Source organism: Homarus americanus, unplaced genomic scaffold, assembly GCF_018991925.1.
Source record: "Homarus americanus isolate GMGI-L3 unplaced genomic scaffold, GMGI_Hamer_2.0 scaffold43550, whole genome shotgun sequence".
Lineage (NCBI taxonomy): Eukaryota > Metazoa > Arthropoda > Malacostraca > Decapoda > Nephropidae > Homarus > Homarus americanus.
Genome location: NW_024757148.1, coordinates 374,238 through 446,326, shown reverse-complemented (window position 1 = coordinate 446,326; position 72,089 = coordinate 374,238). Strand labels below are relative to the sequence as shown.

At 39.1% G+C, this 72,089-nt stretch overlaps 2 protein-coding genes across 2 annotated transcripts; both read left to right on the top strand.

Moving 5' to 3' along the window:
- Positions 1–30,811: 30,811 nt before the first annotated feature.
- LOC121857394 (U-scoloptoxin(01)-Cw1a-like) lies at positions 30,812–44,620 on the top strand. The gene is made up of 4 exons (XM_042353427.1): positions 30,812–31,097; positions 35,503–35,629; positions 39,711–39,858; positions 43,049–44,620. Exons 1-4 carry the CDS (start codon positions 31,076–31,078, stop codon positions 43,160–43,162), a joined length of 411 nt encoding a protein of 136 aa, XP_042209361.1. The 5' UTR covers positions 30,812–31,075; the 3' UTR covers positions 43,163–44,620.
- Positions 44,621–53,239: 8,619 nt separating this feature from the next.
- LOC121857393 (probable ATP-dependent RNA helicase DDX47) lies at positions 53,240–69,312 on the top strand. Its single transcript, XM_042353424.1, has 10 exons — positions 53,240–53,332; positions 55,383–55,476; positions 56,319–56,483; positions 58,458–58,624; positions 59,015–59,134; positions 60,609–60,725; positions 62,498–62,721; positions 63,136–63,268; positions 65,862–65,990; positions 68,487–69,312. The coding sequence occupies exons 1-10, from the start codon at positions 53,294–53,296 to the stop codon at positions 68,613–68,615; spliced, it is 1,317 nt and encodes a 438-aa protein (XP_042209358.1). The 5' UTR covers positions 53,240–53,293; the 3' UTR covers positions 68,616–69,312.
- Positions 69,313–72,089: the final 2,777 nt, after the last annotated feature.

Sequence of the window (72,089 nt, the reverse complement as noted above, 5' to 3'; positions counted from 1 at the left end):
AAAGAAGGGGAGGGGGTTTCCGATGGGGGTGGGAAAGAGGAAAGGGGGAAAAGAAGGAAGGGGGATACGTTTCTTGTTGGGATTGGGAAAGAGGGAGTGGAGGGCTAGAAGAGAGGGAACTTAAACTAAAAAAATAAACTAAAATAAATCGCTTAAAAGCTATTGCTGACCCTGTGATCTTAAACACTAATAACTCAAAAAGTGTAGAAAATCCTAAATCAAAAAATGTTGTCGTACAAGGTGTCAATTTATCGATTAAAAAAAAAAATATTGATTCTTCACCATGAATATTTCTAAAGGTTAAAAGTCACTTGAAACAAACTCTCTGTATTTTTAAACCGATAATGAACAAGAAACTATACAAGGCGATGTTTTCATAATGTTTCTGTGCCGTCAAGAGTGTTGGTGGGTGGTGGCCTTAACTCAGGTGACAGACGATGATAACACGTGTTGATAACTGATGCCCTCTTCATGATAGCCTGCTGTTGTGCCCCGAGCTGAAGGGGGTGAGGAGGAGGAGGAGGAGGAGAGAGGAAAAGAGAGGAGAACGTAGACAGACAAACAGAGAGACAGGTGTTCGTTATAAAACTTTTCGTATTAACCGTGTACAGGAGGCCACAAAGAGAGTAATTTCACATATTACTTTGTATGGTGTAAACTTATTGGTCTTTTATAACGAAATTAGTGCAATAAAATAGAAAATAATATAAAAAACGTAATTGTTGCAATGAGGAAATATATCTGTAAGTATGACTGTCTCTCTGTGATTGGAAATATAATTATTGCTACGACATTAGATGAAAGGCAGTTTATACCCATACTAACGAACATGCTTGTGTAATACCACCACCTGATCCTGTCTCATGCAGTGTCACTCGTAATCGTTAACCTTAGATTAATGATAGGAAAACCTCTTCTCTGGGCTGAAAAACAAAAATGAAATATTTCTAGTTACTACATAATATACACATTAATGCATATACTTTGTACTGAATGTTGATTAGAAAAAGTTAACGAAAGTAAATCATTCCAAGGTCTAGTCGGTAATGATGAAGGGATATACATAAATTCCACGGAGCAAATCACGTTCAAGTCGTTGGTTTTTTTACTGGTGGAGACATAAGAATCCCCCCCACCAGTGCTGAGAGGAACATAGTGGAGGATAATGGTCGCGGGTTAATACCGAAACAAGCGTGGTAATGCAAGAGATAGTGGTTACTTAAACTTAACGATACGACCATGACAAAAACACAAACGAACATAAACTCAATTTTAAACAACATTAATCAACGATCCTTTAATTAGTTTTTTTTATTATTATTACTTTTAGACAATACCAAATTACCAAAAGTAAAAATAAATTTGTTTTACCAGTAACTTATGCGCTGTACAGCCTCTAGTTTAACTTAGTCTCGGTTGTGTTTTATCTACTAATAAACTTGGCAATACTGAATGGGAATATTCTCTTGGCCAATGAACGCTGACATATGATCTCTTGAATGTGTACAACCAATGAACGACGTGTTTACAGATGACCTCGAGATTGTTAATAGCCAATCAACGTCGTGTAAATTTACCATATTTAAAGAGCATACAGGAAAGTACTATTACACCTATTTAATGAGTGTTTGTAATCGTTCAAGTGCTTCTAACCAATCAACACTGCTTAAAAGTAAATAAAAAAAACTCCGTACATATGCTACTAATCAATATCATTCAAACATACAATCAGGAAAATATCTTATGCCACTCAGCCAATCAGCACTTCGTTTGTCTATGATGTCTTGACTGTATGACCAATCAACACCCTGTTTTACAATTCCTGAAGTGTGTCATAACCAATCAGCGACGTGTTTACCTACGATGTCCAAAATGTAAACTAACAATGAATTGATTAAGTGACAAAACCAGGCAATAAATCTTTAAACTGCTAGAGAAGGAAAAATAAGCCTTGACTTTTATAATACATAGTTCATTATACAGTATACATTATCCATACATAGTAATATTCATAGTGTATGCGGAGTTTATGTATATTGTGAGTTTTTTTATTTTACACAAGGTATCACAGGTGGGCAGGGTGTAAATTAATACATACAGGTAATTGGTTAAGTCGTATACAGGTGATTGGTCAGAACACATACAGTTAGTAAGAACAGATTAGTGGAACAGTAAGAACAGATTAGTGGAACAACAATAAGAACAGATTAGTGGAACAGTAAGAACAGATTAATGGAACAGCAGTTAGTGGAACAGTAAGAACAGATTAGTGGAACAGTAAGAACAGATTAGTGGAACAGTAAGAACAGATTAATGGAACAACAGTAAGAACAGATTAGTGGAACAGTAAGAACAGATTAATGGAACAGCAGTCAGTAACTACAGGTGGGGGAAACACGAATCCACAGTACTACACAAGGTACAGTAAAGGTGTTATATTTTGATGTGAGTGAGTGCTATGAGAGAACACCTCCTTGACACACATATATATAATACACATAACATTACATATACAGACAGACATACAGTCATAGATGGTTCTAGGTCTAATTATTCCCAGTGCGAATAGGTTCTTGTGTCCCCAGTGTAAAATAGTCTTGACCTAATCTAACCTAACTTGACCTAACTTAATCTAACATTTTGTTCCTGTCACGAGGGAAATATAGGTCCAGGATCCACCGTAGTGTCGTTGAAGCCTCTGGCGGTAGTATACCATGAACGTCCCTCGTAAAGCGCCCTCTTCTTGACGGGTTTTTCAACGGGACAAGATTGTAAGGTCGTGTTTTATTGCCAAGTTTGCGCACTAAGGTCGTCACGATCACCAAGGAAACAAAATTCTTGGTATCGTTAGCAGCATTGGCGGCCCTGCACGTTGGGTGTTCCTCCCTCGTGACATTCCTGTACTGTGACTGGTTAGGTTAGGTTAGGTTAGGTTAGGTTAGGTTAGGTTAGGAGGGAAAAGAGTGTTATTCTATGATAAAACTCATCAATCTTTATTTTCCTCTGGTAGTGATTCAAGTAATTCATTTACTTATTAATACAACAATGGTCAAATATTTTACTTATAAAAACTTACTCTAAATCCTCATAAGTCTATCTGAAATAATGTTTGACTATACGATAATAAGTGATAAATGTACGATAATCATGAATGTACAATAATATCGAAATGATGTATGATAATGTTGCTTCAGTGTACAGTAGTGAATGATGCTTCAGATGGGCGTACGATAATACTCGGTTAGTGTCGTGTTAACCCCTGAGAATTGCTTGAGTTCAGGTGATAGTGAGGATGATAGTGATGATGATGATGGTGATGATGATGATGATGATGATGTATGATAGTAGTAGTGTTTATTTCCCCATTAACTTTAGCTACAACAACAAAAAAACACGGAGACCAACATGGCGTCACTAGAGAACTGAGACTCTACCAATTGAGGTCAAATTTAACATGAGGTTTATTTTTTTTTAAGAGTTTGGAGACAGGGAGAGAAGGGACAGTCGTAAAGGCCTTTATAGAAACAGGTTCCTTGTTAAAATATAGAAAGGGATATTCTCTCTCTCTCTGTCTCTCTATCTCTCTCTCTCTCGTGTCACTTTCACCCTCCTTCCATTCCCTTCCTCTGGCCTTGTCTCCTCTCTCATCGTCACCACCACACATCTTCTTTATTCTCGACTCTCTCACTCTCTCCATCCTCCGTGCTAGCTGCCACTTTCCTCTCTCACCAACACCTTAAAATCTAACTTTCCTAGACTCACCAAGACTCGTAAAACAACCACGGGAGGCTCAGTCAGGCCCCGAGTGTTGAGGAAGTTGTTTTAAGCAGTAAAGTGGAAAGTTAGACGCTAAAGGCGCTCACCAGACGGACTATGAACGTCGTCGTCGGCATCACCTGTTGTCATAGGTGTAAACAAACGATCCAGGCCGCATAGAGAGAGGTTTACCAAGTGCGTAATCAAAAGAGGATGAAGTAATTAACTTGTTGACTCCACTAAAACTTGCCATTTAATGAGCTATTCGGCGAAAACAAAAGAAAATGTTCATAAATTTCTCCGTAGTGTCGGCCAAGCTCGTGTTGTTGTTGTTGTTTCCATAGTAATACAACTCAGATAAATTTCATCAACGCTTAAGATATTTTTTTCATAATCTTCTAATTTTAAGCATAACTTTATAGTAAGTATTTGTTTATGAATTTTGTCCCTGGTAGTTAACGCGTCTTTCAACTGACAGTAAGTAGAAATAACAACCTGAGATGGAATAATGAAACGACAATTAAAACTTCATAGATTCTGGACTTTAAAAGCAAAGATAATTAACAGACCTTTATTATGAACTGACACTTATGTACTAAGATGATTTAGAGTCTATAAACAGAGACATTTTCTTTTTAGTTTTGAACAAGTCTGCCGACACTATATCCTAACATCAGTTTGTGTTGATAATATTCTAAGAGAGAGATGACGTCATAATTAATAATCGTAAAATTAATCAGTAATCATCTGCAGCATCTGGCCAAGTTGTTGCTGGAGTAACCCACTCGATACACCGGCCTGGTCACCGTACAGTACACCATAGCAGGAAAGGTACTCTGTGTATAAAGAAGTATTTGTTATTATTCGTATTGAAAACTACACTATATAATATAACCTTTTACGACAACCAAATTATTATGTGTGTGTTAAATTTGCATATATATAGTTTAGAGTGGAGGACTGTGGTCGCCAACCCTCAGCCATAAGGACGGTTCTCTGAATGATTGAAATAGGTTCACTTAGCAGCCATAGAGGAGTAAATATCAATCTGGTGACGCTGTTACTGTCATTAGTTTATTAAATCCCAGAAAATCCCATTATTTCATTACTACGCGAAATACTTGGGTCTACTTCGTTCCGCTGAGCACCAAAGGCTTATCATGTTGACCTTATCTCTTGTTTATCATACCTGTCACTTAAGGTCGATTTATTATTCAGTTTATATCTCCTCCTCCAAGTGGCTGTGAGAACTTAAGGCTTAGTAACGCCTATATTATCTTATCGGCGCCTCAGGTGGGTCAAGATTTTAATTATCAACAGGATATGAACAATTACCTTGGGCAGGTATTTATGCTTTAGTGATAATAATCTAACTATTTCTTTGTCACTTAATTATCGTATATGCGTTTGAAATTGGCTTTGTGTGTACTGTATGTTATTAACTCGTAAGAAAAACAAGATAATGGCAAAGAGGACATGACATAGGAGGAAGGTTGTCACAGGGGTTTTAGGTTAGGTTAGGTTAGGTTAGGTTAGGTTAGGTTAGGTTAGGTTAGAACTGAAGCCTGGTTAACCTGCAGACTGTATCAGTAACCACTTCCCCTGCCCCCCAGTGTGGAAATATTAGTAAACCAGACGACACAGGCACGACCACTCTCCCTGTCTCCCCGTCTACCTGTATCCCCGTCTACCTGTATCCCTAAGAAAGCCACCAACACTGTCATTTGTATGCGAAGGCGTGGAAGGAGAAGGGGACAGAGGCACGCAAAACTGTCTGATCTTTACCCCGCGTCCTTGTCTTTACACTACGTACACACTAGATGGCATTCTCGTATACTGGGACGTGTGAATTCTTAAGAGTAAAAAAAAAAAGTCGTATGCTCAAAATTATCGCCTTAGTGAAATTGCGGGAACATACTTAAGTGATAATATAGTCTTATTGTAATTTCAGCGCCATTTTGAGATCGACACACCAATGACGAGTGAAAGTTTAATCATCGAACTTTTGAGAATCCCCGAAACCTAACGCAAATCTTTAGTCCGGTTAAATGGCTTAGAAAATATGGGTATAAAAGGTAATGTTACCCTATACAGGCACCATTCTTCCCTTTTTATGGTGTTTTACCTGCACCATTACTCTCGATACAGCTCCTATATTCCTTTAATGGAGCTTTACCCTACCTTCTATGGCCCGTTACACCTCCCACATAAGTACACCTTCCCGCCTTTTGTGGTCCTCTAATACGATGCCCCACGTCATATATTATTCAATTTTGCTTATAGAATAATATATGAAAGTTATATAGCTCCCCTTGACTCCTATATCCTACGTCTTTACTCTCCTATGTTATCTGTAAGTTGGAAAAGAGAGGTTAGTTAATCTCTTTAATTTGTGTTCTTTTTCATCTCGTCTGTCCATTTAACTCATTCACTGCGTCGAGTCTGTCTATCTGTCTTTGCAGTGACTCGAGTGTGGATGATTTTTTGCAGTAGAAAACAAGCGTCACTATTCCACACTTTTCAATGATTTTCTTCATCAACTCGTCTTTAATTCCTAAAACGGGGCTCTTGTGTGGGTTATAGAAAGAGTAGAAAGGTTTGGTTTTACCCACATGTGGATATACACCATCCGTAAAGCGGCTGCAGGTGCCCATGGTTAGGTGAGGATGGGCCGTTTGTTGCTGGTGGGGTTTGGTTCGGCCGCTGCTCTGTCTCACATGATTATGGTAATAAGCGACCTGCCGGAGAAAGGGATCCTATGTGTAGACACCGCGGAGGTCAAGAGGGATCCTAACATGATCCTTGTCTGTAATTTTAAAATCTAGGTTAATGTCCTGTTCAAAGATGAGTCCTGTAACTGATAATAGAGATAAACGTTGATCACATTAAGCAGATGATAATAGTTTCGTTATATAATACAAGATGGCGGGACTAGCAAGACGGGATTACCCATTCACCATACAGCAGATGCAGTTACCCAATAGAGAAGGGTTCGTATCCATTAACTATGACGTTTATTGGCCGTTCTTTTACACTATGAGATGCCTGTAAATATCTCTTATGGTTGTATTCCGTGTCTAGACCGTGATCAAATGACTACTTCGCGTTTATGAGTCGATGAAAGTACACTCATGCCTCGCTCTGATTGGCTAACACACTGCATAAGATAACATTATTTGTGGATTTTTGTTGTTTAGATGACAGATGAGAATTTGTTTGGTAGTTGTGACCGTCAGATTCACCAGAAGAAAACTTAATCGTGGTTCTAATATTTGGCAGAATTTCTCAAAATATCCTTCGCGTTTTTTTTTAATGTCTCGTGAATTTGCTTTAATTTTATGTCTCATTTGAAGTTTTGCGTTTATATCCTCATTGCTGATTGATGATTGTCTTATAATCTACTAACTTCATTTGTTTATTTATTCTTCAATTTAGCTTATGCATGACTACTGTTTAGGGCAGTTACGTCCACAAATGTGTATCAAAACTTTTTTCATAACACCTTAGACAACCATTCATCGCTTGTTCAGTGTTATAATGAACAGTGTCGTAGCTGTGAGTGTTTTAGTGAACATTTTATGATAGTAATTAAACCAGAAAATAAACCTATATATGAGTAACTAAAAAAATCGAATGAAAGACGAAATAAATCTATAAATAAAAAGATTAATATACCCTCCATTTCAACACTGCTCGATACTGTGAACCAACGACACTAATTAGATACTAACTACCTAACTACTTGCTTCGTTAGGGTATGAAAAACAAGAATACATTGTTAGAGATTATCATAGCTTGAAGTCAGTGGGGAAGCTTACTGCTGTCCTGACCTGACATCTGAATCAGGTGTTGTGGAAGGGACTGGTCGAGGCCATTGTGTTTCTGTAAGCCCCAATCGTAATGGTTAGGTACTATAACGCACTGTCTTAATTCTTACCGTCACTTGCTATCCACTTTCATGTCGTTACTCGCTATCCACTTTCATGCTATCCATTTTCATACCGTCACTCGCTATCCACTCACTTGATTTTATACAACGACATGAAGAAAAATATCACTAATTAAGTATTATTGTTGTATTATTTATTTGTTATTGTTTATTTTATGTATATCAGTGTCACTTGATGCAGTCATACCCGAGCTGGTGTAACGAGCCGGCAACTCATCCCCATTGGTGGTGATAGGGGTGACGTCACTGATACCCACCAGCTGATTGGGTCTTGAGGTCTCTTGAGGGATGAGGTCTTACTAGCCTCCAAGGATCATTGTGATGGGGAGCCGCTACTTGCCAGAGTCCTTTCAGCATTAAAGGATTTCCATGTGAAGGTGAAGGATTAATGTGGTAGAGGAAACTGAAGAAATTTATCAGGTGGTTTAATGAAAGGTAGAAGATAAAAGAAGAGGAAAAGTCATAAAAATGATGTGTGTGTGTGTGTGTGTGTGTGTGTGTGTGTACTGCCTCCATCACACCAGCCATCAAATCACCACCAGCGTGAGTGGAGGATCTCTGTTCACGCTGAAGGATCACTTTACCCCTGGAGGAACAGAACACGGACAGAAATCACGTTCTAATATCCCGCGCACTTAAGGGTCCTGTAGGAAGTCCCCCCCCACCCTCGCCCCACCACACCCCATCCCACACCTGCCCCCCCCACCCCACTTGCCCCCCACACCCCATCCCACACCCGCCGCCCCCCACACACCCCATCCCACACCCCGCCCCCCACACCCCATCCCACACCCCGGCCCCCCACCACACCCCATCCCACACCCGCCGCACTGACACGTTAACAGATCTGTCACCGCGCTATAGAAATGTCATACCTTACGCTGTGTTGAGAGATAACTTTAAGACTGACAGACACTTTTTTTTCCTTTTTTTTTTTACTAACTTAAGATGACATATGACTGAAGAGTTTAATATCCTCAGGTGTTTTTGGCGTGGCTTAAAAAAAAAATAATATATAGAATTTTTGTCTCATGGTAATTTGTATTTTATATTTTATGTTAATATTTTATAAAGAAGGATCAAGGAATTTTGTAGATACACTTAGCAATGGGTGTGTGTGTGTGTGTGTGTGTGTGTGTGTGTGTGTGTGTGTGTGTTAGCCCTCAATACAATGATCTTAGCCAAACACCAGGTATGTATGGCAGTTTATACCTGAAGAAGAGCCATAACACTTCAGGAGTCAAATTATGTAAAGTAGGAAAGAACCTCATTTACATATTACTCATTTTGACCATTGACCGATACATCTCTTATGGATATAGACTGTCTGGGATATATCCTAACTATGTCGTTATTTCAGGAGGTCAAGGATAAATTTAGTTCCCCGTATATTTTAACCATTCATAATAAGAGCTTCAAATATTCGTGTACCATCATTTTATTTTTAACCACTAACTCAAAACATTATTAGAATCTATCTTTCCTGCATCTTTAACCTAACCTAACCTAACCTAACTAAAAACGAACAAACTGTCTATTAGATTCTTAAATTCCAAATCATTATCACTAATTCCAAAACGAAAGTCAAGTACAGTCACTCCAAAAAAACTATCTGTACTGGGGGTGAGCGATGGATTTCAGAATGAACATTGTGACTCCTGTTGTATCGGTAGGGTTGTCAAAAATCTTCATCCGTTGTGTCATATTTTTTCAACATAATTTTGTATAGATAATTTTTTTGAGTGATAATTTTTTGTTTTTCTTTTCCATATTTTTGGCCAAGATTTAAAACTTCCTTAAATTACCATCGAGATATGAATAAGAAAAGGGGAAAAGAGATAAAGAAATATTAAGAGTGATAGGAAGAGAGAGATGGAGAAAATCGTATGAAAAAAGAAAGACTAGTAATAGAGGAATGAAAAATAAACAAAGGGAAGAAGCAGAGAACAATGCACAAAGAAGAGATAAAGGAAGAAGGAGTGAGAGATAAATACAAAGAGGAAGAGAAGGGGGAAGATAGGAGGAAGGACGTATGAAAAGTGATAGATAAAAATATGTAAACAGAGAGAGATAAAGATGCAAAACGAGAGAGAGAGAGAGAGAGAGAGAGAGAGAGAGAGAGAGAGAGAGAAGAAACGAACAAATTCATAAAAAAATAAGAGAAATTTAAATAATTAATCTCATTCAAAAGCTTAAATCAATCACTACCATAGAATAAAAATTTCGTACATTAGAAATCAAATTATCGTACCTGAATTTAAGTTATAATAATTAGTATAATTCCTTAGAGATAAATAAATAAATCACTATAATTAATCTCTTATTATATGTTATTGAAAATGAACACAAAAGTCTGTATAATGTTCCGGTGTTCTCTATCGAAAGAACGACTTAACACAACACAACACAACACAACACAACACAATACAATACAACACAACACAACACAACACAACACAACACAATACAACACAACACAACACAAATAAACCTTCAACAAACGATGAAAACATCAATGTAAAACAAAAGACACTTACAGTACATAAATTTCTCCCTGATATCAACCTCACCAAACACACGATTAAGAATGCAATAAATCTCTCGTCTATTGTGAGAAAAAAACACATTCCTTCACTCAGACACTCTAACATACACACATTAGGCATATTTATTTATTTCTAACTTCACTCATCAGTCAAGTTAATTTATAGTCAATTTTTGTTATAAGTTTTACCGGATCGTAGAATATATAGATTGTCTTTGTTTTTCTTTTCTTGTTTGTTTTGATTCTAACTTTTGATTCTGACAACAATGTGATTCAAAATGTCTCATCCATGGTACTGTTGTTGTTGTTGTTGTTGTTGTTGTTGTTGTTGTTGTTGTTGTTGTTGTTTACTTTATATCAAATCTTTCGATGTTTCTTTCCAATAAGTTTATCAGGTTTTCCTTACTCCACTGAATTATCCACTTCCCTCTTTCTTGTCCGACTTGCGTCCTGCCATTTGTTCTGAACACAACTAAAGTAAGTAAGTAAGTAAGTAAGTAAGTAAGTAAGTAAGTAAGTAAGTAAGTAAGTAAGTAAGTAAGTAAGTAAGTAAGTAAGTAAGTAAGTAAGTAAGTAAGTAAGTAAGTAAGTAAGTAAGTAAGTAAGTAAGTAAGTAAGTAAGTAAGTAAGTAAGTAAGTAAGTAAGTAAGTAAGTAAGTAAGTAAGTAAGTAAGTAAGTAAGTAAGTAAGTAAGACACCTTATACTATTCCTATATAGCTGATTGGTCCAGAAGGTAACACCCAACCAACTAGATCTTGGACGCTTAGGACAAAGTGAATCAAAGGAGTAGCTGCCTTACAGATGACCCGGAAATATGAGAAAATACATAATATCCAGTTCATACAAACACAACAGACAAAAAACATTGACGATAAGTTTACAATAAACAATAGATAATGTCAATAAATACGTAATAAATAAGAAACTAGCGAGATAATTACTGGAAAAAATAAACAACTGGCTATGTGTATTCTTGAGGTCAGATAACCAATATGTGTTTAAGAGGATGTGGTAGTTACGGTGGGGGTCTTACTACACAATAGGTCGTTATGTGTCAAGGGAGGTGGGTGCGTCTGTGTGGTGGAGGAGGAAGAGAAAGGTCAGGATGGTGAGGATGGTGTGGCGAAAGAAGATAAGAGAATAAAGGATGGAATAAGAGAGAGAATAAGGATAATGGGGTGAAGGACAGATAGTGAAGAAGAAAGAGAAGAAAGGGTGGAAAATGGGATGGAAAAGACAGAGTGAAGATTTTAGTGTCTAAGAAGTAAACAGAAAAACAGAGAGAGGACGATTTTATGACAGACAGAGAGATAAATAAACGGAAAAGAGACAGACAGAATCAAAAGAAAGGTAAAAAGAATGAGAGAATTAATATATAGGTGAGAGGAACCATCAAATATTGGGAGGGACACACACACACACACACACACACACACACACACACATCATCAAACACACACACACACACACACACACACACACAGAGATAATACAAAGGGTGATGATGATAGAGAGAGTGAAGGAAGTCATCACTCATTTACATCTCCCGTCCAGCCGTAAAGGAAGTAGCGTGTGTTGCTTGTGGTCGTCTTGGTGCTGCTTGCGTGAGTGTCCAGCACACGAGTGTTGGTTGGAAAGTGTGGTATGTGTTAGGAATTAATGGGCGTAAATACAGCTCTCCTCCCTCTCCTCCCTCTTCTCCTCCTCCCCTCTCCTCCCTCTCCTCTCTCTCCTCTTCCCTGACAGACGGAAATGGAGCAAACGTGAAGATGGACTTCTTCACACTACGCACACCCACGCAAAAATAGAGCTCGTACTATGTTGAACCAGCACACACACACACACACACACACACACACACACACACACACACGCACACACACAATAATATCAACACACACACACACACACACACACACACACACACACACACACAGATCAACATCATATTTTTCTCATCCCTTATCATTCATCTTTACAGTAGTCACATATGGTAGTGACCCGGGAGCTGTGATAACCTGCATAATAACGTAATAAATATAATCAACCCTGAAAAAGATGCCCAATTAATTCACAGTTTTATCATGTTTCGTAATTGGTAATAATTGGTGATAATTGTAATTAATTTAGGACAATTTGAGTGTACTAGCGCTAATTAAAATCTTCTTCTTGTGATGTAATTATTCCGACATTAATTCTTCTTCTTTTTCTGTTCCTTATTTATATACTTGATTGGTGTCCTTGTGTTCATTTGTCCTTGCGTCCTTGTATGCTTGTGTCCGTGTGTCATTGTGTTTTTGTAGAAGGTGATCTTGAGGTCGAAGGTCAAGGTCATATACCTTTGAAAATGGCACCGGTGGGCACTTGCTGGCACCTCGCTTCTTCTTGTTAGTCTGTTCATTGGGTGTGTGTGTGTGTGTGTGTGTGTGTGTGTGTGTGTGTGCGTGTGTGTGTGCCTGAAGGAAGACAGGACTCAAGCAACTCCCAATACAGGCGTACCAAACCACTACAGTCGATCTTAAGTCCTAAAAAAAAAAAAGCGAACATTCCCTCCTGGCGACAACACAACCTTAGGTCAGGCAAGTCTCACCCATATATTATAACACCGTAAGAACTAGAGTCGTCCTATACTCGGGCAGGAAACAGCAGTATGAGACTTAAGTCGCGAAAAAATTTGCATTCCTTAATAAGCATTAGAAAGGTAACGCCCATGTTATTTTTCTCAACCGATTTAGAAATTTGTAAATGAAGTTGCGAAATATTGTGGCAGAAATTTGGTGTTTGGTGAAGTGAGGGTGACCTTGGCTTTATTCTTATTTTTATTTTCATTGTAATTTTATCGTTATTACTACTACTACTTCCACTACTACTACTACTTCTACTACTACTTCTACTACTACTACTACTACTACTACTACTACTAATGCCATATGCCATCACGTTGTGACTAGTGGGAGGTAGTGTGTATAAGTGAAGATGTCCTTCCCTCGTGTTCCCCATCTACCTCACCTCACCAGACCCTAATGAGAGAGAGAGAGAGAAAGAGAGAGAGAGAGAGAGAAAGAGAGAGAGAGAGAGAGAGAGAGAGAGAGAGAGAGAGAGAGAGACCCACAATCCTTCCACCATCACCCACATAAAATAAACAATTTACCCCAACACCCACTACACTATGACGTCAGGTTAGAGAGGCGGGGCCAACCATCCTTGCTGTCATTATTTATGTATAACCTACGATACACACCTGTAATTATCCTTATCTCTATGGCTAAACTACCTGTAATTACCTGTAGAAATTCACTCAACTCTACTGGACATAAGAAGGAATCCATAAATGTGTGTTTAAGTCTGTGTCTTGAGATTGAAGTCTTCTCTGATCTGACTGATAATGTGTTTTAGCACGTGAGGGATTTTTATCTTCAAGTGCGGTTTAGGACAGGTGATGATAAACTTTTGTTCACCTTTTCATATCAAAATCAATAACTTTTTTATGTATTTTCTGAAACTTTTTAAATTTAATTACCTGGTATATATTTGTTTATCTTATTTATATATTTTTCTTATATTTATCGATATTTTATTTTTATTTTAATGTTTCTTATTTATTATCATTGTTCCTTTATATCTATGTCACGTCTGTTACTTTCAAACTACTTTTTTTTTCTGAAAGTATAATAAATTTTTTCGTAATAAGTGAAGTGCCGATAAAAACGATGAAATTATGGCTGAAGTCGACAATAGGTAGACACTTTCAAGTCTTTAAGTCAACAATAGGTAGACACTTATAGGTATTTAAAAGCTACCTGACAATTAAGCCCCCAATTTACCTACAAGCACACCTGTCTGCCCTGTCTGAGTAGTAGGGAATAACGTCCTATAAATTAAAAATAAAAACAATGGGTCATTTTTGTTTTCTTCACACTGTCAAGAAAATATAAAGAAATGAATAAGAATCGATAAATGAATCAAATAAATTAATAATAAAGATGTAATTTTATTCAGTTTTGGAAATAAGATAATAATTTCTTGTCGGAGTCGAAAAATAACATTAAAAATTAAACCTCACTGAAAAATTACACTTATCGTTAAATATTTTCAGATGACAGGTTTTTAAAGGGATATAAATCACCTAATAAAAGACCATCTCAAGTTACTTAATAGTTTGTATTGAATGTTAATATCTCGAGGTAATATAACACTCTACTTTGTTAATGTTATATTAGGGATATTCCTCATACCGATAGTTATCTTAATGGGACAGATATAAATGACTAACAATGTGTGTGGGTTCTCAGGTGTGCCAAAGGGAGTATATTTACCTGTTGATCTTCTAATTTGTCTTAATGATAATAGGTTAGGTTAGATTAGGTTAGGTTAGATTCGGTTAGGTTAGATTAGGTTAGATTAGGTTAGGTTAGATTAATCTTCTGGTGAACCGATTTAACCGTGTCATAGCCTCATAACACTAGAAGCAGTGTCTTAAGCTCTCAACACTACAAAGCTTAACTGTGTCTTAAGCTCCCAACACTACAAAGGTTAACTGTGTCTTAATCACTCAACACTACAAAGCTTAACTGTGTTTTAAACTCTCAACACTACAAAGCTTAACTGTGTCTTAAACTCTCAACACTACAAAGCTTAACTGTGTCTTAAGCTCTCAACACGACGAATCTTACCCGTGTTCGCAAAATCACCCTACTAAGACATTAAGCTGAATATTGAAAAGCTTATTTTTACCCTAAGCTTTGAGGACCTCCCAGCCACAGTGTTTTTACGTTTATCACTTAACCTCCATCAGCTCAGAAGATCCTGTTTAAGTTTTTATGTCTAATTCTCTGTCTACATTTTTTATTGTTTTAAAAAAGAAAATCATAGCTCTGTAAGAGTTAGCTGTGGTATGAGCTCTCAAGTCAGTAAGAATTAGCTGTGGTATGAACTATCACCATAAGACTTAGCTGTGGTATGGGCTCTCGCTATTAAGACTTAGCTGTGGTTTAAACTCTCAACACAGTAAGACTTAGCTGTGGTATGAACTATCAACACAGTAAGACTTAGCTTTAGTATGAGCTCTCAACACTGAAACACCTCACTCTATCATTACAACACAAGGATGGTACAGGACAAGGCTGACCAACCAACCATTACATTATTAATTCCATCATTACGCCCAGTTCACTTCGCTGTTGACCTTGTGTTATTATTACTCGCTACTTCACGCCTCCTGCCCTCTGCTGGAGCTTTTTTGCTGTTATTACCTTGAAGTTTCTTACCTTATGACCTTCTCTTGTTTTACATCACACCTTCGATATTTATTTAGACACGTAGGTTGCTTTTGTTTTTACGTAGGGATATTTATTTAGGTACGTAGGATGTTTTTGTTTTTACGTAGGGATATTTATTTAGGTACGTAGGTTGCTTTTGTTTTTACGTAGGGATATTTATTTAGGCACGTAGGATGTTTTTGTTTTACGTAGGGATATTTATTTAGGCACGTAGGATGTTTTTGTTTTTACTTAGGGAAACTTGTTTATATTTTGTTTTGTTTTTATTTAAGTATTTTAGTTAAGAAATAAATGAAAGTCTCTAATAATAATAGTATTAATAATAGTAGTAGCACCATCAATAATAACAACAATAAAAGCAACAATAATAACAACAACAAAAGCAACAATAATAATAACAATAATAATAATAATAACGAGAAGAGAAGGAAGAGGAGAGAATTGGAGGTGAAGAGAGAGAGAGAGAGAGAGGGAGAGAGAGAATGCTTGGAAATGACTCAGTACAGGAAGAATTCTCGTATATACACTTATACAGTATATATTGACCTACAACAAGACTCAACAACCATCCCCAACACCTTCTTCGTTAGCCTGAAGGTGTGGTGTCGTGGCCTGAAGGTGTGGTGTCGTGGCCTGAAGGTGTGGGTTATCCCAGACCTACCCACTGTACACCTGTTTGGTTTATTCCACACGATGTAATGGCTGGAGCGTACCTGGCGATCTGATGTGACCTATTATTAAAACAACAACATTATATTTCGAGCTGATTTTTCATGTTTGTGTGTGTGTGTGTGTGTGTGTGTGTGTGTGTGTGTGTTTCGTATTGGTGTTAAATATTTTTGTATAGTGATGAACTGAAGATCATATCCAGCAATGAATATATACGTATACACACCATCACCACCACCATCACCACCACGTGCCACCATCACCACTATCACCACCACTGCACTATCACCACCACCATCACCACCATCACCACCACTATCACCACCACCATCACCCACCACCATCATCACCACCACCATCACCACCACCATCACCACCACCATCACCACCACTATCACCACCATCACCACCACCATCACCACCATATCACCACCACCATCACCACCACCATCACCACCACCATCACCACCACTAACCACCACGCCACCATCACCAGCACCATCACCACCACCATCACCACCACTTACACCACCACTATCACCACCAACATCACTACCAGCACCACTACAACTTACCGACTAGCACCTGCCAACATCCACCACCAGCCATGACAAGAAGCGTCTAGACCAGGTAACCTTGTTTATTACACAGGTGCGAGTAAACTCCCTCTTTACCCTTCCTACCTCCCTCCCATCTCCCTCTGCCTTCTTCCCTCCTCCCTAGTTCTTCCTCCTACCTTTCCTCCCTTTCTCCCTTTACCCCCACCATTGCCCCCCACCCCCTTGTTTTCCTCTCCCTTCATCTCCCTTTCCATCCCTGGCTCTCCTCCTCCATCCCTCTGCTTCCAATCCTTCTATTCCTTCACCACTAGATAAATAATGGCTATATCCTCCCTCTCCCTCCCATCCATTTTCCTTTCCTATAATAGGACAGAAATTTATCCTCTTCAGCTCCTACCAAAAGATTTCAAATATGACTTAATCTTTCTAACTGAATATGTTATGAAAAGACTTACCTCCTTCTTATACCTTCCCCGTCCCCTCCCATCTTCCCTCCTCTCCCCTCCTCTCCCCTCCTCTCCCCTCCCCCATCCCCACCCCCCCCTCCCCTCTCCCGTTCTCCCTCCAAGCACCGATGGAACGTGTCCTTCCCTCCCTTTCTCCTCTCCCTCTCTCTCTCTCTCTCTCTCTCTCTCTCTCTCCTCTCTCTCTCTCTCTCTCTCTCTCTCTCTCTCTCCTCTCTCTCTGTCTCCCCCCCCTTTCTTCCCCTCCTCTCACCGTCTCTCCCCTCCTCCTTTACTCCTCCTCCTCAAGCCCCCCCCCCACCCTCCTCTCTGCCCCCTCCTTGAGGTTAGGAAAAGTCTCGTCTCTCCTTGCCAGATCGTTCCTCCCCCACCCCCCCACCATCCCCCACCACCCCCATGACAGACAGACAGATAGAGAGTCAGAATATCAGGTAGATAGACAGAGAAAAAAATCAGACAGACATGAGATAGACAGACAGACAAATAGACAGGTAAACAAGTGGAAAGGCGGTGAAGCAGACAAAAAAAGGATGGTGGGTAGAAATGCAGACAGGAAGATAGAGAAGATAGGTTGATAAGTAGACAGAAAGGTAGACATGTAGATAAAAATACAGAGAGATAGACAGGAGGAAAAGTAGACATATAGGCATGCAGACAGATAAGTGGACAGACAGACAGGCAGTTAGGCAGATGCAATCACGTGCGACCTTGGTGAAAGTGAGAACTTGCCTTGCCCGCGTGGCGCATTCTCCTGTTGGGATGATGCCAGACCTCCCTCACCATGCCCCTGCCTCCATTCCCCTGCCACCATGACCCTGCCACCACTTTTCCTCGCCCTCTGCCACCATGACCCCCTGCCACCATGCCCCCTGCCTCCATTCCCTCTTCCACCTGACCCTGCCACCATGACCCCTGCCACCATGATCCCTTCCCACCATGCCCCTGACTCCATGCCCCCTACCACCAGCCCCTACCACCACCATGACCCTACCACCACGGCCCTGCCACCACGGCCCCTGCCACCATGCCCCTCCATTCCCCCTGCACCACCAGCCCCTACCTGACCCCCTGCCACCACAGCCCTGCCTGCCAGTCCCTTCCACCATGCCCCTGCCTCCATGCCCCTACCAGCCCCCTACCACCATGCCCCCTACCACCACAGCCCCTGCCACCGCAGCCCTGCCACCCATGCCCCCACCATGAACCTACCACCACCGGCCCCTGCCACCCTTGTCCTGCCTGTGGCCCTGCCACTACTTATTTTTACCATGCCCCTACCACCACTGACCCCTGCCACTGTATTTTTCACCATGCCCCTACCACCATGACCCCCACCACCATGACCCCTGCCACCACTTGACCCCTGCCACTATGACCCTACCACCATGACCCCTGCCTGTATTTTCTACCATGCCCCTGCCTCCGCCCCCCTGCCACCGCCCAGCCCTACCATGGCCCCTGCCACTGCCCCTGCCACCATGCCCCCCCCTACCACCATGCCCCCTACCACTATGCCCCTACCATGACCCTGCCCACCATGACCCCTGCCACTATGCCCCCTACCACCATGCCCCCGCCACTATGCCCCTGCACTATGCCCCCTACCACCATGCCCCCTGCCACTATGCCCCTACCACCATGACAGACAGATAGACAGACAGACAAACACGCACAGAGAGACAGAGAGAATAAAGGAAAAGGATTGTGAGATTAAAAGAGACGAAAGAGAGACAGAAGAGAAGGAAGAGTAACAGGCAGAGAGACAGAAGGGGAGAGAGAGAGAGGGAAGGAGGGAGACAAAAGGGGCAGAAGACGAAAAAAATAGAAGAAAAAAGGTAATTAAGAAAAGAGAAAAAATACAAGGCATAGAATAAATAACAAGACAGAAAACAGTGAACGAGAGATAGACAGTGAGATAAATATTTCCGAGAAGACGAAGTGATAATCAAATGATATAAGGAAGAAGAGAATAAAGATTAACAGGTAAAACATATATATCTCCCAGGATACAGCGACCAAGAACTTGTCTCTCTGAAGCCTGGAGGACAAACTTGATCGTGGGGGAGAGACATAACAGCAAGTCAAATGGCCCCCCAGTCTTAATTGGCCCAAGACCTAAATGGCCCCCCCAGTCTTAATTGGCCCAAGACCTAAATGGCCCCCCCAGTCTTAATTGGCCCCTAAATGGCCCCCCAGTCTTAATTGGCCCAAGACCTAAATGGCCCCTCAGTCTTAATTGGCCCAAGACCTAAATGGCCCCCCCAGTCTTAATTGAACACCAGTCCTGATAAGTCTTAACCTAACCTAATCCATTCATATTTGGGGCCCATTAAGGCTTGGGGTCTATTTTTTATTGGGGCCCATTATGACTGGCACCCATATTAAGACAAACCGAACTATGGAGATGTGGAAATAAGAGAGAGAGAGAGGGAGAGAGAAAGTGAGAGAGAGAGAGAGAGAGATAGAGAGAGAGAGCCTGGGAAAACACAAAGGATGAGTCATAAATATATAACCAAAATAAACGTGATAACAAGACATGGAATCAGAGGAACTAGAGAAGAAAGGATTAAAAATATGCAAGAAAAAAAGGGGAATGATAAATCAGAAAGGTAACAAAGGAGAGGAGATAAATTCCAAGACAGAATAAAGAACAGATACGAGAGAAAGAAAAATAAAACATGGGAAAATAAAGAGAAAATCGAAGAGATAAAACAGAAGAAATTAAAAAAAAACACCAAAATAAGAACTAGAAAACAACAACAATGAGAAGAGAGGAAGTAGAAGAAGCAGAAGAAGGAAGAGGGAGAAAAAGGAAGACAATAAAGAAGGTGGTTGTGAAGAGGCAAAGAAGCAGGTGACATCATCATCCTCCTCCTCCTCCTTCTTCTCCTCCTCCTCCTCCTTCTCCTTCTCCTCCTCCTCCTCCTCCCTCCCACACAGTACGTTAGTGGCTGTGTGACGCTGTGCCAGTGACCGGAGGCTGCTGCTGTTGCTTCACCCTGTTATTACCCGAGTCGCTGCTGCACACGTACAAGGCCGACTCCACCACGCTAACTTACGAGGCACAAGTCCCTCTCCTCTCTCACCCTCAAGAGCTACTGGTGGAATCAATCTAATCTTAACGTAAACATAAGGAAAAAATATATATAATGGGTTTGGGTTTTTTTTTAGCGTTGGTGTGTGTGTGTGTGTGTGTGTGTGTGTGTGTGTGTGTGTGTGTGTGTGTGTGTGTGTGTGCTCGCATCATGGTCAGCAGCATCTTTAAAGGTGAATCATCCTAACCACAGCTGAGGCGTCACTAAGAAAAAAGTTGTTATTCACTTCACAGTATTACCAGGCAACCTTTATTTTTTTCCCCCGTCATGTAAGTTTTATTAAATGTCAGAGTGTTATCTTCGACCCCCTCTCCTCTTCCATCCTCCACCTCTTCCTCTTCCTCTTCCTCCTCTTCTTCTTCCTCTTCTTCCTCCTCTTCCTTCTCCTCCTCCTCCTCCTCCTCCTACTACCCGGGACACTCCTACAAGGATACTAAATCATTTACCACTACCATTTATCTTTTTCCAGTGACCCTTGGTGATATCCCCGATAACTCTCTCTCTCTCTCTCTCTCTCTCTCTCTCTCTCTCTCTCTCTCTCTCTCTCTCTCTCTCTCACACACACACTAGCATTTTATCCCATGTCTGAGAAATTGAAGTACTTTTGTTACTTAAAGATCAAAGTTCATTTAATACTGAATTCCTTAGTTTGATTATCTTATACAAATTCTTAACCATCAACCAAACGAACCAATTAAGTGTTTTTTCTCGTGACAATTACCACACAATTAGCTGATATGAGTACCAATTTAGTGATAAAATTTAGTGATAAAAATATATTATCGCAATTTTTGTAGTCAGCTTTTCAATTATAGAGTTATACCCTTATTGAACTCAGCCATTAATATGCTCCGCCCACCTTCTGTATGTCTGTGTATGTCTGTGTATGTCTGTGTGTGTCTGTGTATGTCTGTGTATGTCTGTGTGTGTCTGTGTATGTCTCAACAAGGCTATACATCATACCTGGTGAATATATTAGTAGTATATTACTAAACATTACCTCACTAGATGACTCAGATGGTGATATGCTAATACAACATTAGTATTACCATGTATACATACATACATACATACATACATACTGAGTGTGTGTATATGTATATAAATAGATATACAGAATAGATAATTGGTCGATTTTTTTTTATAGTAACACCTAACCTAACATTCACCCTCTGGAACATTCACCCTCTGGAACATTCACCCTCTGGAACATTCACCCTCTGGAACATTCACTCCTTCGAACTATTAAATGGCTAATCATATGCCTCATGACTTAACAATCACAATCATTCCTCACGACTCTCTCTCTCTCTCTCTCTCTCTCTCTCTCTCTCTCTCTCTCTCTCTCTAAATACAAGACAACAATCAACACACTCTTATTTTTTCGTCTTTCAAAAATATATAAATGACAATACCTGGTCCTGGCCACCTGGTTGACGGCCACACCACCCTCAGGTAACCACACACCACCCTCAGGTAGCCACACACCACCCTCAGGTAGCCACACCACCTCAGGTAGCCACACCCACCCTCAGGTAGCCACACACCACCCTCAGGTAGCCACACACCCTCAGGTAGCCACACACCCCCCCAGGTCAGGTAGCCACACACCACCCCTCAGGTAGCCACACCACCCTCAGGTAGCCACAGCCACACACCACCCTCAGGTAGCCACACACCACACAGGTAGCCACACACCACCCTCAGGTAACCCAATATCCCAGCCTCCCAACATCCCAGTATCCCACCATCCCAGCCTCCCAACATCCCAGTATCCCACCATCCCAGCCTCCCAACATCCCAGTATCCCACCATCCCAGCCTCCCAACATCCCAGTATCCCACCATCAGCCTCCCAACATCCCAGTATACCAGTATCCCAATATCCCAGCCTCCCAACACCCCAGTATCCCACCATCCCAGCCTCCCAACATCCCAGTATCCCACCATCCCAGCCTCCCAACATCCCAGTATACCAGTATCCCAATATCCCAGCCTCCCAACACCCCAGTATCCCACCATCCCAGCCTCCCAACACCCCAGTATCCCACCATCCCAGCCTCCCAACATCCCAGTATCCCCATCCCAGCCTCCCAACATCCCAGTATACCAGTATCCCAGTATCCCAGCCTCCCAACCAGCCTCCCAACATCCCAGTATCCCAGTATCCCAGCCTCCCAACATCCCAGTATACCAGTATCCCAGTATCCCAGCCTCCAACATCCCAGCCTATCCCAGCCTCCCAACATCCCAGTATCCCAGTATCCCAGCCTCCCCCTCCCAACACCCCAGTATCCCACCATCCCAGCCTCCCAACATCCCAGTATACCAGTATCCCAGTATCCCAGCCTCCCAACATCCCAGTATACCAGTATCCCAGTATCCCAGCTTCCCAACACCCCAGTATCCAACCATCCCAGCCTCCCAACATCCCAGTATACCAGTATCCCAGTATCCCAGCCTCCCAACATCCCAGTAGTATACCAGTATCCCAGTCTCCCAACACCCCAGTATCCCACCATCCCAGCCTCCCAACATCCCAGTATACCAGTATCCCAGTATCCCAGCCTTCCAACATCCCAGTATCCCGGTAATCTTATCACACAGGTATCTTCTCTGCTCCTGTACACATCACCTGATACAATGGGTTCATATATACAGGTGATATCCTCATTCATCTCCTCCCACACCTTTCTAATTACCTTGACATTTTCACCCTTCCTCTACCTTGATACTAATCTTTGTAGTTTCCTGTTATTCACCTTTATTGTCTTTTTTGTCTCGGCTTTAAATTTATCATTCTTGTTCCTCTCTCTCTCTCTCTCTCTCTCTCTCTCTCTCTCTCTCTCTCTCTCTCCACTCTTCCTTCCTCTGCCCAATATTGTCTGCTTGTAATAGTTCTCACATTTATCATAATTCTTTCTTATTCTCATCGTTTATCTGTTTTAGTTTTGTGTTTTTGTGTTTTTATAGAGAGAGAGAGAGAGAGAAAGAGACAGACAGACAGATAAACAGATAAACAGACAAACTTCAGCTAATCTCAATTTTATCTAACCATTTGCTGTTGAATCTCACTGTCTTATTTTAGTCTCACTCAATAACAAAAAAAAATTATTAACCCTCACCTCTTAAAAAAAAAATAATAATAATCCTTACCCACGTATCTCACATCACTGCACTACACAGATCGATCTTTCTGCAACCATAAGCTATCGTGGTACACTGATCCTCTCAGCGCCAACCACTGCTTACGGTCACTCTCTGAGAACACGTCCACACCACCCTGTCTTGCATATCGTGCCTGCCAAGTGGGTTAACACTATCCTTCCCCCCTAATAATAGAGGTCAAAGTGAATGATTAAGGTTTAAATTTTACGTACAAACTTGATATTTATTTTTTTTTTTTGTATTTGTGGTAAATATTTTAGTCATTTTTTCCCTATGATTGATTTTTTTTATAATATGCATTGAAATTTACCAAAGAGAAAACATCCTAAATAAACCAACTTTTATGTAATTCAATAATATAATTTACTCATTAATTAACTATTATAATTAAATTTAGACATAATTTGTGTAATAATGTCTCAAATATTAATTATTCTTTTTTTTGCGATTATCGAAAAGTTTATTAATTATATTTTATTGATTTTGTTGACTTCTATTTTCCTTTTCTTTTTCTGCTCTAAAACCTTTCTAACATAAAACTGAGTCATAAAGGACACTCATACACACACTCATTACAAACACACTGTCATTACAAACACACAGTCATTCCACTCACACACTCACCACAAACACACACATTTATTACAAACATTCACACACGCGTACACATTCTTCCCTGTTTATATTTAATAATTTCAATCTACCACGAAGTATATTTCCTGGTGGAGTCTCCCTCACCCTCGCTTTCATTTACTGTTGCTCTGAGACATTTAAAACATCTTTCACTCCACCAAACTACTTCATCCTAAGTGTTTTATAACTTCAGTTGTTTAGTTAGTTTTAGTTTTATATTTTTCCGGGTTTTTTTCGTTTTTTTATTGTTGTTGCTGCTGCTGTTGTTGTTATCGTTGTTGTTGTTGTTGTTGTTGTTCTTCTTCTTCTTCTTATTCAATTGATCTATATTATTTGTATACTTGCATTGTCTATATACATGTTAAAAAACTATCTATCTATCTATCTATCTATCTAGCTATAATTTAGGACGAGTGCAGCATCAGGTCGTCCTCAACAAGGTCGGGGGGGTAATACTCAAGGTCATCATGCACCCCTCTACCCGGGGGCCTGGCTGGGGGCGGGGACCACGACCCTGCGAAAGTTACCTCTCACTCTCTCTCTCTCTCTCTCTTTCGATGATTCTTTCTCCTCTGCACTTTCTTTATCCGTGAAAGTTATCTCCCTATTATCCATATTTGTCTTCTCTATTGTTCTTTCTCTTCTAAATACTTTCTTTTTCCTATACATGTGAAAGTTCCCTATTTTTTTTTTATTCTTCCTTTTGTTGTGTACTTCGTTGAAAGATCACTGTTTTTTTTTGTTTTCTATTATCATGCCTAATTTCTTCTGTATGGTTCCATTATATACCTGTGGTTCTACGCCCATCAGACAACAGAACAACTTCTCAGAACCACGTGTAAAAAAAAAATACATATATCTTGCGTCTGTCGGATTCTTACGATACACCAAAAATCTAAATACTTCTCTTGTTTTCTTAAATTGTTTTTATATAAGAATGATCATGTAGATAAATATATTATTATACTAGTTATAAATTAAATATATATTTTTTATACTGTATATGCTGTCTGTCTGTCTGTCTGTCTGTCTGTCTGTCTGTATTCCAACATTACATTTAACTGTTCTTCACATTCTTATATTATCAGCCAACAATATAATAAAAATCCTCTTCATTCTTTTTTTTTATTTCAAAATATTTTATAATGACCTTTTGTCTCTGAGTTACAGCACACCACTCACGAATTCTTTTCTCCCACAAGTTTATCGTCTATAAGAGTTCTTTTTAAATATCATCGTTCATTTCTAAAAAAAAATATCCCTTCAATAACGTTCTCACCTGATATCTCTAACCTATACGAGCTCCAGTGTGTTAATTAATCTCTTTTGGAATATTTTTTATAAGAACTTCACGAGAGGATTAGGGAATTGCTAAAAAGTGTTCAATATCATTATCACCTTTAAAGAGATTCATAAGAGCATCACGGGATAAACTAAGAGAGTTCAAGAGTTCATCACTACAATAGACTCCCACGCAATACCCTGAGAACACTTCAAAGAGTTCATCAACATCCTTAAACTGAAGAGAAAAAAAACAAGAAAAAAAAGACATTACAGAATAACTCAAGGGTTCAAGGACTGTCAGCTGAGTCTTAACAGGAGGACGAGAAATGATTCTTACTTGGGGGTTTTCCCTGAGTAAGAATCCTCTCAACCACAAGCTGACCTCTTCGACCAGGCAACCTTGCTCTCTTTTTCTACTCGTCGTAAGATCTATCGGTCGAGGGAGTCATTGTAAGTACTCTGTCCCAGTAGACGTGAGGGATGAGGGTTTAAAAATAATAATAATGATAATAATAATAATGATAATAATAATAAAACCCTCAAAATACCCTTAAAATTCCCTAGACATCATACCCAGGTGGTAAATACCTAAAGCTTAGCACCCCAGGATGGAAACTTAAACCTCACTCGTCACCATAGTGTCAACACAGGTGAGAGGGGTCCAATAAGACTGGCTGAGTGGGATGAAGAGTGTTGCGCCTACTTGAATAGTCATTAGGGAATATGACTTGTAGGTATGGTTGTTGTTGGTGGTGGTGGTGGTGGTGGTGGTGGTGTTTGTTGTTGTTGTTGTTGTTGTTGTTGTTGTTGTTGTTGTTGTTGGGCCCATTAGAACAGGGAGCCACATTAACAAACCTACACTGTGGTCATTTATGTCTTTGTTATCATACCTAATATACGTGTGTGTGTGTGTGTGTGTGTGTGTGTGTGTGTGTGTGTGTAAAATATAAGAAGAGAAGGGAGAAAGGGAAAGAAGAATATATAAATACAGAGGTAAACGAGAAAGGCAAAGAGACGGGAAAAATAAACAAAGTAAAAGAGAGAGAGAGAGACAAAGAGACAGAGAGACAGAGAGATAGAGATAGAGATATAGAGAGAGGGAGAGAATGAGAGGGGAACAAGCCTTATTAAAACCAGTGACATTTTTATTGGGACACAAAAGGCATGGCAGTGGGTTATTTATCACAGGCGGATTAGTTAGACGATTAGGATCATCTCTGGTGCACATTTATAAGGATTGCAAGTGACGGTGAAGGAGAAAGAAGATTGGGATTCAGATGTCAATGGTTTGGTTCAGTGGGTCGAGACGCTGGGGTTACTGATCAATAAGCACCAGTCCCGATAGGCCTCAATCTTAAACGGCCCAGTCCTAATAACTCTCAGCTCGAATATCCCCCCATCTACATAGGCCATAGTTTTAATATTGATTCCCCCTTTCTCTAGGACAGCAGCTAGTTTATTTTGCACCCCGTAGGTATCCTGTGAGCTTTAGAACAAAAAGGATTACAGAGTAGAGGCCACAAAGGGTGCTTATCGTACCCCCAGTGGTCAGGAAATTATGACATTGAGTGTTACAGAATATAGTACATTGTTTAGGTCGGTATATAGAAGTTTGCTTAGGTACTTGATGTGAAGTGGGGCTACAGCATTTGTATATCAGCTATCTTGCCTTCAGAGATTAAGTGCTGTACGTATTCTTGTTCAGACTGGAGGAGCTCTGTAGTGAACGGTTCTCCTACCTGAAGTTGTATAGTTTCACGCACATGTAAATAATAACAATAACAGAAATAACAATGGAATAAAAGACAGTTGTTCACAAATACCAAGATGGTAGTTGTAAAAAAAAGATAACAGTAAAGATGATAAAAAAGAATAAAAACACAAAAATGAGAAACTATTAGAGGAACATAAAATGAGGGCACCCCAGCTTCAAGGTCCCTCCCGCAGTCCTCTGACACACACACACACACACACACATACCTTTGTTAGACGTGAACCAGCACTTAAACGACATAGAATCTGGTAAATTGAACGACAGAAATTCGAAATCCAAAATATTGAACTGGGAGTAAAGGTAATTCATATAAGATTCATCTACCTTTGTTTAGTTAAGAATCTAAGCCTCGAATCTTTGAACAATGATGAAAGGTGACGTGTACGAAATACCTTCTCGTTGAACCATTTACCATATTAATTTGGTTTTCTGTACACATTGTGAATTCGAATTGGTGGGAAATGTATAGAAATTATATCTATTTAATCTATCTTAATTAACTGTTGTTGTTGTATAATTATAATCAGTAATAAATAAGGTTTTTAAACACCTAAACAGCAATTAAAAATAAATAAATTACCTCTTTCTACCGTTTAAAATTACCATTATAACATCAGTTGGTAAAATCGTGAATGCAGCTGCCAAATAACATCCCTCTAAGTGACGTGTATTCAAACATCTGTCAACATCACAATCACATAACATCTTGATAATAAAAACAGTATAATTATCTTTTTATCTCCGTCTATAATTCTGACTCAAGTAACATTATTGGAACACATGTCACATAAACTAAATATAATCATTTATTTAACATAGATAAACTTTTGATATAATATTACAGTAGAAATATTTATGTTTACTCGAAAAGTTTTGTGACGTAAGAATGATAAACAGAGAAATGAATCAGGATGTAAAATAATATCTGTTAATTTTTCAGATATTCATTTCAGTGTAAGTACAGATGTGGGTGTAAGTGTGGGTGTATTTTTGTGGGTAGGTATGGATGTAGATGAGGATGTGGGTGTAAGTGTGGGTGTATGTTTGTGGGTAGGTGTGGATGTAGATGAGGATGTGGGTGTAAGAGAACCATGCCAACACTACAAGGTTAATAGACTTGGGTATACGGCCGTGGGCTAAGATGAAGGACGTGAGAGAGGGATGCATATGTGTGTGGGCGTGGGCGTGGGTATAAGCGTGGGCGTGGGTATAATCGTGGGCGTGGGTTCAACAATACAAGATTCTGTCCAGTAATTAAGCCCATGAATACATATAATCCCAGGCTTCCATGTATGGCGTCTACATTTGTTTTTTCTTGTATATCTCCTCTTCCTCCTCTTCTTCCTGCTCTTCCTCCTCCTCTTCATCTTCCTCTTCCTGCTCTTCCTCCTCCTCTTCCTCTTCCTGCTCCTCCTCTTCCTTTCCATCTTCCTCCTCCTACTCTTCCTCCTCCTCTTCCTCTTCCTGCTCTTCCTCCTCCTCTTCCTCTTCCTGCTCCTCCTCTTCCTCCATCTTCCTCCTCCTCCTTCCTCCTCCTCCCTCCTGCTCTTCCTCCTCCTCTTCTTCTTCCTCCTCCTGCTAACTATCGTACGTGTGACCCCCATAGTTAGAGTTGAGTAGTAAACAACACTTACAGTACCGGGTCTTGCTGATTAATACAGGTACGACGGGTACGGGTATGGGTACGGGTATGGGTACGGGTATGGGTATGGGTATGGGTATGGGTACTATGGGTATGGGTATGGCATGGGTATGGGTATGGGTACGGGTGGGTATGGGTATGGGTATGGATATGGGTACGGGTACGGGTATGGGTACAGGTATGGGTATATGGGTACGGGTATGGGTACAGGTATGGGTACGGGTATGGGTATGGGTACAGGTATGGGTATGGGTACGGGTATGGGTAGGTATGGGTACGGGTATGGGTATGGGTACGGGTATGGGTATGGGTATGGGTATGGGTACAGGTATGGGTACGGGTATGGGTATGGGTACGGGTATGGATATGGGTATGGGTATGGGTACAGGTATGGGTACGGGTATGGGTACGGGTATAGGTACGGATATGGGAACGGGTATGCTGCTAAATGATAACTAAAAATACAAATAAGACAATAAAAAATCATATACATTATTTATTAAAATTCAAAAGCCCTGTTATACAATGAACTGGCTTTATAAATATATAATATACCGTGAATAAGGCCAATTTGACCCTGACCTTTGACCCTGTGACCCTATTTACGCGAAATTTATGACTCCCATTAAATACCTGTCTCTGACGACGCTAATATAAAACTCCGCCGAATATCTAAATTTAACACAGGTGTCATAGTGTAATTATCACCTTAATTATTGTATGTATATAAGTTCTTCCCTGATTATTTCCGCGAGTCAATTATTTTCTGTGTGTTGCTATAATCTGACCAGTTTGTTGTGAGGTTTATTAAGTCATATGTTCCGTCTTTACAGCGTTGTCTCTTGTTGTTGTTGTTGTTGTCTCTTGTTGTTGTTGTTGTTGTTGTTGTTCTTCTTCTTCTTCTTCTTGTTCTTCTTCTTCTTAGAGCTGTAACCTGTTAACACAAGGGCCTAGTAGGAAAGTGGACTATTAATCAAAGAGCTATTAGGACTTAGCACCACTCAAACGTCCTTAACTCCTATACCAGTGAGACAGGACTACCGCCCACTGAAGCACACACACACACACACACACACACACACACACACACACACACACACACACACACACACACACACACACACCCGCTCGTGCGCGCTTATATACATGCAAACATTTCCTAAATGATTGGTGTAATACTGTTAATAATACAACAAAATAATAATTATTTAAAGGTAACTATGTTTATCGTCCTCTTATGTTTAGTAAAAAATATAAATGATAATTAAATTTGTAAATAGAAAGAATAAAAGATATAAGCACAAAACTGGTCATGAAAATTTTTTAAACAAATATCTTGAAGAAAGAATGAATGTAATAATGATAATAATAATAATAATAATAATAATAATAATAATAATGATAATAATAATAATAATAATAATAATAATAATAATAATAATAATAATAATAATAATAATAATAATAATAATACATTTAATCGTCTTTACAAAGCTGAAGGACACCCCCCTACCCCCCACGGGCTACACAGGGAAGAGGACCCCTCAGGGCAATGGTGGCACTACTAAGTCTCCTCAGCTGTAACAAGGTCATCAGGTCGTTAGCCAGGCATTATGAGGAGGCTGTTATTATCTTCCCAGATGATTACAAGCAGCGGTGATTACATCCCTCAACGGATTGTTAGTTTTTATTCTTTCATGAAGGCGAGCTTGTTACAATCCCCGCGGGAACTGGGCGAAGGATTTCAAGGTGACAGTCGACGCGTGAAAGGTCTGGAAAAAAAGCATTTATTGATAGAAAATAATAGTTTTTATCTATTATTCCAGCATAAACTGGAAGGATTTTAGTATAGCTATAATATAAGCACTCTCAGGTAACTAGACTAAGGTCGTACAAGAGTAGAAAAATAAAAGTTACGAGAATTAGGATGAAAGGACCGCATGGCCCGGGATCGGCGACGTGAAGGGGGGAGTATAAATGGCGGGCGGGAAGGCGGCAGAGTAACAGTCCGATCCTTACCTTCACCGAGCCAACAGCACCAGCAGCAGTCCAGCACCATCAGCAGCGCCCCCCTCCAACGTCTCCTGCTCCCACCCGACCCCTGTACACGGAGATAATATTACGCCAGAGAGAAAGAAAATTCAGAAAGAACGTCCGCATAAGTTATCCCGTGACGCGCCAAGTTGTGTGCCAGCTTCTCGGGAAATATTTAAACTTATCTTCCCTCTCCTCCTCCAACACCCTCTCTAGCGGCGATATGGCCAAGTTTTTCTGTGCAAGTGAGTGTCATTGTTTTTGTCTACTGCGCTTTGGATTTTATTTATATATCCAGAAAATCTTAAGAAAAACAAATGAAAATAGACTCAGTTTCCTCGCGAGCAGAATCAGTGACCGACTTTCGCGTGACATAGACGGAGTTAAGCTGAAGTGAAGAGTAATCTATTACACTTCCGACATACTGAAGAACTTACAGACAGTTTACCTCTTACTAGACAACTTGCTTCCCGTCTAGATCAACTTGTCCGATTCTAGAAGAATATAAAATAGTATTTAAGTTAATCCTTCTGTCCCTAGAGATCTCACACTATTTTATTCCTTCAAGACTCTACCTATTTCTAGATAAGTCTGCTTACCTCTAGACGACTCAGTCATTTTTATGTGACTTGGAGTATTTCTATGTAACTCTGTCTACTTCTAGAGTGTTCATCCTACCTCTAGAGTGTTCATCCTACCTCTAGAGTGTTCATCCTAGCTCTAGAGTGTTCATCCTACCTCTAGAGTGTTCATCCTACCTCTAGAGTGTTCATCCTACCTCTAAAGTGTTCATCCTACCTCTAGAGTGTTCATCCTACTTCTAGAGTGCTCATCCTGCCTCTAGAGTGTTCAGCGTTCCTCTAGAGTGTTCATCCTGCCTCTAGAGTGTTCATCCTGCCTCTAGAGTGTTCATCCTTCCTCTAGAGTGTTTAGCCTTCATCTAGAGTCTTCATCCTGCTTGTAAAGCGTTCATCCTTCCTCTAGAGTGTTCATCCTTCCTCGAGAATGTTCATCCTGCATTTAGAGTGTTCATCCTTCCTCTAGACTGTTCATCCTTCCTCTAGAGTGTTCATCCTTCCTCTAGAGTGTTCATCCTTCCTCTAGAGTGTTCATCCTGCCTGTAGAGTGTTCATCCTGCCTCTAGAGTGTTCTTCCTTCCTCTAGAGTGTTCATCCTGCCTGGACAGTGTTCATCCTTCCTCGAGAAAATTTGTTTTTCTTCTAAATGGTTTTATTAGGCCACTAAGTGCTTATCCATCTAGAAATTAACTTGTTTGCTATATAATCCACTCGGACCATAGACTAACTCACTACGACTATTTCTAGATACTAGTTGTGCTCTCGATGTCTCTCGGGGTCTTGGTTATAATTCTAGAGAGAGTTTTTCCGAATAGATTAGATATTTTCTTGGTGAATGAGAGAAAGAGATAACGTGACAGAGTAAGAGAAAGAGAGAGATAGCAACTCGCGTTAAGTATTGGAGAAAATAATACCACTCAGACAACACAAAGTTTTACATCCAACACTGAAATACGAATTCAACATTTAGAGACTTAACTTTTAACTCAGTAAAATATAATATCATAATAATTTCATCGACAATCTTTTTTTTCTTTGTTTAAGATGTGTTCAGTATATACTTTAGGAAACTTGTGAGAAACGAAACCACAATTAACCAACTCATATTATGATCCCTTGTGGCGGAGGTGAAGCTGGAGGCGGATGTTAACGAAGGTCATTGTTTTGATGCCAAGATGTCCAATGTTGGGGAAGTACCGCAAATAAGACCTCTAGAGAGTTTTTTTTTTTATTAAGTAGACAATACGAACTTAATCTAACCAAATGTAAGGATCGTAAGGTAGTTTTTATTTAGTTAAGTTAGGTGTGGTTTAGCTCGTGTTACCTAGAAAAAATACACTCTTTGGCTATTCTGTTCGTGGTCTTTTTTATAACACTAACCATTTTTGCCAAAGTCAAAATAAAGAAAGTGAAAGGGAAAGTTCTATGAAAATTATATACATGTGTGTGTGTGTGTGTATTAGTATTAATAGTATGGAATGGCCACAGGTCCAGTTCATCTTCATCTCATAGTTTTATTATCATTCAATAAACACTGAGGCACAATGGCAACGCTACCAGTCATCATTCACACTGACTGGGGTTCTTGACTCTATAATATCCACTTGTTCTTTGCTCTGTCACACCAATAATTCACATGCACTGGGAGGCTGTATTCTGTAAACGATGTATGACCTGTTAGTAGTATCCACTGACCCTGTACACTTTCACTGTTGTTGATATACCTTGTCTCAAACTTTTCACCGTAACCGTTACCCCTAATTGATCTAGACACTGTTTGTATTGAATATTCACGTATAGTAAACTTCAAAACGTTCTTATAGTCTAACCATCCTCACTGCTTAGTCCTGTGACAGCTAAATACTCACACGTACTTGGCTCCGTAAGTATGATTATTTGCGTGTGATCGTGGGGCTTTTTCGTGGCTCCATTATTATTGTGTTAATACCATCGTGTTAAACATTTATACAATGTGTGGTCTTGACTGGACGATGGTCAGTTGTCTGTGAGAGCGTCAGAAAAGACAGGCATATAAACAATGAAGTAAAGTAGAGGCAGAAATCCTATTAGATATGTAGGTATATAGTATCGATCTCGGATACATACCAATAAAGAGAGAGAGGGGGGGGGGAGGGAGGAGGGGGATTTTTAAGAAACAATCACCATCAGAAAATATAAGATAATATTTTCATAATAGAAAATTAACATTGTAGTCTTCATGAATATAATGGAATATACCTACATCGAAAAGGCTTTTAAAAATCTATATGAAATAAATTTATAATGATTCAGTAGATATATTCTTTTCAGATCTGTAAAATAGATATATGGTCATTAATTACATTTCTTTAGATAACGAAATAATAAATCAATAGATATTATAGATCCGTTTTATAGATGAGAATATAAGGAAATATTTTATTGCTATTAGTAGATAATATAAAAAAAATAGTAAAGAAAACGTATTGTCACATAAAAAAAATTATTTCACTGAATTAAAACGACGAAAAAGTAGGTTGAATTTAATCGATATAAAGACGAGCACAACGACATGCTTAGCCAAGGTCTCCCTACACAGCAGCGTGGAAAACCCATTATGTCCTCCCACCCGGCAAAAATGACAAGGTAGACGAAGCCAACACGCCAAGGTGACGCTGCGGTTCCCCCTGACGTGTGAGGATGATAGGAGGGGGAGGAGGAGGAGGGTGATCGATCCTTTCCCACATTGAGATAGAGTCGATAAACCAACCCCATCTCTGCTCCTGACCTCCCTCGCGGATGCTCTAACTGATGTATGTCGTGTGAGGTTGAGGGTGTGATTGTGTTTCTCCCTCGTCATCACCACCCACACATACCCCATCCACCCTCACACCCTTCCACACATACCCTACTCTCCCTTACACAAACCCCCCACATACCCTCACATTCCCTACTCTCCCTCACACACCCCACCCTCCCTCACACACTCCCCACACCCCCCAGCTATCAGCTTCACCAGGCAGCCCAGCAAGCGCCCTCAGGCAGCTAAAGTACCAAGGATCTCTGTTCACGTGATCACGAGTTATTTTTGCGTCGACATCGTTCCGGCAACAATGTGAGGCGGTGTGAAGGTTGGCAGGTATTGCGAGCCTCAACCTCTAGTCACGTCTTGTCTCAGACTTAAAGAACAACAAGACTCACCTCCATGCGAACACAAGACCCTTCCAGTTCTCACAGTTTTTAGGTGATGTCAAATTTTGTTAGACGCATTACAGTCTCTCGCCGTGATACGTGTGACAAAAGTGTATGATATAATTGGAGGTTTTTGTGTTTTTTTTTTCATCTCCCCTTCGGCAGATTAAATTAACATGTTTTCTTTCTCTCTCCTCTTGCTACTTATCCCTCCGTGTTCTCTGCCCAATCACTGCGACTCGTCATAGCCCGGGGTCTACATCCTACCCCCCCACCCCTCCAGCTATCACAGGAGGCGCTGACGAGACCTTATGTTTGCGGTCACTACCCTGTCGCAAAAACTCAAGAAGCCATGACCTAGCACGTCCTACCCTTGTTGACCTTTCACCTTACAATGAGGTTTCTGACCTAACTTTAGTCATAACTTTTAACTTGACCCTAGTTAACTCTAAATACTTTTGGTCGATTAAAAACTTGTTTTTGGCCCCAAAAGGTCCATGACGCCGTCCAAACCTGTTCTTCACTTGGCCGGACACGCTGAAACCGAAAGTGAACACCGTCTACCTGTATTGACCTTCGAATGGTTTCTTACCTGACGTCAAGAGAATCCTACAACTTAATTTATAATCTTAAAACAATTATGAATATGTATTTGTGTTTGATGGTCGTGAAACATCCTGTACAGCCAAGGTGTGTTGTGATGTCCTGATAAGTTCTTTACATTTTGAGAGTCCTACACATCTCTGTACACCTTACACACACACCTTGACGTACCCTGAAATGAGAGGTAATCACCTAACACAAAATTTCCCTTCCTGTGACATCACCTGATATACCTTATACTCCCTTTTTATATACCCTAACATATCATAACTCAAGGTGTGTGTTGGTTATGTGGCAGGTGTGGTGGTGGTGGTAGCTAGCGCGTGTCTCCTGGCCACCGCGAGGGCTGACTCCTCCCCCACGGACTACGAGCTGCCCTCCAACGCCACCGTCATCAATGGAGGCCCCATCGTCACCGGCTTCAGGTGAGTCATGTTGGGAGAGTTGTAAAGGTATTAGATTATTCTCACCTCAGGACTAAAGATCCTCACGTAAACAGAAAAATTAGATAGTTTAGATGGCATTTAGACAATACTTGAGGAATTACACAAGTGACGTATGGTTTGACTCGAAAAAGTTCTGATATTGAACAACAACAATAGAAATAATACAAAAAAAATTATGAAAATATAATTAAAACAAACTACAGTACTTGTTTAATAATAGTAAACTAAATATTATAAAACTCAAACACCAAAAGCTTACAAGGCACAAGAACCTCGGAGTTATACATGATGCAGGGCTTACAAGGCACAAGAACCTCGGAGTTATACATCATGCAGGACGTTTTTTGCATGACAAGGATAAGCAAGTCAGACCAACTCATTTGTTCCCAGTGACAAGCTGATTAAGGCTATTCATACTCATGCTAATTTTTTTTTGCATATATGAATGTACAAGGACAAGGACACGGGGTCAAGATAGTGCTAAGGACTCAAGGAGACTGTGCCTTCAGCTAGAGGGCCATAAGGCAGGGTGCTGTCCGTGAATAGGCTCATTTGACAGGCTAAGGGGGGTGGAATATGACACTGACAAACATCACAAACAAGACTCAAATATTGGGGGGGGTTTTTGGTAGATAATTTAGATTAATGTTATCAGTTTTTAAGTTATTTTTACCCTAATAAGTTATAAGATTTTGTTATTATTTTTCAATGTTTTTCCTTCAGATTGTTAAAGTGGAATTAAAACTCTTGTATAAACCAAAGCTAGAAAAACAATTGAGTGCACCAGGCTTGTTTTTGACATCCCAAGACACAAGGTCATCTGCAGGTGCTGAGGTCAAGTAGTAGGGGTCACAGTTACCTTTGGGATAGTTAACAAAGACTCCTTAGACTCCCCTTAGTTAAATACCAGCTGCTAGTTATAATTATTTATGTTTATTGCTATTATTTCTTAATTTCATCTAGTTGTATTTATTTTGATAGTTACTAGTTGTGTGAAGCTTTACAGGTAGAGACGCGATCACGGCTGACCCAACACGACGAGAACTACGACAAAACACCACGACAATCCCAACTACCACGACTCCAGGGCTAACAACGACGGACAACACGACAGAGTCAAAATAGGCAGCTCTAGACGGACGACAACGAGAGGGAAAGTAGGTGATAATAAACTTAGAACGACAGGAATGATGTAAACGACTTAGGGACGGAAGACGTTGAGTTGAAAACTAAGTGAAATATGTAGATTCTGAACGACAAAATAATACGAAAAATGCATCCCAAGATATATAATCATGCTATAAACGACAATGAATATAAAATCAAACGGTAGAACTTCAAGACACGACGATTATACTCTTCCATGATTACAACGACACTCCTGGTTAAGTCTCACCTCCACGACAGACGCATCACCACCAACCACATTACCGTAAGGACTCTTCTCTCATACACATAGAGTTTACCTACAATACCCATTTAAACCAAGAGTGTTTTAATGGAGTGGCTGCTAAGGTAAGTGACTGCTGTGGTTTTTAGATCCCTGCACTGGACACTGTTTGCTTCCTCTGATCTGCATGAGCTGACAGGTTTTATCGAGTCACTGATATACTAGAATGATAAAGCTTTATAATATCACCCAATAGATTAGAGTGGTTCATTAGACGAAAAATAATTATAGGATACTTTCACTTTACTTTTTATCTAATTTACTCTTATATTTTAGGATTATACATATTAGCTATAATTCCCCTTTGTTTTCACGGGAGAGTTTGATCTTCGGAAACCTTTAGTTGTCTCTCTTGTTACATCAGGAGAGAGAGAGAGAGAGAGAGAGAGAGAAACTAGTCCCCAAGGTCCTCCCACACTATCAAATTATTTCCATCGTCACTTTGTCAACCACGTCAAGCAAAAAACCACGACTTGTAACCTGTCACCTCTACCACTCTGTTATTTAGTTCCTCTCCTTGTTAGTTATCAGTCATAAAGCCTCACTGTCAGCTGCTATGCATTTGTTATGGTCTTTGTGGTCTTGACGATTTCACCAATAAGTAATTTGGCCTGTGAATGTTTTTTTTTTTTGGGGGGGATACCTTTCTAATAGTGTTCCTTCTATGTATTCTGAGATAGTATGTGTGTGCCTTCTCTCTCTCTCTCTCTCTCTCTCTCTCTCTCTCTCTCTCTCTCTCTCTCCGAAGCACTCAAGCTATTCCTTAACCAATTCCGTATTCAATAAATTTTTACATTTCCTCACAGACTGATATTTTCTATTTCTTTTTCTACAGCATGGCGAAACTAACTAAAGACTAACATAAATTATATATAGTAGTTTGTTTGTATTTTGTAGTAGTTTGAATTTTTTTTATGTAGAATTATGTCCAGGTGATTTAGCAGTTAGGAAGGTATTCAGAATAGTGAGAAATTGATTACGTTATTACAGGTGAAGGTTTTTGTCTATTTAACCCAAGTTAGTTTAGGTGAGGTGGAGTGACGTCATCTTCACCATCACTTTCACCATCACTTTCACCATCACCATCACGTTTCCCCTATCACCACGTGTCCCAGTACATGCTCTCTCTCAGTCTGAATGTTTCTCATCTTTTTCCGGCCCTCCTACCCATCCCCACCCCCCACCCCTAACCCATCCTGTGACTACCAGCTGTGGAATGGGGGAGTTGAATGGAAAAGGGATGGGAGGGAGAATGGAAAGGGGATTTAACAGACATTCTATGTAGTTCTTTCCTGTCCCTAGACCTACACACACACACACACACACACACACACACACACACACACACAGTCCTCACCAGACAAACTACTTGGTGGAAATGTTTGACACTCAGTCGCCTGGCCTCTGTGTTTATCACAAATGCACTCTTTCTATCTATCCCACATCCACTTATCCACTCCCGTAATCCTAACCAATCCACCTCCACTTAACTATCCATCTTTACATGTTAAACTTACCTCCTAGCCATCCATTCTTCCTCTCACACTCCACCTCTCCATCTACATCTATCCATTCTTCATACATTCGTCCCGTCCACCTGCACCCAACGCCCTCCACCTATCCACATAAAAGATATATTCCACTACACGAATTCCTCCTTAGCGAGACCCCATAACTGTAGGCGGTGGTGTTTTGTTCATTGTTCAGCCACGTTTAGTCCACGCCCTTCTGAAGGTTGCCTGGCCATGAGGAAGTAAGGCCTCTCGTGTAGAAAAAAAACACCACTATCTCGACGCACTGGGATAAGATCTCACTGGGACAAAAAATGTCAGTCCTTATGTCTACTGAAACAAGTCATCACCACCATCATTGACAGACAAAATATCGCATAAGAATATAACAATGGAGGAACTAAGATAAATTTTTCTCCTTCTGTGAAACAAAAATGACGTTTGGTCTCATAACACCACATAGACCCCTCACCTGATATTCCTGCCTCTCCTTACAGATATCTTCATTTCCCCCAGCTGTGACGTTCACCTCTATCATCCCCCATATCTCCCCAGCTGTGACGGTCACCACTAACACCCTCCTGTCTCCCCCAGCTGTGACGGTCACCACTAACACCCTCCTGTCTCCCCCAGCTGTGACGGTCACCACTAACACCCTCCTGTCTCCCCCAGCTGTGACGGTCACCACTAACACCCTCCTGTCTCCCCCAGCTGTGACGGTCACCACTAACACCCTCCTGTCTCCCCCAGCTGTGACGGTCACCACTAACACCCTCCTGTCTCCCCCAGCTGTGACGGTCACCACTAACACCCTCCTGTCTCCCCCAGCTGTGACGGTCACCACTAACACCCTCCTGTCTCCCCCAGCTGTGACGGTCACCACTAACACCTCCTGTCTCCAGCTGTGACGGTCACCACTAACACCCTCCTGTCTCCCCCAGCTGCTGTCACGGGGTCACCACTAACACCCTCCTGTCTCCAGCTGTGACGGTCACCACTAACACCCTCCTGTCTCCCCCAGCTGTGACGGTCACCACTAACACCCTCCTGTCTCCCCCAGCTGTGACGGTCACCACTAACACCCTCCTGTCTCCCCCAGCTGTGACGGGCTGCCCTACGGTTACTACGCGGATACCAACAACGAGTGTCGAGTGTTCCACGTGTGTTATCCTTACCTGGACGCTGAGCAGTTCTTCCGCACTCGTATGTGGTCCTTCATCTGCGGTCAAGGTGCAGTCTTCAACCAGGTCAGTATCCCCGGGATCAAGTCAAAGGTCAAGGAGAAAAATGGAAATCTTAGGTCACAAGTTGGGAAGGATCAGATTGACGGTCAGGGAAAAAACTGCCACTCCAAAGGTCAGGACAGGAAGAAAGAGTCCGGTCAAAGGTCGCAGGGTTAGGGAAGGTCTCTGTGTCACGAAAAAGTCAAGTCATAGGTCAGTGTGCAGGTAAGTAAGGTCAAGAAGTTCCATGTCAAAAAAGTCAAGTCAGATCACTTTACTGGTCTGTATAGGACCAGGCGAGTGATTTACTTCGAAGGCCGTGTCAGGACAGGTCAGGGAAAGTCAGCAAGGATGAGTTCTGAGTGGAGAACGACTAGTAGGCTATTTCACCTTAGGATTAACCAGTCTAGTGCTGTTAGCGAGATGAGGTTAGGTTAGCGTTAGCGTGGTTAATCTTAGGTGATATAATCTGCGGTGCAGATTCTTCACTACCGATGAAGTTAGATGGACCATGAAAGTTCTAGTGACTAAAATTTGGATAAACATGAATCATTTTTTCTAGATTATGAACAAAAGAAAACCAATTGAAATAAGCTGAAGTGTGTTACGTAAGAAAGTTATCTATCTATGCATCTCTATGTAATATTCCGTCTTCCGCTATGCAACAAAGTCATCAGACGTGGAAATCAGTACAAAAAAAATCCTTGTCAGTTCTGCGAGGCTGTTTAACAACCCACGGCATCACGCGAACCCTAAAAGTGCCGTAAGTTTTCAGCAAGGGATGCTTACCTTGTACAATTCCCCCCACGCTGTTATAACGGAGTGAGTGAGGGTGTGGGGGTCGGTTACCCTTCGCCTGCGGCCTCACCAAACCGGTTTAGGGTTGTCAGCGGTTGGGGCAGGTTAGCCTGAGGTAGGTCAGTGGGTCGGCTGAGAAGATGTGCAAAATCTCTTCAACAAGGTCACGGGCCTCAGGAAGTGAGAGTGATGGATGCTGGAGAAAGGAACGTAAACTGACCCTCCCTTTAGTAAAAAGATGTTGGACCACTTTTTCGTCCCGCCATCTGAGAGTGCGGCACATTGTTGAAGTATATGTGCAGCCGCTTTTAAATGTTGAAGGTATACTGTTACCATTTCCATAAATTTGAATGTATGAATGATCCAGAATGTTAGAAATTATTGAAAACGTTTCAAAATTTAATATATACTCCTAAGTATAAACATTTCCGAGATTACTTCAAGATGTCAGAATTTGTCACAATGTTCCCAAATGTTAGAAACTCTCATAATGTTTCTGAATGTTGCCAAGAGAAGCGACGAAATCAAGAACAGTTTTCGTCCTCAAGAAGTCCTCAAGATCAAGACCTTAATTATGGCAATGGTAATGTCTGGGTGACACTCGAGACCACATTGCTAGGTGTCAATTAAACCACTTGACTCGACCACCTTGCGACTCGTGTTCGATTGACGTCTCAGGATCAAGAATGTATCATTTTACTTCACTGCGAGAGATAGGCTCAACAACCACTCTCTTTTATGATAATTGTTTAATTTCAGGTCGCTAGAATTTTTTTTAAGTTCAAATTCTTTTCAGTATCAGCTGTTTCATGGGGATTCTATTGCCCCTCGAATCTAGATATTTCATAACTGCGAGACATGGGGTTCGAATTCTGTCCAAAGAGCCGTACCAGTTGCTGTTTACATATATTTTCCTGGTGGTATAGACGAATTAAATTTTTAATACCAGTCACAAGCTGTATTTGAGTGCTGGCTATATTTTTAGTTATAATTCTTTGGCTATATCCTGAGTATTGGCTATATTCTGATCACTGGCTATATTCGTTGGCTATATTCTGATCTCTGGCTGTAACCTAAATACTGGTTATATATACTGAATCTTTACAGTAGATGAAAATATGTAAAAGTAGTTCTGGATGAGAGAGAGAGAGAGAGAACAATAGAAAGCTAATGTTACACTAGAATGACTTGTTTAAATAGAAAAATAGGAAAAAAAGATAATAAAATCCTAAGATATAAAATAAAAGAAAGAAAGAACGAAAGAAAACCCAGTAGACAGTTGAAAGTTAATCTCGCATTAGTCAGTTGAGCATCTAGTCGAGTGTAAATGTTGATAAAGACGGATGATGGCTGCTGCGGATGATCAAATAAGCTATAAAATAAATACTAGATGATAAGGATGATTATAAGAATGATTATAGTATTAATAAGTAACGAGAGTAAGAATAACGTCAAGAATAATAAACATCCCAGAGATCTAACAGCACCACGTGAGTCGAACAGCTGATCGTTGTTTACTTTCATGACACAATCAGCTGTTGCGTGTTGTGATGTTTATACATTCTCGGGACTAAACGTAATAACGACGTAACTTGTTATTTGTGAAAGTGAAAGTCCATAAGAGTGTAATAAGCGAGAGGGGGGGGGATGAGAGAGGTAGAAAGAAAAGTCGAGAGAAGAATAATTAAAGTGAGACATGGAAAAGAAGATTGAAAGAAGTGGTAGAAATGAGAGGGAGAGAGAGAGAGATCGTCCCCACCTCGTTGTTGGGTACATTCTAGCGCTACTGTCACCCCCTCCCTCCCCTACCTCCGTCCCCTGTTACTCTCTAGTGGTTGAACTGTTTACCTGTGGCAATTACCTGGCGAAGTACCGGTGTTTCGTGGTACTTAAGGCTAATTAAATTCAGTAGTGGATGGTAATGATTTAATCTGTTGCGGTCAGATAAAAAGAGGTAGGTGAATTGGATAATGATAGTGTGGCAATGATGGGAGGCCTATGTTCTAAGCGTGGGGTTTTAAAGTTGTTTCTCCAGACGGTATCTACTGCCAGGGGAAGTAAGTTAGCGGAGTGTAAGTGTTTTATTGATGAGGTGGTGAATGTTTGATGAGACACTGTTAACAGAGTCTCTTTACCACACCCTTTACCACACCCTTTACCACACCCTTTACCACACCCTTTACCACACTCTTTACCACACCCTTTACCACACTCTTTACCACACCCTTTACCACACCCTTTACCACACTCTTTACCACACCCTTTACCACACTCTTTACCACACTCTTTACCACACCCTTTACCACACCCTTTACCACACTCCTTACCACACCCTTTACCACACCCTTTACCACACTCTTTACCATACCTTTTACCACACTATCCACCCTAACCATTTGTTAATCTTTGTCGGCAGGTGGCGCTAGTTTGTGACCACAGCGTAAACTCCATCCCATGTGAACAGTCCCCGAACTTCTACGAGTCTTCCAATGGTTACTTCGGTCAAACGGAACGCAACTTCAGGGAATAAATATGGCTGATGCAAAAACAGATAAAATTAGATAACAATTTAAGAGATAGATAATAAAGATAGATTTGATACGATTTACCAATATGTTAGTGCAGAGTAGTTGTTAGTGGTAGGTGTTTATGAAGGGTAATGGTAGTTAAATTTAGTAGTCCTCGATGATAATGATTGATCAAGGTGTACAGACGTCAAATGACTCGCTGATCCGACCCCCCCCCCTCCCCTCCAGTCGTAAAAAGCAATCATTAGGTTACCAAACACTGACTTATATATATATAGAATTGTATATTGCAGAGAAAATATTAATGTATATAGTCAGAAAGAATGAAATAATAATCATCTTTTAAATCACAGTGTAAAGTGTGAATAGATATAGTAGATTATGAGCGTGGTTATGCACCCTGTTGTGTGTGTGTGTGGGTAGCCCTTCCCTCTATCCGGATGAATCAGATGAATATTAAATGATTGACGCCCAATTCTTCAGTATGATCAGCCCCTACTCATCACTTCAGCCCCCTCTCCCCCATCTCTATTGACTGTCCGCCCACTATCCCCTTGCAAGTGCCATACAACAGTGCGCAAAACATATATATCTTGCCTTGTTGTTGTTCGCGTAAGACATCCGGATTCAGTGAAGGGGTTAAGAGAAACCGCGACCACAAGTACAGTACCCTCCTCTGTGTCTCTCTCACATATGCCAGACTTTCACTTCCCCTTAATATTACAGACGATATTATATATTAATAGGAATTTAGAGCTAAAGTAGAATAGGAATGCAATGTTTTAGCTTTATCCTGCCTCTTGTATGTCTCCTTGGTCTCCTAATACCTTCTGCACTAGCGAAAAATATCCAAAGAACGTTGTAAAAAAAAATTGCAGTTCTATTTTCAGTATTGATTTACAAACTACTGTAAAATATGTTCTGTAATCATTGTTACCAAATCAAACCATTTTCTGACCATTTTCTGAGCTGTGAGTATTTATATAAAAAAAGTTTATGAATGTAGTAAAAATAAAAAGCAAAAAATCACTTATTAGTTGAATGTGAGTGATGTTGGTAGCCCTGTTTCCTTTCCGCTGATGTAAATGGTACGCCTGTCGTCCGTTGTGTGTAGTTAGCTCCCATGTTGGCAGCCCTGTGTGTTCCTGTTATACTTATGCAGTACGTGTAGCTGGTAAATTTGTTTGGTAGTTCTGTGTTAGCTGCCGTGTATAGTCCCTGATGTAAGTAGCCCTGCATGACCCGGATAGCGAAAGCCCTGTTTGACTTCTGAGGTTGACAGCCCTGCCCGGCCCCAATACTAACAGCCCTGTTTGACACCAGATAATGGCAGCCCTGTTTGACTCCAGATATTGGCAGCCCTGCGTGGCCCTGATGTGACCTCTTCCATTGTTTCCTCAGTTTATGATGCTGGACATGCTGTTGTATTTGCTTAAATAAAAGCGATGTTAAAGAGAGAACATGTGCCTTTATTTGGTCCTCATCTTCTTAAAACAATGTTTCAATTTGATTGTTTCATGTGGTTTGAATGTCTCAATAAATTGTGGCTGCAGCTGGTACTGTACTGTACACACTAGTAAACTCTTGGTGTGTTAAGAAGGTCCTCTGCTCTGTAGCATACTATACTGTAGATGAATTAGCTCAGTAGTTGATTCTGTTATCCTGTCAATGAATACCCTCTGCCGACCACGGGTGAGAGAACCGACATTTGTAAAATTGTGTGAACCACGGGTGGCACCTGACCACTAGATGATGGATTAGAGAGGTTCAAAAGTAGTTTTTAAGTTGTTAAATATTGTTCATATTTTAGGAATATAATACAGACAATCTGCACTTGTGTTTTTATTAGTTCATATTATTGTTCACCAACAGAGGGAACATTAGAGGAATGGCGTGAGATGCTTGGAAAAATTTGGAAATTTCTTGAAAAATTTTGGGGTGCCTAAAGTTTAGTTGATCGCTGGGGTGCCTAAAGTTCAGTTGATCTCTGGGGTGCCTAATGTTCAGTTGGTCCCTGGGGTGCCTAAAGTTCAGTTAATCGCTGGGGTGCCTAATGTTCAGTTGGTCCCTGGGGTGCCTAAAGTTCAGTTAATCGCTGGGGTGCCTTGGCCAACAGAAACAGTCGATTTAGAATTATAGAACTTTTAATGATTTCATGTCATATCTAATAGTGAAGGTTTAGATTTGGGTGTGAGTTAGGTAAACACTGATGCGGAAATAGAGTAGTGGATGAGTAGAACAAGTTACCAAAGAAACTTCAAATATAGGTTGGACGGATATACTCGTATGAGCGATATGTGTTAGGTATAAACAGGGTAACCCAGTACGGTCAATAGTCCCACAGCAGTTTCCTCCATTCTTATGTTCTTATTACGAGTGGATGGTAAGTATAAGTGTATAGTAAGTGTAAGTGTGTATGATAAGTATAAGTGTGTCATGTATTGTGAGTCTTTTCACTTACCCTCTATTAAGTGCCTCATACTTTGTCCTTTATCGTGTGTTTCGAGTAGTGTTTGAACATGAAGTGTGTTCCGATGGGATATGTCAAACAATTTATCGAAAAAGAAATGCCTCACCACCCTGAATCTATACACTTACAGCACATCTGGATTCTTCTGGCTAGGGAAGGGAGGAAGTGGATAGGTGGATGGATGGATAAAGGAAGATGGAGAAAGTGAAGGCGGGAACAATAGGCTGGGATGGACTGAACGTCTTACCCCACTTCCACCCCAGCAACCTGGAAGAGGGTGAGAGTGAGGGACTGAGGTAACCCCCCTCCCCCATCCCCACCAATACCCTCTCCTCTACAACATCTAATTGTCCATAAGCCTTCCCTTTCTTCATGTATCGAACACCACCTTCACCGCCTCCTCCTGCGTCCCCACCATTTCTGAGATCGATCCTCTCTATCTGTCCATCTATACACTAAATCTTCCTATGTCATGCCTTTTCATCTGTCTGGTCTCTGTAAGCCAGTAAATGATTTTCTTTATTCATTTCTCTTGCCAAAGTCGTAGCCACATCTTGTCTGATATGAACATCGGTGTTTCCTTATTGTAGTGTTCGTGTGTTAGTAGTTGCTGGGTTACGTTTGTTGTGTGTTAGTAGTTGCTGGGTTACGTTTGTTGTGTGTTAGTAGTTGCTGGGTTAGGTTTGTTGTGTTAGTAGTTGCTGGGTTACGTTTGTTGTGTGTTATTAGTTGCTGGGTTACGTTTGTTGTGTGTTAGTAGTTGCTGGGCTACGTTTGTTGTGTGTTAGTAGTTGCTGGGTTACGTTTGTTGTGTGTAGTAGTTTGTTGTGTGTTAGTAGTTGCTGGGTTACGTTTGTTGTGTGTTAGTACGTTTGTTGTGTGTTAGTAGTTGCTGGGTTACGTTTGTTGGTGTAGTTGCTGGGTTACGTTTGTTGAGTAGTTGCTGGGCTACGTTTGTTGTGTGTTAGTAGTTGCTGGGTTACGTTTGTTGTGTGTTAGTAGCTGCTGGGTTACGTTTGTTGGGTGTTAGTAGTTGCTGGGTTACGTTTGTTGGGTGTTAGTAGTTGCTGGGCTACGTTTGTTGTGTGTTAGTTGCTGGGTTACGTTTGTTGTGTGTTAGTAGTTGCTGGGTTACGTTTGTTGTGTGTTAGTAGTTGCTGGGTTTGTTGTGTGTTAGTAGTTGCTGGGTTACGTTTGTTGTGTGTTAGTACGTTTGCTGGGTTACGTTTGTTGGGTGTTAGTAGTTGCTGGGTTACGTTTGTTGTGTGTTAGTAGTTGCTGGGTTACGTTTGTTGAGAGGAGCTTGGGGAGCGGGTCTAGAATGTTCGCTTGTTTACGGAATAATACCAATGTAAAATAATCGTCTGTAATGTTCTTAAATATTTTTTAGGGGGGGGATATAATAAAGATAAATTAGTTTATTTAATGTTAAAACTGAAATACTTATAAGAGACGATAATAGTTCTATGTTAATATGCGTTTGTCAAGGCCACACGCCCCTTTTTGCTCAAGGCCACGCCCAATAACACGTAGCCCAGGCCAAACATTGTTTATATTTTGTGTGAGTTGCCAGGATAGTCAGTTCGGCCTGCTTACTGCAAAGTTAAGTACTCTCTCTCTCTCTCTCTCTTTGCTTATTCACCCCTTCCAATACTACTATGTGTATGGTGAAATGTATGTGTGTGTGTGTGTTAGGGTAGGTTTAATAATACTGTATTTAATTTATAGGTTTAAGTTTTTTTTTTACGTTTAATTTATTGTTAACTGTGTTTATTTATTGTTTTACTTTACTTTTCATTATACATAATTTAAAAAAAATAAAAATTCTTAGATATCCCGGAAATTAACTTGACCTGGTGAAAGGGTTGAGGGATTGAACTGAAAGTAGTCACTAGAGTCGTGACCTCATACAGTACAGAGGGAGTCAGGTAGGGAGTGAGTCAGGCAGGGTGGAAGTTAGGTAGGGAAGGAGTTAGATAGGGTGAGAGTCAGGTACGGTGGAAGTCAGGAACGGAGGGAGTTTGATAGGATGGGAGTCAGGTAGGGAGTGATTCAAGTAGGGAGTGAGTCAGGTAGGGAGAGAGGGAGGGAGGTAGAACACAGGTATCACCCGGCCATCTAACACCTGTCACCCCAACATTTCCTATTTTATTTTACAAAAACTCTAGAGAAAATAGATCTCATCAGAGGATGGAAGAAGGCTTTGGCTGCATAATAATAGATAGTAATATTTTGTTAGTAGAGGCTGGATGGACTAGACGAAAACAGCCCGTAAACTTTTAAAATGGAGGGCCGTGGTCGCCAACCCTCACTGATTGATGAACAGACGACAAAATAAGTGTCGCTTCTCAGTGATCTCGTCGTCATCGTGTCCTCAGCTACCGATTCTATTCGTCACCACTACTGTACAAGTATTTAGGTGCTGAAGATGTTCGTCTGTATTTATGGTGTGCCTTCTGTTGTTATAAGAGTACTTTAAATGACCCTTTTTCATGGCTTAGTTCGTGCTTGCGTCCCTCTGTCCGTGTGTGAACCCCATCCGTGATTCCGTTTGTGCCACCCGTCCGGAGGTTGTTTCGTACTTCTGTCCTGAAAAAAAGTATTATTCCTTTTATGGAGCTGCTTATGCACCCTTCACACGAAACCACGTGAAAGGAAAAACTTGTAGAGGGAGCGAGCTACACCGTGACGAGGCGAGAGGAATATTTGATGAGAGGGATGATAATAAAATATGTAGCGCTTCAACTATAAGTCCTCATTATAAGAAGACAATCTGGCCCACAGTGTGTATTGAAGTCAGAGTACAGAAAGGTAAAGAAAGAGTAACAAGTGAACGACGGACCTGCAGGTGAGAGGCTGAAAGTTAGAGTTAGATCAGTAAATTAATATTCATACGTTCATTGTCTTAGAGTTGATTTTGTCGAGGCGGGCTAGAGAGCAATTATCCATGTGAAGGTGACATGTTTATTGTGAACGGAAGCAATGGAGAGAAGGGGCGACAGGGACGAACACGGAATGAAAGTCAAGGCTAAAGAATACTTTTAGCAGTTCGGAGTTGCGCGGATTCGAAGAGAGATAAGGTTAATCTTAGAATGTTAATGTGATAAGAAGGACCATGGCAGTGTTGTTAAGGGGGAAAGGAAGGTCTGATTATTGTCTTGTTAGGAGAGATAGTTATTGCTGGGGTTTTGAAAGTTATTAAACCTTACCGGGGTTAGCGGGTCCACAGAGAAAGGTGCGGTAGTGAAACGGTTGAGGGTGAAAGGGCTTACGAGGCGGTGTGTTGGGAGTGCTGTGGAGACCTGACGAACACATTAACATGGTAGATTGTGATGAAAATTTGCGTACTCATTTTAAACTTTGACAGTTCTTGGTTTTTGATAGAATGTCATTGATATGTAATATGTAATAGAAACAGTCAAGAATAAAAACCTGAGGCATATAATAAGTTAGATAAGCCTTTGACTACTAATTTTAAGTCAGTGGAACTTTTTCTCACTTTAAAAATGATCGCAATGATGCTAATGATAAAAGTCAACTAGGTGAATTTTGTGACAGCTCTGTGAAGGTCGTAGTATATTATGGGGCAGGAAAAGAGCTTAGTTTAAAGCCAAAACTATAGCATAACTCCACTGAAGAAGCCAACCCTACCTCAGCTGGCTAATTATTTGGTGGGAAATGTTTAGTCTTTTCACCGAGTCTTCATCTGGATTTATAGTGATATTGACTTAGCTACATTGGATTGCGAAATATTATAAAGTAATACCTTTTATTAGGAACCGAGTTGGCAAAATGATTGAGGTCTAATTATAATCCAACTGGAGGATCTGCACTCTCAAAATTAATGAAAGATTTATTATGGTTTTATGGTCTAGAATGATTACCTGACTTCAACTAACGGCCGATTCAGAAAACCTGACCAGATGACTATACTGTTCAGGAGTGTTTCTTTGGACCCTGTTTTAATTCCTGGTCGTCTATAATAAACAATAATATATTTTCTTCGCTGGAAAACCTTACTTTTTAAGGAATAAAATACTGTTAAACCAGGGAGACGTTGTTATCTTAAAGAATACTCAAACCCTTTCTGAATGGTCCTTGGTGAGTATCGTACCACACTGCATTATTGTACCACACTGTATTATTGTACCACACTGCATTATCGTACCATACTATTATTGTACCATACTACTGTATATTATTCACTTAACTCAAATTGACCCTTTTCTCGAAGCTGATAACTATATGCTTCTTGAGTGGTCACTCTACCCCCTCTCTTAACTCCTTCCTTTTATTGTAACCGAAATGTATACAAACGTGTCCTCTCTCTCTCTCTCTCTCTCTCTCTCTCTCTCTCTCTCTCTGGTAAGCGATTAGTAGCCGCGCGTCAGCTGTTAAGCGAGGCAAGCAGGAGGGAGGAAGAGTGTGAAGGAGACGGCGTAACCAGATGCCCTAAGAATAAATTTCAACTGCACTCTGAGCAAGTCAAGAAGTTTGTTCAAGGACAGTCAGAGAATGCATCAAAAATCGTAAATATCATGTCTAACAGAATGAAAATGCATCGTACTCAAGAGACTAAGATATTATACCCAACGGGATTACTCAACGGGTTAAGGCATCGTACTCAACGGGTTTATTGCAATATGACATACTTGGCAAATGGAGTGTGTTTTCTAGATAACACAGTATGACAGGCGTGGTCAAGGGCGTGTAGGTTGAGAACGTACTATTAGAGGCGTTTGAATGGGCGTCAGGGGGTTGCCGCACGGTATGGCACTCGTGGCACTATTAGAAGCTTGGGAGAATACGGTATGTGGACGGTTGCGGCCGCCAGGGACGCCCGCAGCCGCAGTCCTATGACACGAAACTGCGGTTCTGACAATCACCTGCCACGACTTTCACTTTCAATTTATGCAACAGATGTTACGACGATGACGGCCGAGTCTTGTTAGGACTACGAAGAACAAGTGGTCCTAAATATGTTACTAACACTACTGTGGACCTAACACTAATGTGGTCCACTCCTAACACTAATGTGGTCCACTCTTAACACTAATGTGGTCCACTCCTAACACTAATGTGGTCCGACAAAAATCAATATCAAATTCGAATAAAAAAAAATCATCGTAAAAACATATTGCTCAACTCGAGAGCCATATTGGTTGAAAATGAAAATTTATCACAATAAAAATCAAAGACTATAATGGACACAGATTGAACTTACCTTAAAACCCTCTTACTGTATTTTCTTCGGGGTAGGTTTCTAATATGTGCGACTTCATAGAAAATGGACATAAATATGGGTAAAATTAGTCATTACAAATAGGCTAACATTCCACTTGCATTCAGTATTGTTTTTACAAATATAATTAAGACGTATACATAGGTTATACTTTTTTCTTCTTCTTTTTTCCAGGGTTCAGCCCACCCGGGCACAGGTCACTGACCAACATCGGGGCCTGGTGGACGAAAATGTAATAATAATAATAATTCATAGTAAATAAATTTTATAATCGAAAATGAACAAAAATAAATAAAATAATAAAATAATAATGATAATAATAATACTAAAAACACTGTAATAATAATAATAAGGAACACTAAAGAAATACAAAATGAAAAAAAGATTAAAAGTGAGAAACAATATACAGTATGTATGTTGTTATCAATAGTACGAGAAACAATTGAAACCCTCCAATTGTGTGTAAATGAGGCAGAAAGTCAGATCAGCAACCTGGGACTTGGTCACAATTTTCGTGATGCCATATGGCAGCAGGGTCTACCATTAGACAACTCATAATGCTTCCACTATCTTCCCAGGCGGTAATACCTCCCTGTTTGGCAACTACCTACTAAATAATTATGTTGTCTATCTAATTAAATGTGTATATGCATGATAATAGTGTTTTTCTTTGCCTAAAATGGATATAATGGAATAGAAACGCATCACTTGTGAAATAGGAGTGGAACCTAACACAACCTATCTAAATCTTAGCTTATCCTAATCTAACCTTACCTAACCAAACCAAATCTAATCTAACCTTACCTACATACCCTAACATATTATAATCTCACCTAACGAAAGCAACATACTGGGATTCACAAAAATCTTTAAAATCATTTATTCTTATCATTTTTTTTGCTAATAATCTGTAACGTAAAATTTATTTTGCAAATTTTGACTAAAAGTTTCATTATAAGGTAAATTTTCTTTAATATAACTGTCCTGAATTAACTACATGATAATTAGTCTAAACATAATTATTATTATTATTATTATTATCATTATTATTATTATTATTATTATTATTATTGTTATTATTATTATTATTATTATTATTATTATTATTATTATTATTATTATTATTATTATTATAATTATTACTATTACTATTATTATTATTATTATTATTATCACTAACCGAACCTCTAGAATTTTATCTTTGCATTCAATATTTCAGACACTTCTAGGACACTTTTCTTATATGAGGTTCCCTCGCAAATGACCTATATTTATTATTATTGTTATTGTTATTGTTTAATTAAAGAGATAATCGGTTGGTCTCTCTAATAGTACGGTAACGGCTTTAAACTCATTCAAAGTCATTTAATTTCCGCTTTTAATCCCATTCAAATTTATTTAAGTCCTGCATTTAAACTCATTCATGGAACAATTTTACCTCCGTTTTCTTTGTCTTTATAAAAGAAAATGAAATATTTGGACGGGGTGACTTTTGTACTTTTTATTATGGTTGTAAGATACAGCAATTATTTTACGTTTGTGTTTTTTTTTATCCTCTTCGCCACTGATCGGCCTGTTAGCCGCTTGGTATGTCAGTCTCATCTCTGATAGGCACTGTTGGCTCAGTGTTCATGTACTGCCCTCTTTTACGCACTGGTGGCAAGCATGGACAAGATAAGACCTGACATATCGATTTATTCAAGACAGGTATATACTGTACATCCATATACAACTATAATCACGTATAATAATCGAGTTACTTTCGAGTACTGTGTGATTAGCAATATCACTTTTCAGTGTTATCACCAAATAACTAATCACTAGAATTACCTTTAAGCATTAAAAAACTAACAACGATAATTAATTTGATATAATTAATCGATAGTCTAGGGATGACTAATGCTAGCCAATTGTGTTTCACGCTGGTAAGTTGCTCAGAACATCAGCAGCGAACTTTCAATGATAAAATAAATGCTGCAGGTGATGATGATAATGATGGATGAGTTGGAGAGAAATGAGCCGTTTCCTCTGAAGATGGAAGACGGTGTAGGGGGACGACCACTCTCCTTCACAAGTGGAGGCTGGAAGTGTCATGATCAGTAGGGCTTCTTGAATATTAGGAAACAAATCACACTTCTTCAAAAGATCCATCTGTCAAAGTTGCACCAGAATCAGATGCGGTTTTCTATTCTTCTGGGAATGCAAACGCTGTGTCCACTTACGCTAACCTTGTTACGCCCTTAAAGACCTTCGTTGTTGAAGGGTAGTAATAACATTATAACAACGACAAGTGTGTAATGTTCATATTTGTTATTATATGTTATTATTATTATTATTATCATTATCATCCCCCTGTGTGGTGTTGTGGTAAGCGCTGACCAAGATGGCGGCCACCACAACACAGGGTGGAGCACAACAACCATGGCGGAGGAGGACGTCAGTGTTACCTTTAAAGACCTGGTTAGTGTTATCTTTTGCCTCTTTTATCATATTCAAGACTACAGTCACGTGTTTTGACTAGGTTCATAAGGTTTAAACCAATAAAGTTAGAAATAAGACGCTGAGTAACAAGTTAGGGGAAGATATAATGGACTGGAACAGTTATTTACCTTAAGTAACTCAAATTAGGTACCATGTGGATAATGAGACTGTACTAAAGTAATTAGCTCCTCTTTTAAGTAGAGAAGTTTTCTTTTCTTATGTGTTTGGTGTTCATGGGGTGCACCTTCAACTCGGCCCACCTTGCACACCTCTAACAGCTGACTCGAGGTTCAGGAATGAATTTTAGATATATTTTATGTCTATTTTGGTTCACTGAAATACGAAGAGTGTGAATGAGTGAATACCGAGGGTTCAATCTGTATGATGGACGAATTTTTTTAGTTTATGTAAGTAGAACTTGATCAATGAACCATGATTCACATTTTAACTTGTGCTTCTCCAGGTGATTAAGAATAGGGTTTGAAATTATTGCTTCCAGTAATTCGCCTACAATTGATGTTAAACTGATTGAACAATAGTTAGAGGATAGTGATCTATCTCCATTCTTGAAAATTGATATCACATTTGCTATCCTCCAGGATTCTGGTACTACACCTGTTTTTAAGGACATGTTAAACAAATTTGCTAAGGGCATACTAAGCTCTTCCTTACATTCCTTTAATACTCTGGTAAATATCTCATTGGGACCAGGTGACTTATTAGGCTTTAGTTTGTCTATTTGCTTACTAACATCATTACTAGTCACTATTATCTCGCTTAATCTATTTTCTTCACTATATCTGTATATAGTCGGTGCCTCGGGTATCATGTTTAAATTATCAGTGGTGAAAACTGTTGAAAAATACCTGTTCAGATTATTGCTCATTTCTCCGTCGTTGTCAGTTAGCTCGCCGGTGTCTGACTGTATTGGTTCAATCTTTTCTTGTGTTTAGTTTGATACATTTGAAAGAATCCTTTGGGGTTTAACTTTGCCTCTCTTGCTACCTTCAGTTCATTATCCCTCTCTGCTTTTCCTATCTCGGTCTTAACCCTACTGGCCAATACCTTATAATAATCTCTGAGGTAAACTTCACAATTTATTCACCAACCTATAGCCTTCTTTTGGCCAATAATATTCTTTAAATAATTATGTATCCATTTGGGGTCATTGTTATTCGATCCGAGTTTTCTGTATGGTATGTTCTGCCTTTGTGCATTAAGTAACTCATTATTTAAATTGTTGTGGAACTCTTCAACCTCAGATCAGGTCATCCTCATCCGTCATATATTGTGAGGATATTGTTGTCAGGTCTCCAGGTAAAGTGATCTTAATTGTGAACTCAATAGAAAATTATATATATAAAAGAAAAAGATCACCTCTGCCACATGCTGTATGTACTTTAATATATTAATAAGATAGAATGAAAAGGTAAATAATAACAAATAAATCCCCTCCCCCCCCACCTATAATGTATGCTGCTTTTTGTCATTGTACTTTTATTATTCTTGGTAATGGGCTGAGTTGGACTGTAACCGTTCATGGTGTTGGATTTGTCAATATGAGAGGCTGTATTGATACAGGTCCAAGTGGTTCCTCCACTCTTGAGCGAGACATGACTCGAATGCATTGATTGATGTACTCCTGACATTGTCTGAAGAGAGATTACTTCAAGCTTTTGTGACTCTTGATGCAAATAAGATGGCTCTTGGTCTGGTGGTGTGCTGTACTTGATATTATAGCATCAAACAAAGCCAATGGAACTATGGCAAGAGCAGAAATTAAGGTTAAGATTCGTTTTAGGTCGACATGGAACTTTATACAGGGTATTCCTATTTGTATAGGGAGAAAGATAAAAAAAAGGTAAAATTATCATTTTGTTCATCCACCGATTTGGAAGTTAAAATAAACCAGCGGAAAACATAATTTCAACCCAACCCAACCTAACCTAACCTAAAATTCGCTGGATAACTGTAACGATAATAATACCAAAAATATTTACTTTATTCTATCTTCTTTCCAATATTGCAGGGTTTGATTGATGAGCTGTGTGAAGCTTGTACTCGAATGGGATGGAAAGTCCCAACAGCCATCCAGAAAGAAGCTATTCCTCTGGCATTAAAAGGTACAGTAGTTATGTATCATTAGTATATTCAAGCTTATACAGTACAGTAGTATACCATCTTGGTTTACATTGCCAAAAAGAAAATAACAATTTCAGGTATTGTACAGTATTGTAAAAATTATGATAAATTTACATATTGATTATGCACCTAAGACTGAAATATTCTGGTCAGTTCCAGTCTGCCTTTACAGGCACACAATATGGTAAACAGTATTATATTCATTATTGTACACAAGTTTAATTAAAATCAAGCCAGTCTTTAATATCTACCCTGTACTGTATATGATTATAAACTAACTAAAATATCGAATCAGTTCTTTTTCTGATTTAAATTGATTTAAATCATTGTAACCTTGGTTCTGTTGTGAATACCACCTTCACTCCTTCAGTTACTTAATGGAGGCATCTTGCCATGGAAAAAATGGTAGGTTATTTTGTTTGTGCAACTGTGTAAGTACAGTTGTAGAACTAATGTAAAACAGTATGTGAGTGATTTTGTGGGTGACTGAGAGAGTACGTGATGATGTAAACACTGTGTGGGGGATTGGGGTGGCTGAGGGTGAATATTGTACTTCTGGTACCCACACTCCCATGATGCACCATGTTCCTCTCAGTGTTCAGCTAGGGACATGCTCTGAATTTGCTTGAGCTGAAGTATACAGACCTTGGCTGTTCAACCCATGCAATTGTGAACCACCCTGTGCTGTGCATATTGTTTAAGTTAATAACCATGCCTTTCTAAATTTGTGCTTAATAAACCCATTCAGAGTGAGGGAAAGGCTTGTAATGGTGGAGTGCTAATTCAAGAGATTGTAAATAAATTGAATAAATTTTTCCCTCAGATAAAGATGTCATAGGCCTGGCTGAAACTGGATCAGGGAAGACAGGGGCATTTGGACTTCCAGTACTCCAGGCCCTTATATCTCAACCACAGCGACTGTTTTCACTTGTTTTGACACCAACAAGAGAATTGGCATTCCAAATTAAAGAGCAGTTTGAGGCACTAGGTAAGTTATTGCTCGGTTGATCACTTTTTATACAGTAAAATGTGATGTCTTGCAGATGTGTCTGACTGTCTGTAGACATACATTTAGTAAGTGTAATAAGTCTTCTTTACTACTGTTTTGCATATACCTCTAATGAAATTTGGAATGTTATCAGGGTAAAATCTCAAATGGAATTACATTTGGCTGGTCAGTTACCTTGTTTGATTTTTCTGGAGTGATTCGAAGATTACATTCAGACAATGAAACAATCTGTTTATGAATGGTCACTAAATTAATGGTCTGGCATATTACAGCTTTGCAATGTTCTGGATTTTCACCTTATCTCATTTTATTAGAGTTGTTAAACTATCCTAGAATTGTACTTTTATAACTCATGTAATGAATCAGGTAATTTATGTAATACAGTAGTTCATCAAATTAATTGGTTGACAGTTTAGACACCCCTGGTTACCCAAGACCACTAACTCCTTGTGTAGGGGGTTACCTCTGTGCTGTATAAATTTGTCTGGTGTTATCCAGGTGATATATTAATAGTGATGTCCCTGTAGTGAAGGGGTTAACTTGTGTGGGAACTATATTCCAGAAATCCAGTTATAGTACTGCCGCAATTACAATTTAACTGCAACCCTTAGTTTCAGTATTAGGTACTACTGACTCTCTTTCTGTATCTGTGGCACAGTAGGGGCTACTGATTCTGCTTGATAATAGTGGAGGTTTAGCAATGGTTTACCCCTTGAGTCTGATGACTTACCATGAATATAATGAAATAACCCATTGAATACTATAACTTAACCCTTTGAATATAACAACCTCTTGAATAAAATGATTTAACCTCTTAAATATAATGACTTAACCCTTTTAATAACTCCTTGAATGCTCTATTTTAAGACCATTACTCTTTATTATATACATTAATGACATAGATATAGGCATAGACAGCAACCAAAGGAAATTTGTTGATGACACTAAAATAGAGAGTGTAATTAAATCTGACGAGGATTCCGTAAAATTACAGGAGGACCTAAACAAACTTTCCTTGAACACACTGGGAAGCTTCAAATACAGGTTGAACAGGTGTATGAGCAATATGGGTTGGGTCTAAGTGGGGCTGTCTAGTATGTGCCAATAGACCTGTTGCAGTTTCCTCCATTCTTATGTTCTTAAACCTATGATATACAAAAAATAAAATTACATGCAGAAATTCTTGAAAGTGCAAGAATTTGGAAATAATGTACTGAACTGTATTTGGTATGAATTTTTATGAATAAAATCTTCAATAAGGAAGTACAGTACCAATTTTGTATTTATATGTTCTCATAAAAATATTTATGGCATTGAATTCAGTGATTTGGTAATAATTAATATTCACTATTTTATAGCATTAAACACCTTTCATGACAGTGATTATGTAATGTTTCTTTTGTTTACCTAATTTGGAATTGTAGGAACCATGATGACAGTGTTTAACATTATAATCAGTTATGTTAATTTTGGAAGAAATCATAATCATAGACTTGCAAATGTAAGTACAGTAATTGTAATCAGTTCCATTTGTGGAGGAATCATAACGTGTCTGGTAGATAGACATTCTTAATCTCTCTTATTTTTTGAATGTATAATCCTTTTCCTATACAACACCCAGATTGTACAGTCAGTTGCTTGCATTCATGAAGCAGCTGACTTCTGTGGAGGCCTTTAGAAACAACTTAACACTTTTTTATTTTTTTTTAAAGCCTATAAACATGAAGAAGGTACATTGATGGAGACTTGCTTGGTTTAGGAAGTGTTACAACTTAAGGATATATGAACTCACTTTTTGTGATCTTTTTATTATTTGACTTTGTAGTGTTTCGAGTTCCAGTGAATTCTGTAGAAGAACTGAAGCTTTTGATAAAGAAAAGTCCAGTTATTATTATTAAATTTTATTGTAATTACAGTATATGTACACGTACATTTGTTTCTTTTATTGGACAGGTAAGGCAGTAGGTGTAACATGCATGGTAATTGTTGGAGGAATGGACATGACCCAGCAGGCAGTGGAGCTAGGAAAACGACCTCACATAATTGTTGCTACACCTGGACGTCTTTTGGATCACCTGGAAAAGACAAAGGGATTTAACCTCAAGGCATTGAAATATTTGGTAAGGGAATGTCAGCATAGTAACAATACAAAATAATACTATTGGCAGGGAGTGAACACACTGGTCATCTACAAGTTGTTGATAATTTTTATAGTGGTTGGGATTGGGCTGGTCTTAAAGCGATCAGTATGTAGTCGTATGGGCTGAAAGCAGTTGTACAGTAGTGTCAAACAGCATATCATGGATGAGAGATCTCAATTGGGAGCAGGAGACAGTGACGACGATAATACACAAGTTTCTCCTCAAACTTGCAGATGACGTCATAGTGGTGATCAAAAAGAGCGGAGAGGATCAGTGTGTTGACCACTTCTTCGTATGTGGAGTAGGAGGAGGAGAGACATTATATATGTTTGTATCTGTGCTATAAAATAAACCACATTATTTATACAGATCATGGATGAGGCTGACCGTATCCTAAACATGGATTTTGAAGAGGAAGTTGACAAGATATTGAAAGTACTACCTCGTGAGAGAAGAACAATGCTCTTCTCTGCTACCATGACCAGCAAAGTGAGTACTTGAGGTTCATAGTTGTGGTAACTTCTCAGACAATGAGACATATTTTGTCAGTGTTCAATATAAGCAGTCCCCGGGTTACGAACGAGTTCCGTTCCTGGGGACGTTCTTAAGTAAAAAATGTACGTAAATCACAGGACATACCCTTTGTGCATACTGTACTTACAGAACAATGTTTAAAATCCCACTATATCATAGCCTAAGTCCTTATATACATAAAAAAATCACATAATTTAAGGTAAATGAAAGTAAAAAGTAAGTCATCAGATAAATAAAATACTGTAAATTTAAAGTCGTACATACGTAACCCGGGGACCTTCTGTATGGAGAATCTAGTAATGTACAGGGGGAGCCTCCACACTCCAAGATATTTTTACCTGTGGGAGAAGGCTTTTATCATTTGCTAAAAATTTATATGTGCTGATAGCAGATAGTATTGAAGAGGCAGTGGAGAAATTTAAGAAATGAAATGCTGGAATAGAGGCAAAGGGCATGAGAGTGATTGTGGCAAAACACAAGTACTGATTAGTGGTGTGGGTGATGATGGAAAGTAGAAAAATGCCATGTGTTTTGTGCAAGAAAAGTGTTGGCAGCAACTCAGTACCGTGTAATAAGTGTGGAATGTATATGGCAAATTGAGGAATTGAGGGATGATGATGACTTTAAGTGTTCTGTATGTACAGGTAACCATGTGCCTACAGCAGGGCTGGAGAAACTCAACATTGGGGATATGTCCCTGGACTGTGTCAATGAGTTCTGTCACCTGGGTGACATGATCAGTGCTGGTGGGGGTGCTGAAGTCTACACATTTACAAGAGTCAGAAGTGGCGAGAGGAAGTAAAGGGAACTGATGCCTTTATTGATGGCAAAAGAACCTTCCCTTCATGTGAAAGGAAGAATGTTTGCAGCTGGTGTGAGAAGTGTGATATTGTATGGCAGTGAAACTTGGGCAGTTAAAGAGGACGAGATAAGTAGATATGAGTGAGCTTAAATGAGAATGGTGAGGTGGATATGTGATGTAACACTGACAGACAGGAGGCCCTCTTTAGAGCAAAGAGGGTAGCTGGGTATTGAGAGTATAGGAAAACTACTACATAAAGGCAAGGCTTAGATGGTTTGGGAATGTAGAGAGAGAGAATGGTTAGACCAATTGGGACAAGAAGTGCATGAGCTTAAATGTGGAGGGGAGGAGAGCCAGGGGTAGGCCAAGAATGACTTGCGGTGAGGTTTTATAAAATGACATTAGAATTAGGAACCTGACAAAAGAGACTGCTAGAGACTGTACAGTAAGGATAGCTGCCACCAGGTTAGCATGTACAATCCATGTCGACATGAAAAATGGTTGTAAAACAATGATGTGATTTTCACCTTTGCTGCATGAGTTAGGTGTGAAAGTGGAGATCCGACTGTAATTTCTGAGACAGTACTTTATCTTCATTCATGTCTATTTTTTTTTTTTTTTAACTAGGTGAACAAACTACAGCGAGCACATCTAAAAGATCCCGTTAAAGTGGAGGTGTCATCCAAATACCAGACAGTGATCAAACTGCAGCAGCACATGCTCTTCATTCCATGTAAACATAAAGTAAGTTGTGTAGTCTTTACAGTATGCTTCCTGTTGTCATATGCATCATCAGGTGTCTTTTTGTTTGTTTTCATCTCCAGGGAATAAGTCTTTGTTGTAAGCAAGGATTAAATTTGTTACTGGTAGTACAGGAAAGCCTCCGTTAATGACGGTTCTACTGACGACGATTCACATTTAAGACCCTGGTTAATTTAGGACCCAATTCAATTTACACCATTAATTCTTTCATATTTACTACGAAAATATAATAAAAAATAAAATAAAATTACATTTTCATATAAATAATAACTAAATCCCGATATGTATTGTACAAATAAAATAAACACGCATTGCTCATGGAGGCTGCTGGGCATGTTGTTTTCACTCATTTGAACAGGGAAAGGAGAAAAACTTTCTCAGGTTTCTTACTGCATTTTTACATCCCTATTCAACATGAGCAAGAGATTAAGTGATGGTTGTACTCACTTTTTTTTCTTTAACATCAGTTGTTACTTCTACTGTCCATTAAATAACATTAATTGGAATATACATATTTTTTTTTACATTAATTTTACTACAACAACAACCAGGGCCTTGTTTTCTTCAGTTTCAGATGGATAACACATTATGGGTGTAAACACTGGCAACAACAATGGTATCCCATCTCTTGTGTGATATTATTATTTATTTATATTGTATAAGGTGCATTCATAAACATTATTTAAAGAATATAATTAGTTTTTCATTAATTTTATTGTTTTGTATACTTCCATATATAAATTTTATATACTGATAACCAAATACGAAAAAAGAAAACAAAATTCTCAAGCACTTTTATGAACAGTAATTCACCTCTTCAGGGGTAGTGTGTGAATGTGAGATATCAGCTTCAGTTCACTTGTGCAAGTAATTGGGGGAAAGAGTTATTCAAACACCCTTTGTTATTCATTTTAGTTTCTAAATTTTTTTTCAAATTTGCATTTGAATCTGCAGGAGCAGCTGTATAGATGAACTTTGTAATTAGACTAGTAATTTACTTCCAGCAGGGAATTTACTCAATGAGTGAGGCTCATCATACTGTATGTATACTGGTACAGCCCTGAACTGTACTTAGTTGTTAGAGTTTTGCATTTATTGGAAATTAAATAGTTGCATTGCAGTCTGAGGGTAATTACATCTCTCCAAAACATATCTGGATCCATCTATTCCAAAATAGAAATAATCTCCAAATTATATGGACATTGCCATTCGAAGGATAAGGGCTTGAAACAGTATCTCACATCCACCCAGTCATAAAAAGTGGGACTGGTCTTGTTTGAAATTATGTTTTCATTTTTAAAATTACTGAAGTTTTATTTTTTGTCTGATTTTACAAGATAAAGTTCAGATGGCCGTCATTTGTATTACGGTGTACACAGGGTTTTTTCATTAAACATCAGGATGTGTTCCAGAAAAATGCAACTTATAGTGAAACATTTTATAATGAGGAATTTTCCTCACTACAATATTATTTAATAAATGCTGAAGACAGATGTTGTGGTAAAATCCCATTAAGAGTTCTTTTCCACCCACCTTAGTTGTTCATTTATATAACTTGCCCATCTCTCTCTTGATCTTCCTTTGACTCATACCTTAACCGTACTGATGAAGGATTCCCTATCAGTCTCATGTGTCATGCACTTCATATTCTACCTATTTCTTCTTGTGTACAATCAGTAGATTTTTGTATTAGTCCATTCACAATTTGTATACTGTTGCTTACGTAGATATTAATGATGTTTATATCTTTTCAGCACATCTACCTGACTTACATCTTGAATGAGATTGGAAACCAGTCTGTTATTGTCTTCTGTTCCACACAGCTATCTACCTTAAAAACTGCACTTATGCTGAGAAACCTTGGATTTACAGCTATCCCTCTTTATGGTAAAATGTCACAGAACAAGCGCTTGGGATCACTAAATAAGTTCAAAGCCAAAGAAAGATCTATTCTTCTAGCAACAGATGTGGCCTCAAGGTAAATTACTAAAAAGTCATATTTATATCACAATGTGTCCAGAAAACATGAATCTTTGGAAGGTGGATGAAGATACTAGGTAGAGTTTATTTGTCGGTCCCCTGAACTTCAACTCCAACCAACCCAAGCATAGTATCCTATTCTAATCCATACCCCAACTCTTCTCATTTGGGGGCACAAGAAAATGGTACAGCTTATAATCGTGCAATTATGGTAATAGTTTAAATGTGATAAATGTATGATAAACAAAGAATATGATAAAATAGGTTTGTTTCCCTTGTGTTAAATGCCATGCCAGCTAATTCATGTCACTTTGACCACACAAAAAGAGCACTTAAGGATTATAGCCAAAGAAAAAGAAGACACTAATGGCAGTCAAATGCATCATTGTATAATTTGGCTTTTTCTCTACAGAGGTCTGGACATTCCTTGTGTGGACTACGTGATTAATTTTGATGTCCCACTGCAGAGCAAGGATTACATTCATCGAGTTGGTAGAACTGCTCGTGCTGGCAAGTCAGGTGTTGCTATCACTTTTGTGTCACAGGTATGTTCCCACTAGTTTACAGTTTATTTTGAATACAATGCAATACACAAGGAAATCCACAAGATGTGTTTGTAAAATTGCCTCCCTATATAAGTTGGTTAATGATATATATTTTGGCCACTAACCCCCAATATATAGTACACAGTGCCTTGCTGGGTTCATACAGTTGATAAGATCTCCTTACTACACTGTAAATAAGGTTGAAATTCCTTTGAAAATAAAGTAGAACATTGATTTGTGGCAGACAGGAGAGTATGGGTTTGGTTTTCCCTTCGTCAGGTGCTCTCATCCCGTCAGTGAGTGAGTGAGAGTAGCAGCCAGCCTGCAGCCTTCTCCCCCGTCTCAGTCAATGAAAGGGAGCAACTGCTATCTATGTCACGGCCCCTCCAGCCAATGAGCGCGGAATCCCTCTCTCCCTCGGTTCTCTTTTGTTGTGGCGGGATCTACACTGATATCGATTAAAGTAAAAAAAGCCATAAGTTGGTGGGAGTTTAGTTGCTTCAGGTCAACATTGCAACATGATGTTCTACCTGCCATCTGCAAGTACAGTTCTTTACCTTTAAAATGCATAAAAAATGAATGCTGTATCTCCAAAAAACAACAAAGTTATGCATGTTTGAAGTTGGAAAAACTTTAAATGCGGTTTTCTCGGCTTTCAAATTTTGGCGCAAGTAACCCATACGATGCGGGGGCACCTCAATTAATGCTGTACTGTATAATAGGTGAATAATTAAACTTTTAGGAACAAATTTCAGTAAGTAGCCACTCCAATAACAGAATGTTAGCGATCAAATAACAAAATATTACAGGTTATACCTACTAATTCTGCAATAAGTATTGTCAGAGATGAATTATTCTCATAATTAGGTGACTTTATTTGAGTGAATTATTCCACATATTAATCATGAGTCATATAGGTGGATCAGGAGTGTGAATTTTAGTTTTTTGGCGGATTTCCGGCTATTTTGGAACGTTCAGGTAGACCCATGTGAATCGCACAAATCCGAGGAGAAAAATATGGAGGGGGGGGGGGTTCAAGGTCTTTGCCGATGTTCATCACTAGGCTTTGGGTGGGTTGCAAAAAGGTCTTCAATTTCTTGATTAATATCATTTATATCATCTTTAGATTTCCCAATAGTACAATGTATACATATTATTGAAAACCTCTAATTTTGTTATTCTTTCATAATAAATACCAAATTACTGTACCTGGAATTATTCAAATTTACACCTGGAAAGGCTAGTGAATTTTGTTTTGTCTGGCCAGTAGACACCCTGGTGTTGATTCATGAATTTCATTTTGTTTGTCTGTATTCAATAACCAGTTTATCACAACCCTACAGGATGGTCTATGTGATCTTTGTATGTATCACCATACATCTCATACTACTCACAGCGTTCCATTCTCGAACTGTCACATTAATGCTATTATCAACAACTCCCAGGACCCCTTCCCCTGCATAGTTTCTTTGGAGTGGGCATCCTTCATTGCACAATATTTCTAAATAATTTTTGTTAATGTATTATTTATACCAGTGCTGTAAACCAAGCCACTGTTAGTGCCATAAACCAATCCACTGTTTGTGCCATAAACCAATCCACTGTTAGTGCCATAAACCAATCCACTGTTCAATGTTGTAAACCAATCCATCATCCCCATTCCACACAGGAGGAATACAAGATATAAGAGACTGAGTCTAACCTCCATTTAGAAGATATTACTCTCTTCCCCAGATAAGGCTTATGCTCCCATGCAAAAGCTCCCATTGTGACATAAACCCTCATTTTTCATTCACAACCTCTTCTTCCTCTATTTTATATAAATGTACACATAAAAAATTAGGTTCACATTGTTCCCAGAAGTGTGACCAAGTTAAAAAAAGAAGAAAGATTGAAAACCACTGCAATCTATCTGTAGACCCAATTAGCCTCAATGCTGAACCATGTACTGTACATACTCTCTAAGTAAGACTGTACAAAAAAAGCACAACAAATTCAGGGTTAACTGTATTCCTTATCATCATGTTTTACCATAACTGGTATGCCATATTCTTCCACAGTCTTCTGCTTCCCATTTACAAACTCATATATTTCAAGAACTCATGTATTTCAGTAACTCGTGTATTTCAGTAACGGTTTTTCCATTTTAGTAAACATTGGCTAGAGCGATCTAGACCCAAATTGCCCCCTTAGAAATGCATCTGCTATCCCATGAGGCTCTTGGGAGGAACCTAGGTCGTTGATAGAGCCGGTTCACTGTTTGTGTGTTTCTACTTACGGGAGGGGGCTCTCAGTGTGAGATACAGCTGAGTAGGAGGGGTTGCACCAGCACGGAAGCTCTTAGCAATGCAATTTGCGTCGAAAGACCATGAGAGGGTTAACCTGATCCTAATATTCTCTACTACACTGCCATGCCTGTTGCTTGTATTCTCTGTCACTCTTGATTTTACTCCCCTTCACTAAATCCCAACTAATTGCCATACCTGTTGCAACGTACAGTGTTCACTGTTGGACTCATGCAATTTGGTTTTGAATTTGACATAAAACATTTATTATTGTTTTTATTTAAATTACCAGTATTTTTTCCCAACAGTATGAAGTGGAAGTGTACCAGAGAATAGAACAGCTCTTGGACACCAAATTAGATGTGTATCCTACCGTAAAGGAAGAAGCTATGATTCTTGAGGAAAGAATAGCAGAAGCAGAGAGATTTGCCAAGCTGGTAAGTAATTTTCTTAAATTTGTAAACTCCTCTTTTTTTTTTTAATATATATATATCCCAGTACACAGGAAGGAAAGTTATTTGGTTCACTGAGTTGTAGAGGAATCGCATGAAAGCATTTTCTTTACTCCCTCATCCACTGTTAATGGGATGACAGTCCCCAAGCAAGATGTGAAGGCTTAGCCCAAAGACTTAACATAATTCTTTGACTGCCACTATGCACACCTTGGCAGTGGTGCCCTACTAATCCTGTTTAGTCCTGACTTTTCTTGTTGAGGTTTGGGAATAATGAAACCTCACACCCACCAACCCATTCACCCAACCACCCTTGCGTTTCAAACTACAATCACTACTACAGTGACCCCTCGGTTAACGAACTCAATCCATTCCAGAAGGTCGTTTGTTAACCGAAAAGTTCGTTAACCGAAACCATTGTTTCAATGGGTTTTTGGGTAATTGGTTCCAGCTCACCGAAAATTTCCTAAATTCAACAAAAATGGTAGAAAAGTTCACTTACTTTGAGGTGTGTATGTAGAAGGCTCCTGGATGATGATGATGGGATTTAGAATGGAGGTGGAGGAGAAGGAAGAAGAGAAGGCATTGGGGTGGAAGAGAAGTCACCCCATGGCGCCATTTCACCCATAAAATTTTTGCTCTCTTGGTGTAATTCAAGATTATTTTCTTTAAATCAACACTGCACTGCATTATATATTGTCAATATGTAAAATATATTTCAAAATGACCAATAATTTGCTTGGAAACACAGAAAAAAAGCATTTAGTTGAAGAGTCTCAAGCAAGATGTTACCTCTAGTGAAAACAGAGAGAGACTAACGCCTGTTTGCTGTGTTAAGAGGCTGGATGCCACGCATTAAACTAGTCACTTTACCTTCAATTATGTTCAATAATTGTTAAAATGACTAAAAAATTGAATATTAAACTTTTAAAATTATTGAATAGTATAAACTTCTTGATATTTACTAAAATAGTAAGGAATTTAAGCCCTAGAACCGATTAATGTATTGGCGGACTGATACTAAAGCTGGTTGCCCGGTCAGTGCAAGCTAAAACATGTTGAGGTCGGTTCATAAGAAATTCGTTAACCGAATTGAAGATCCTTATGGAAGGCAGTTCGTTAACCGAAATTTCATTAACCGAGGCGTTTGTTAAACGAGGGGTCACTGTATTAATCAAACGACTGTCATTATTGATGCAATATTGTTTATTTGTTATTCATTAATTAGTAAAGATACATTACTGTAATAATCTGTGTTTATTACCTGTACTCGTCACATCAGCATCATCAGGAATGCATCTCCATAAAAATTTTATTATATATTATGGTATAAAGACAGTTTCTTAGAAAATTATTTAATATTAAAATATATACTGTACCCTGTAGTGTCTTTAATGGGGATACTGTACAGTAGTCTAACCAGTTTTTAAATAGACAAAATGAGAGCTAATGGGTATGAGATGACACTGGAGGTGGGGGGGGAATCCAATCCATATTAAGCGAATTTCCGGATTATCAATTTCCAAAGGGGGTTTATTTAATCCAGAAAAAGTTTTAATTAACCGGAAAAAATCCGGTTGGCAATCTGGATTGCCGACTAGCATACATGAATGCCACTCCCAGCCACTTTGTTTACAAGCCAGTCATGCTGCTACAGCCCTCGTGTGCATCTCTTAACTCTTGTGGACTAATTACCATGGCTTTCAAAGGCAAGACAATAATAAAATAAAGTCAAAAGAGAACCAAAAAAGAGTTTACTTTGAAGGACAAGCAAGAATTATATACAGGGTTACACACGAGTTCCGTTCCTATGGTCATTCTTAAGTCGAACCATATACGCGATGTGCATACAATGTTTAAAATCCCACTATATCAGAGCATAAGTCCTTTATATACATCTAATATCACTTAATTTAAGAGAAGAGAAGAAATAGAATGACAAAATACAGTAAATGAAAGTAAAAATTAAGTCCTCAGGTAAAGGTAGTCGGTAGTAGGCAACTATCAAACAGGGAGATACTACTGCTTGGGAAGATATTGGAAATATATTGTGTTGTCTAATGTGCCTGGGTGGATTAATCACCTTTAAAAAATATTAAAATTTAAATTTGAACTTTATGGGGCCTCATTTGTATCGGCGGATGTATTAACCTGGGGACCTCCTGTATATTATACTGCAGGTTAGTGAATCTGGCCTTACATTGGAATATGTAAACTGCAACTTGCCCGCTTGGTTTGAAATATTACTGTACAGTATCATAATTTTTCATTTGCAAATAAGCGGGTTATGCTTTGCAAATATAAAATGCAGATAAGCAGGATTGCGATTATCAAGATTACTAATAGCGGTGTGTTCCTGTATAAGCTTGTTTTGTTTTTTATGCTTACATATATTTAGATTTATATTAATAGTTCAAATTATTTTAAGAATCTGAGTATGTGTGTGTGTGTACTAGCCACTAATACTCTGAATATCTACAGGAGATGGCTCGACTTGATGAGAAGGGTGGGAAAAGGTCCAAGAAGCGGGACTATATGGATGATGACACTGAAGAGAGCATGGGTGTCAGGAATCGAATAAAGAAAAATAAGAAGAAATTTAAGAAATAAATAATAAATGAATGAAAGTTTTTTGCAATACAGGTATAGAGAATTTTTTGTACTGTACTAGTTTATTTGTTAAATTCTTTGTTGAACTTAATCACTTTGGTGAGTTTTTAGAAGGCTTGAGTTCAAATGCCTAAGAATACTTTTCTTTACTGATGTGAATATAATGTAGAGAATATACAAATACCCAGGTGAATTAAAAATTGATTCCCCTAGTTAACAAACACAGTAATGTCACTCAGGTATAGGCACATCCATTCAGTATGAAAAAGCAAGATACATAACTAACTTTTGGCAGGAGCAAAAAGCTGATTGTTTAGTATTTAAAGTGCTGACTTTAGGTCTGGGCAATCAAGTGACAGTGGTATGCCCAGTTTCTATTTATAGATGTGTTGTGTTACTATATAAAAACCGAGTGCAGTAACAATTTGTATAAACACAATAACTCAGTTGTCCTACTATGTTCCCACAGTTTGATAAAACATCACTCAGTTGTGCTGTTGTATTCTGACAGTATAATACCAGTAGATTACACAAAATAACTGCTGGGACTTTAAAGTTCATATTTAGTACATAATGTGCCTTTGTTAAAACTTTACCATTTGATCTTGAATTTGGAAATGCTGTAATATGTACAAGTATACTGTATACCTTTTTATATAGCACTTTGTTTTGAAAGTAATAAATAATGATAACTGTACATAAATTTTTAATATGCATTTCTTGTAGAACAGATAGCCCTGGTTGGTTTTCAAGAAGCATTTCCAGCTATTGACATGAAATTCCTTAAGATAAGTATACCAACTGGCTTGTAACTTTCAACACATGAATCTGTGCTGTGCAGGTCACACTTGTTTATGCCAGCTTCTCAAAAACCAGATCCACATGTACAGTTCATTTTTTTAACTTTTTATAAAAATTTAATATTTATAAAGGGCTCATGTTCACACTTAGGTGGCTGTACATTGTGCTTTTACTCATTCCCAAGCATAATGCATTTGGAGAAAACATCTTGCATGCCAGATTGCACTAAGAGCTTCTTGTGTGAAGCCATTTCTTCTACAGTATTTATGGCCTTGATTTGTCTTTTAGCCACTGATAATGGCTGCCCAAAAGCATTCATTAAGTTCAATAAAAGTCCTTTATGAAGAATACTAAGAAGATAATAACACTAGAGACTTGGTTGGTGATACTAAGAAGTCTTGAAAATGGTGAAACAGCTGCAGCACTTAGCAGGGCATAGCAAGTGAACAAATCAAGCAATTTTGAATTATATATATGCTCTTAAGTCAGTGGTTCTTAATTTTGTTTTCTTTGTAATCCAAAACTAGATTGGTTAGGCATGCTTGTGACTCATAATATAAATTAAACATGCTACTGTAATTAATTTTTTTTCCATTATTTTGTTATACGTACATGTATGTACAGGTTGTACCTCTCTAGTCCGGCAACCTCGGGACCTGACCGGTGCCGGACCATGGAAATTCACCCTTTTCCTGGATAGATAGTGACTTGTGCTTATGCTTGGAAGCACTAGCACCACTTTCTCTGCATCATGGTGTCTTTGAAGACATATTGAAGTGTTAAATGTCGTATAGTAGCTTCTCAAATTTCGCGAGTTTTTAATTCTTAACGTATTTTATTGGAACACACAAAAAAATAAATATATAAAAATTTTGACAGCGGAAACTTGAATTTCGATGGGTTTGAACGGCCCGCCAACGTGCAGACGATGGGCATAATCTTGTAAACAGCGTCATTTCTCTTGTGTACAAAAGATTCATTATTGTTTATTACTGAATGTCTTTTTTATTGAATTAATGTTTATGTGCGCAAAATGAGCAATACAATTCATTAATAATACGTAGAATATTAAAACACACCAGGAAATGACACAGCATTGTTTTCGTTGATTACAAAACCAGTGACTGACTGGTTCTACATATAAAACTGAGGAAAATAAGACCTTGGCTGTAGCTGTAGTAAAATTAATATGGTTGTTTTAAGTAATGTTATTTAATGTTAATAAATGGAAATAAATGGAACAATAGAAGTAGCTAACGATAATGGTAAAGAAAAAAAGAGATCGCGTATGTAAGTGCGCATGCGCACACGTGAAAACATATCGTCATTACTTTACATAAGAATATGAAAGCAACACTTATTTACTGTTCATATATATTTTAATTAATGTTTCTGAATTTCTTTTTATTGAATTAATGTTTGTGTGTGCAAAATTAACAATACAATTTATTAATAATACGTGGAATATTAGAGGAGACGAGACGGCTGCCGGCATTGTTTATGTTAAAGCTTACAAAACCAGTGACTGATTGGTTCTACATATAAAACTGAAGAAAATAAGACCCTGATTTTAGCTGTAGTAAAATTAATGTAGAAAAATTAATATGGTTGTTTGAAGTACTGTACCTGTAATGTTATTTAATGTTCATAAATGGAACAATATAAGTAGCTAACCATTAATGGTAAAAAAAAAGTGAGACTGAGCGTATGTAAGTGCGCACATGTGAAAACATATCGTCATTACTCGACATAAGAATATGAAAGCAACACTTATTTACTGCTCATATATATAATAATAATAATAATAATAATTAACGGTTTATTGAATGAGCTTGGCAGCCAGAAGGCCGAAAATATACAGTTACATATTTGGGGAATGGGTTTCGAATTACAAATAATATACAAGTAACATAAGTGACAGAAATAAGACATATAATAACTAGATGGGGAAAAGCTCAAGTGACAGTGCAAGGAGTAGTGTTTACTGGGAGTGAATACACTGGTTTATTACAAGTCATTGATAATTTTTACAATGGTTGGGACTGGGCAGTTCTTATAGCGATCAGTTCGTGCACGTATGGGCTGGATGCGGTTGTGGTGTCGAACAGCAATTCTCGGACTAGGGATCTTAAGTGGTAGTAGGAGCTGGTGTCGAGGATGGTGTAGAAGCTTCTTACCAAATTTGCAGATGAGGTCGTGGTGATGGTCAGTGAGAGTCGAAAGGGTCAGTGTGTTGAGTGCTTCTTGATATGTGGAGTAGGAAGGGGAGAGAATAATCTTGCATGCCCTCTTTTGCACTTTTTCTAGGTGTTTACGTTGTGTGGCATTTAGGGAGGAAGACCAGGTGGGGGAGGCATAGGTGAGCTTGGGAAGTATGAATGTTGTGTAAACACTGAGGAGCTCAGGTGCAGGAACTCCGAGGGACTTGAGTCGGCGGAGGAGGTGGAGACGGAAACTGGAGGATTTGACAACTTCACTGACGTGTGGTTTCCAATTTAGTTTATTGTCTATGGTGACACCAAGGAGCTTCGTGGGTTAAAGGGTTGAAGGGTTAAATGTTGTACTCTGTATAGACAAGCAGAGAGAGAGAGAGAGAGAGATTAGCCGAACTGCCGGATGTAGGTAAACAAACCTTACGGTAATTTCCCGCGGCTTTTTTTTTTTAAGGGGATT

Excerpts from the sequence above, each read along its gene's own strand:
- LOC121857394 (XM_042353427.1), top strand. The coding sequence starts at position 31,076 with ATGGCCAAGTTTTTCTGTGCAA. Across the intron at positions 31,098-35,502 it reads GGCCAAGTTTTTCTGTGCAA|GTGTGGTGGTGGTGGTAGCT; the intron begins GTGAGTGTCATT and ends GTTATGTGGCAG. Across the intron at positions 39,859-43,048 it reads AAGGTGCAGTCTTCAACCAG|GTGGCGCTAGTTTGTGACCA; the intron begins GTCAGTATCCCC and ends CTTTGTCGGCAG.
- LOC121857393 (XM_042353424.1), top strand. The coding sequence starts at position 53,294 with ATGGCGGAGGAGGACGTCAGTGTTACCTTTAAAGACCTG. Across the intron at positions 58,625-59,014 it reads TCAAGGCATTGAAATATTTG|ATCATGGATGAGGCTGACCG; the intron begins GTAAGGGAATGT and ends TTATTTATACAG. Across the intron at positions 65,991-68,486 it reads CAGAGAGATTTGCCAAGCTG|GAGATGGCTCGACTTGATGA; the intron begins GTAAGTAATTTT and ends GAATATCTACAG.